At 47.9% G+C, this 71,738-nt stretch overlaps 1 protein-coding gene and 1 pseudogene across 2 annotated transcripts; one reads left to right on the forward strand and one right to left on the reverse strand.

Annotated features, from left to right (window-relative positions):
• The first annotated feature begins 12,257 nt into the window (after nt 1-12,257).
• LOC146177664 (uncharacterized) lies at nt 12,258-30,875 on the forward strand. 2 transcript variants are annotated; one of them, XR_014701059.1, is made up of 3 exons: nt 12,258-12,536; nt 14,358-14,649; nt 23,699-30,875. XR_014701059.1 is itself a non-coding variant. In XM_084580529.1 (3 exons), exons 1-3 carry the CDS (start codon nt 12,522-12,524, stop codon nt 23,783-23,785), a joined length of 402 nt encoding a protein of 133 aa, XP_084436655.1. In that variant the 5' UTR covers nt 12,258-12,521; the 3' UTR covers nt 23,786-30,875. The 2 variants fall into 2 exon arrangements, 1 of the variants encoding a protein (XP_084436655.1); XM_084580529.1 differs by having other exon boundaries at nt 14,350-14,649.
• Nucleotides 17,110-20,250, reverse strand: LOC146177665 (uncharacterized; annotated as a pseudogene).
• Nucleotides 30,876-71,738: the final 40,863 nt, after the last annotated feature.

A 71,738-nucleotide genomic window follows, 5' to 3' on the forward strand; every position in this document is an offset into this window, starting at 1 on the left:
CGAGAGTCATAATTCCCGCGTCTGGCGCCGAGATGCCTATTCTGTCTAACGGTCCGACCACCACCTCCCAAGGTCTCAGCCCCGAAATCCCGGTCAAATAACTTTTCCTCGCGTATTTCAAGTTCAACGGGCGCCCGGACGCGTACTCATAAAAAACCCCTCACAACAAAGTTAACAATCAGAAAGAAAAGACAAACAGAAGAAGTGAGCCGGCTGTTTTGGAGTGTTCCCCTCCTCCACAACAGCCCAGCAACTTAATACCTTCTAAACCACGTCACTGGAAGCTCTACCTAGCCGACTGGTCATTGTTCAAAGTAAAAGCTAATTTAGAAGACAATTTTTTCTGACAGCCTCAGTGTGGATGAATTAAATGAGCTTTTCACGACCCGTATTCTTACTGCTGCTCATATAGCTGTCCCCCAGTCCTCGGGCATAACACGACCAAATCATAAACTGTGGTACACACAGGAATGTAAGGAAGCAAAAAAACACCAAATAAAGCCTGGGGCGTCTTTAGCAGGTACCCAACGCCCGAGAACCTAATAAACTATAAGAAATCAAGAGCAAAAGCAAGATATATTCATCGCAGTGCAGGAAAAAACATCTTGGAAACACTACGTTTCATCTACAAACAGTTTCATCACATCCAAAAAGGTATGGGAACAAGTTCGCAAACTAGATGGTACCTACTCCCCCTACACAGTCTATCTCCTAACACCTCCAGGTGCGCAAACTAGCTTGGAGGAGCTGGCAGATATACTCGGTAAGCATTTCTGCAGAGTGTCTATAGCTCTAACCACTACACAGAATCATTCCTAAGATATAAAATCACAGCTGAAAAACAAACTCCAACTAGCGGTGGCAGCACTTAACTGATTAACAGTTTATTCACAATACAAGAAATTCATAGACTTTATCTACTGGCAAAAACACTTCCCCAGGCCCCGACGAGATACATTAGGAAATGCTGTCCCACCTCTCTGAGCCACCTGTAAAAGCGCTTCTAAAGTTTTTCAAAAGATATGGGTAATAGGACAGATATCGGAGGCGTGGAAAAAAGCTCTTGTACCATTCTTGAAGCCTGGCAAGCCGCCAACTTCGGCCAGCAGTTATAGGCCAATATCATTAACTAGCTGTCTGGCTAAATCATTTGAGAGTATTGTGAAAGAAGGCTAGGTTGAGACGGCAAGGTAGTGACGGCAAGGCCAGCGATTCCTTGTCTAGCGTTTTAATCCGATGACATAACCCAGGCGCGTGCCGGAGCCGGCGCCGCGGGACGATGATGATGGTATGTACAAATGAAAGAGGAAGATCATGGCATGTACAAATTAAAGAACATCCACGGAAGCCTCACGGTATTCTTAATATTAGAATAATATTTATCCTAGAATCCCAAGAGCTTCTTGACATTCCTCAGTGTGGTTTTAAGAAGGCATGTTGTACAATTGACCATCTTGTTCGTCTGTTAAATACCGTCAGAGAAGCATTCATACTCAGATAGCGCTATCTAGCGGTCTTCTTCGATCTCGAAAAGGAATGCGACACAACTTGGAGGTTCGGAATATTGCGTGACCTTGCAGACTTGGGAATCCGTGGGAGGATGCTAAACATCTTGAGTGACTTCCTCTCTAACCACTCATTTATAGTGTTTTCTTTCGGGTCTTATTAGATGGTTGTGCTTCATTTATGATAATATTTGGTTTGCACTCACGAACCCTTTGACGCGAATGGGGTGCTCCGTGCGAGTAGTGTCAGTCTGCCATAGCTAGGATCACTTTCGTACTGCACTTCCGACATATCTTCGTTAATAATAATAATAATAATAATAATAATAATAATAATAATAATAATAATAATAATAATAATAATCGCTTAACTTATTGGCCAATTTGCGAAAATCTGTAAAAGCGCCTCAGCAAGGCATGTTTTCCAACGCCGCCCGCACCCCTGAAAAAAAAAAAAGGCCTCGTTCCTAGATATTTTCTTGGTCAATTTAAAAATAAAAAGGCAGCTGTGGACATTTAGGGCACATTCACACATCAGCCTCGATCGCGGACGTCGCATCCGTTGATTTGGTTGTTTTCAGAGCACTCGCGAAGCAGGGAGAGAGCACAGAAAATCGGCAAAACTAGATACGCGGGGAGCGAAGAGCAGGATAATCTTACATCCTCTTCAATTTATGCTTGGTGTTAAACCACTGTACTTTTTTGATGGCTCTCCAAGCCGTCTTTGTCAACTGTCAACATTTCTGAGTTTACGAAGAAAGGGGAAATTGGCTCTTTTCGTTTCCACAAAGAACGCGAGATTTCTCAGAACGCTCTCATGCGGTTGGAAAACAGGTCTTGCGAACACGAATCTGCGAAGTTTCACACGTGAGCCTCGTCTTTTGGTGCTTCGCCTACTATTGTGGCTTCCCATGACACAATGCTACTTAATACATCCGTTTCGCACAAATAACCGCCAGGCGCAACGAAATCGCCGCGCGTGCACAGGAAGCTAGCGGAGCGTTTGCTCCGGCAAAACCCAATCGTTTCACATTTCGCCACCACGCCAGGAATGCGGCGCTGCCGTCGCGCGGCAAAACTTGAGCTTGGGTTCCCTCAGTAGTGACGGCGGTAGATAGTGTACTAATAGTGACGGCACGGTTTTCACACCCTCCATTCTAGCCACCCTAATAGGGCCCCGGGTGAATGAACCTGCGGTGGAAGCTAGCAAAACACGATTGGAAGATTGGTGGCTTAAAAGCAGAAAAGTGACGTAGTGTTAGTAATGCAGAAAGAAAAATTTAATAAATAGAATAATTGTATTATATTTAACCAATCTAAAATAATAATTAAGATATAGAGGGAAAAATTGGCAGTGGCTTAGCTTGGTTAAGCCTGGTAATTGCGAAAGCAATAGCTATGGCTACGCCTAAGGTTGAGCTGGTGGTGTAGCTGCTTGTGGTGCTTATGGTTATATGCTTATGGTTATGCAGTGATTCACTCTGGCCACGGCATATGGTTCAACTATTTTTATTGCGGGGTGCTGCCTGGTTATTTTATGTATAACTAGTAGCGAGGCAAGGAGTGCCGTGGCTGCAACGATATACTTGGTTGTTAAGGCAGAATGTACAACTGCCGCTCCGGTACCGGCTGCAATGCCATTATTTACGCCAGCAGAAATGAAAGCATCCCTGGAGACTGCGTTGGTTCCACCTGCCGTTAGGCCACCTCCTATAGTATCCAACGTTGCACCCTCGGCGGTAGCTGCGGTAGGAGCGGGAGTTAGGCCGCGGTTGGTAGCTACCACCTCGCAAGTTGACGGCGCGAGTTGGGGCCCCTGTTTTTGCGCAGTTGTGCTTGGCGGCGCGCCAAAGGTCACGCTAAAGGTCAATGGTAGCTACCGCCTCGCTACGCGAATGGCTGAAAAGTGAAAGTAGTATTGCTTTCGCAATAAAAATGAACATGATAGCAACTGCTACCATCCCGTTTCAAAGGGGACGCTCCTTTATTCCATCCATTTATCCGACGGTGGCGCCATAGAACGGGCGCCCGGAGGTACCGGAGGTAACCATGGCGCACAGCAAGATGCCAGTCGCATCGCGTCGGGGAGGAGGAGGAATCAACATTTATTAAGCCCGAAATAATTCGGTGGTGCATGCTTGCACCAGACGGGGTGGTTCCCTAGTTGCGGGACCCATATGTTTCCAGCAGCTCCTGGCCCCTGTCTGTCAGTGCGAGCTGGATCGAGAGGGCGGGGCTGGACAACAAGGTCTCCCATCGCTCAAGGGGTTGGGGATTGGGGGTGTTGGCGGGAAGGGGAGGAGGGGGGGTTTTGAGTTGCTTGCATTCTGCCAAAACGTGCGGCAGGGTGCCCTTTTCTTTTTTACAAAAAGGACAGAGCATGTCGTGTTCCGCAGGGTACATGCGGCTCATCAATACGGGATGCGCAAGCGATCCCGCCTGCGCTCGGCGCAGGATCGTCTGTTGTTGCCTGGTGAGCTTGGGGTGCGGTTCTGGCAGTCTGCACCTTTCCTCTCGGTACATACTTGTAATTTCCCGAAAGCTGGTAACCGGATGCGGTAGCTCTTCCGGCTCGTTCTCGCCCCGGATTGACATTTCTCGGGCATGGTAGTCTGCGATGATGTTGCCTGCTACCTGCGAGTGAGCCGGGACCCACACGAGCTCTATAGCTCTTCCCGGAGGCTTGTACTTGGATAGAATGGCTCGGGCCGCGGAGGATATTACCCCTCTGCGGAAGCTTCTGTAGGCTGTCTTTGAGTCAGTGACCACGGTGTCCACGCTCGGCTGTGCGAGTGCGAGGGCCATGGCCGCTTCTTCTGCAACTGCGGCGTCTGTTGTCTTTATGGACGCGCTGACGATCAGCCTGTCTTTTGACGTAACCACCACTGCTGCACGGTCACTGTGTTTTCGGAGCGAGGCGTCCGCTTAGAGGACCCTGGGGTTCTCTTCCAGCTTCCGGGCTATGGCTTTGGCCCGCGCGGTGCGCCTCTCGTCGTCCTTGCCCGGCGTCATGTTCCGGGGAAGGGGTTTGGTCTGAATGGCCGTCTTCCAGTCTTCCGGAAGGGCTTCCTTGAGGGGTACTGGCTCAATCTGCCATCCTATCTTGCGTAAGACGGCTCGTCCGTGTTTCGTATGACTGAGCCGGATTCTCTGATTAGAGAGGTGGGCTTCAATGAGCTCCTCCACCGTGTTGTGGGCGCCCATGTCCAGCAGTCTTTGTGTGGACGGGTATATGGGAATGCCCAGTGCTTGCTTCGTTGCCTTACGAAGCATCGTGTTTAGGGTGTCCCTATTCGCCTTCGTCAGCTGGAGATAGGGGGCGGAGTAGGTAACCCGTGACACGACGAATGCGCGTATCAGGCGCATGACATCGTCCTCTTTGAGGCCTCGGTTTCTATTAGATACCCTTCTGATCATACTGAGTATCTGTTCGGCTGTAGTTTTGATCTTTGTGACGGCGGCGTGTGCCTTCCCGTCGGCCTGTGCCTTCCCGTCGGCCTGAAGTAGTAGGCCGAGGATCCTAATCTGCTGTGTTGGCTTGATAGCCGTTCCGTCGATGGTGACGATCACGTTCGGCGGCAGCTCTTTCTTGGATTTTCCCGGTTGGATAATAAGCAACTCTGATTTCTGGGGAGCGCAGCTCAGTCCGCATGACTTTGCGTACTCATGCACGGTTGTTGCCGCCTTCTGCAAGGCTTCCTCCATCCAGGCATCAGAACCGGCTCGAGCTGTCCACACCGTAATATCGTCGGCGTAGAACGCATGGTCCACGCCTTCGATTTGCTTGAGTAGACCGGGCCGGGGCAGGAGGGCCAGATTGAAGAGCAGGGGCGACAAGACCGATCCCTGTGGAGTGCCCCTATCACCCAGCTCGACACGGTCTGACGTCTCCTCCCCTATTCTGATGGTCGCTGTTCGGTTTGACAGAAATTCTTTGATGTAGTCGAATGTCTTTCGGCCACACCTGGTCATATTCAGATTCCGCAACACGCTCGCGTGGGACACGTTATCAAACGCTCCCTTCAGGTCGAGGGCGAGTATCCCGCGCGGCGTGTGCCTCATTGCCGGCTTGACGGCCAGTTCGTGAAGTTGGATCATCACGTCTTGGGTGCTGAGATGTTGCCTGAAGCCGTACATCGTCTCCGGCATCTGATCTGTTTCTTCGAGGTGCTTCTGCAGCCGGCGAAGGACCATACGCTCCATCACCTTCCCCGCGCAGGACGTGAGGGAGATGGGCCGCATGTTGTCTATCGTGAGGGCCTTGCCGGGCTTTGGAATGAAGCAGACCTCGGCGTCCTTCCATTCCTTCGGCAACCGCGAGCTCTCCCAGGCTTCGTTGATGTGCCCTAGGAGGCCGCGGGCCGCTTTACTGCTCATGTTACTGAGTAGTTTGTATGTTATGGCATCCCTGCCGGGTGCACTTTTCTTGTTACTTTGATCTATCGCTGTCCACAATTCCGTCATGGAAAACGGCCGGTCCAGGTCTTCGTTGTCGGGTCCTTCGTACCTCTCTGGCTCCGGGTACTGTCCCTTCTCTGTCTTTAGGTACTTCGCCTTCAGGTCTTCCAGGAGCCTGCGGCCGTCTCCCTTGTACATGTTCAATACTTTGGTAAGGTTGCGATTGGTCGCAGTTTTGCTACTCAGCGGGTCGATCAGATGCCTCAAGAGGCACCACGTCTTCCACGTCGAGAGCTTGCCCTGCAGGCCGTCGCAGGTCTTCAGCCAATTCTCCCTGCATAGTTTGGCCGCGTGCTCGGCGATCTGCTTGTTCAAGGCTGCTATGCGCTTGGCCAGCTTTCTGTTGTGCCGCTGACGTTTCCATCGCCGCGTTAACGAGTGCCGGGCCGCCCACATGTGGGTCAGTCTGGCGTCCGCGTACGGTGTCTGCGAAGTCGTTGCGATTTCTTGGGTAAATTTTTGGAGGGTCTTCTTCTGGTCCCTCGACCATTCGGTGTAGGTCTGTTGTGTTTCAGCTCGTCCCGATTCTTCCTCAGACGCCTCTTCTTGTTCCTGGGTGAACTTTCTCATCTTGTCCCAATCCGTGATCCGCGCTGTCCCCAACACAGCCCGATATCGGGAACCTCGGATCGTGATGCCGATCACGCTGTGGTCAGAACCCAGGTCCACTTCTTCGCTTCTCCAGGAGACGTCTAGCGTTCCCGATAACCACGAAAGGTCTGGCGTAGTGTCCCTCGCGGCACTGTTGCCTCTTCTGGTAGTTACGTCAGGCTCGTTCAGGAGGGCAATCTCGTGATCCTCCATTGCTTTGGCCAATGCTTTTCCTCTTTTTGACTGGAACTTATAGCCCCATGTTGTGTGAGGGGCGTTAAAGTCGCCGAGGATCAGGAGCGGCCTGGTCCCCGCCAACCCTTTCGCCTGACTCACGATGCGGTCAAATTCGTACTGCCGTTGTGACGGCCGACAGTACGCGCTCATTACAAATAAATTGCCCGCGCTGCCAATTTCTCTTGCATGAATTACGACCAGCGTGTGCTCGCACCCGCCCTGCGCCGTAACATGTTGAGTTGCCGCCACGTTGCTGCGAACGAGCACCGCCGTTCCGTTCTCCGTGGGGTCCGTGTAAGTGACGTACCCCGGAAGTCTTGGTTTCCCGTTCGTCTCCTGTAGAGCAATTACATCAGGCTTGTTGTCTTGCCCGTCAATGTATAACATTAGTTCCGCTTCTTTGTTGCGAATCCCACGGCAGTTCCATTGGTAAATCACGGTGGTTTCCCCCCCGGTCTTCTTGTGCTTCTTACTTGGCTTCTGCATCATCCTTTCCGGCTGTCTCGAGTCGATTGCGCCTTTTCGCGATCGCGTTTTTTATTTTTTCGGCCCGCTCCTTTTTCAGGGACGCGAAGTGGTTCCTCACCGATGTTGAGGCTACTTTTAGCGCTTGACGTTTGTGCTTCGCCGATGGCGTCTGAGGCTGACTCTCGACAGCTTTAAGTCGGTCGTCTATTTTGCTGAGCCTTTCGTTAATTTGGGAAATTGCGGCCAAAATGGCCATAAGCTCTCCTTCTCGCGGGATCTGTGTCGTTACCGTGGTCGCGGTCTCTGCGTTCGCAGTTTCCTCTCCGCTCGCGGGGCTCTCTTCGGCGTCCATCGCCTCTAGGTTATTTGCTGCACGTTGCATGGCCTCAGCCTCTCCAGCTGTCCGCCCTTGGCGGGGCGAGGGGGGGGCCCTCCGCGGCACCTTGCGCAAGCCTGCGGCGTTGCTTGTCGCCGTGTTGTCTTGGGGTCCTGAATTTGCCAGGCTGCCGTTACTCGCTAGCGTTTCGATCTTATTCATAAGCGCCTGTATTTGGGCGTTCTGTTCCTGGATCTGAGCGTTTTGGCGCTCTATGATCCTCTTAAGCTCTATCACTTCGCTACTGTCCTTTTGCGGATTCGCTTGTGAGTTAAGGGGTTGGGAGGGGGTGAGGGGTGGGAATTCGGTGTCGCTGGTTAGAGCGACGGGAGACCTGTTGGTCCGGCCCACCTTTTTCTCGGCGATCCCTCGGTGTCCGGTTGACTCTGGCGACTGTTGTTGACAGCCACTGTTGTTGCTGTTGCGGCCCGGCGTGTGTGACCGGCCCCGTTGTTTGGAGGCGCTGCGGTGGGGTCCGCCTGCAGGACCTCTCTTGTCTTGGTTCCTTCTCCCGATGTCTTCTTCCTCTGCTCGGCGCCGTTCCCAGCGCCGCCGGCGGACGACGTAGGGTGTCTTGAAGCGGGCTTTGCAGGCCTTGTCCGCTGTCAGGTGTTTGCCTCCGCACAGGCCACAGTTCGGGACACATTCGTGATCTTCGGCGGGGTTGGAGATTCCGCACCCTCGGCAGATCGTGTTCGAAGGATCCGGGCACACGTCCATTCTGTGGCCCACTATTCCGCACGCATAGCATACGTCGATTTGTTTTCTATGTAACGTGCACTCCATGAGCAGGTTGCCGTATCTCACGTATTTGGGTACTTTATGCCCTTCGAAAGCAATGACGACTGATCGGGTCTTACCGATCCGGTTTGCCTGTAGCGCCGTTGGGTTATGCTTGTGCACAACATTGTCCTGAATATCCTGGGCCGTATCCTCGAGCGGGATGCCCCTTATGACGCCCTTCACCGTGCCGTGGGGGGCCGTTTCGTAGGTACTTACTTCGTGTGCCGTGCCGCGTATGTCGATCCTTCCGACTGCAGTGTATAGGTCGGCGTTCTCTCTCTTGGGGGTGCTCACCACAACGATATTCTGCTGGAGGTTGGGGCACACGACATCTTCACTTGCTTCATTGCCGGGGATCTGTGCCGCCGCCACAATTGCACGACTTAGTTCAACGCGGGTCACGTCGTTCACGTGGAGCCCGCCTCGTGGTTGTAATACGATCTTTATGTCGCCGCGCGGCAAGTCTGGCATGCGCGCGCCCTTCAACAATTTGCCCTTGTTTATACGTTTCGCCCTTGAGTGACGTGTATCGCTGCCAGTGGCAGCCATGGCCTTGGCGCCATCTTGGTTCGTTTGAAGTACGGCATTTAGGCCTAACTTGCCCATGCCTCTGTGCCTGACCCTCTCGCCGGCAGTTTTCCAGCCTTGCGATCTTGTGCACTGGTCCGGCGGAATTTCGACGCCGTCCACCTCTACTCGCATAGCTGTAGTTATCTTAGGTCAATGCTCACTTGCGTAATCACCGATGATTCGATGTTCCGCTGGCGGCCTCACCGAGGCTCGGGCTGGGCCTACCGCTCCTCCGGCCAAGGCCGGAGTCGAAGTTAGGCCCAGCTGCGGGCGCTCTCGGCACACAAAAGTCCTTTAAATTTGGCAAAAGCGGTCCCCTACCTCGGAATTCGAGTTCCCGGTGGTCCACACAACTTCATGCATGCCACTGCATGCCAACTTCATGCCACACGAGCGAGACAATGGTCCGGCTAATTCGATGACCCTTGTCCTGAGGCGTGACGGAGGGGTATTTTGTCAACGTCTGTAAACACACCTATTAAAGACCGCGTACGCAGTTCCCTCTAAACATAACTTTGTGGAGCCTCTATTAGGCGCTTCATGTAGCCCCTCAGTTGGTGCTTGACTAATCGTGAGTGTTGCTGCTTGGTTTGGCAAGGTCACACTCAGGGTCAAGCACAGCGTACATCCTGAAGGCCAGATTAGACCTTGTGAAAAGCGCATTCGCACCAACGTTCTTAGATATCTATTAGGTCTCTTAGGCAGTGTCGTTGCGGCCGTATTTAAAATGTGGTAATACTCTATATTTTTGAAGTAGATTATTGCTTGATCATGTCTGTGAAGCTATTTTTTTCGATTATGCACAAAACACCTGCGCAATCTCCGACTGAAAACGCGTGATTCAAATCTCCGCGCGACTGGTGCAGGGGGTGCCAGTGAAACTGCCAGGGTGCCAAAAACTCGCGGCGCAATAGGATGCTGCTGAGAACAGAAATGAAACACTCTACTCGAAGCATTTTCGTGACTGTGACTACGTGCACTTTGTTCCTAATGCGATTTCTATAGGGCTTTGTCACAAAGGCATGGCTGAACCATGACGCGGTTCCTTTCATCTTCTCGCACAATAGAGTCATGCCAGTCACCATTCCCTAGAACTGCGTTTACGGAAGGAATAAAAGAGATGTAAGACTCTTACTTCTGACTGTAGTTCCATTACTTTCTGAGTGTTTAGGTCTCATTTGTATGTGAACTGTCGCGTTTAGCGTTGACTGCGATCTGTCCACGGACCACGGAGTGCAATCTCGCAATTGGACGAGCGGACAGCATCGGCGCATGTTTGTATTTGTGCATTTCGTTTATTTATTTTTTTTGTTCAAACGTAAGCGCAACTGCTTCTTTGCTAAACATCAGGCAACTCATCAACCGCACGCGCTGTTTGCTAAACATCATGCAACTTAGCCGCACGCGCTGATGATCCTAACGAGCAGATGACGAAGAGCCCCCTGTCGTGTCGCAGCTATAGGTGGTCGCAGCTTTGCGAGTTCCTTTCCAGCCCAGCACGGGCCTGATATCTTCGTGGAACCCCCACGGGAGCGTTATTATATCCACTTCACTGAGTATGGGCGCATTCAGGTATGGAGCACACTGAGCGAGGTTTCCTTGGATGCGTCCAAGTATAGTCCGAGCAAGCAATCATCGACCTTGTTCATGCATATATGGCTTCGTGATTTTGCAACCATTGCTGCCTCGTCATTTTGCATAGTTCTGTATTTTTGGGGATGTAAATGAAATTAGAAATGAAACCGATGAGGCTCTTATAAAAAAAAAAAAAAAAAAAAAAAAAAACATTTCAGAGCATGTTTTCCTCATGAAGGTAGGGGTGCGGTATACATGGAGCTGCAGCTTGGCTTTAAACATACGTCAGGCGTCAATTCACTAAACTTATATTGTGAATGTACGCGTTAAAAGGACCAAGTTATATACTACTGCTACATGACGTCCAACGACTCAAGCAGCATTCTGCGCGTGTTTGGCTTGGCCTCCAGCTCAATATCTCCGTCAATGCCTCGCGTGTATCGCAGAGCTCGACAATAGCGCTTCGCTTACTGTTCATTTGTTTGGTGACAGCTATGTAGTGCTTCTCCCTTTCCATAAAATTCATTTCCCCAATATATGAAGCTTGGTACTCGAAGCAGGATTGGGTACACCACGCTTTGGGGCCTTTGTTTCCCAACAATGACTTTTCTGGCGGAGCGGGAGGCCTGAGACGGAGGTAGTCGGCTAGTGCATTGTTCACTGCCCTTCCTTCACAGGAATATGGGTGGCGGGTTTCGCTGGGGGTCATGTAGTTTATGTTTATAATGACAAACTAATTTTCAAAATTCCTCACTCTATACCAATACAAGACTTCACATGTAAATCCTAAGCTCCCCACAAAGCAAGTGCTTCATCGTTTGCAGGCGCATCTGGTACGGATACATGCATTGTAAAACCCGATGGTCATTCGAGTGGAAATGGCGTGCCATAATGACTGTCAAGGTGTGCAACTGACAAAATGTTCGATGTAGGTTAATTAGGTAATTAATTATAGGCAATTTTTATTCCTATTTTTCTATAATAATGCTATTTTGATTTTTTTATATTTCTGGTTATTTTGGTTTTTATTTTACTCGTTTATGTCGCTAATTATTATGGATTATTATTTTATCAGCATTTGCTATTAATAACCATCATCACTATATATCATTTTTGCATAGTGTGCTAATGCTTTCATAAGCAATTAGTTTACAAGAAAGGAAACGCGCGGTATCTGTCACACGTATCCTTAAGGCCCGGTCAGACCTCGTGAAATAGTGCATTCACGCTAAAACCGCGGATTGAAAAGGCAGTTAGGCTATCGCTGCAGAACTCGCAGCTTTCGCTCTATCATAGGTTCAAGCCGTTCTCAAACTCCACAATTTACTTATTCTAACAATTTCTGCCTTCCCCTTCGATTCATTGTAGGGCAGTTCCAACCGTGTTTTGTATGGCGCCACTTTGGTGCTGTACCGGCGCGGAAGCTCTGCGCTTCAGCAGAAGACACCATCAGATACCGAAACAAAAAGTCGTTTTAATAACAATCTTTAGAGACAATTTGTTTTAAAAGGAAATTAAAGTTTGTTTTTATTAGTTACTGAAAACAGCACTGCGTGTTTTTTTGCGTAGAGCGTGTTTGGATAAAATTAAACCTTTACGTTCATTTCTTTCCTGCCGAACAGGGCGCTACGGACGCTGCAAATAAAAAAAAAAAAAAAAAGGATATTTTCTTTTATTTTTACTTTGCCGAAACGCGGTTTGCGACCACGGTGAGCGTGGACCACGCTGTTATTTTAGTGCTGTGGCCCGTGTAAAAGCGCTTTGACACTTGGTCAGAGAGAGTTGAACATGCTTCAGCGACGGCAGCTGTGTGGACGATAGTAGGTCGTGGCTGTATGACGGTTCGCGGTGTCTTCACTCAGCGTGGCTTGTACGGCATGCTCTAGATCACTGTCGTCTACGCTGGAAGTGCTTCGAAAGTCACAAGAGCAAGACAAGAACATCTTTTCTTTCCCAACATGTTGGCTGCCAAGGTAAGGGGAGCGGAATAGTTGACACTGGTAGCTAGGGGACGCCGTGACAAAGCCGCGTTTGGAACGACCACTGCGTGTCTTACCGGGCACAGAAATTACCGGGCACAGAAAGTGGGGAACACCGGTTAGCATTGTGTTACGGCGGATTCAGTTGCGGGAGTTGGCTGCATGTTGTATATACCAAGGCAAGGGTACTTTGCCGCATGCTCTCGGCTCTCACGAACGTAGGTACGCCTGTTGCCGTCATGAAAAGGGGCAATTTAATTATAACTTGCTAAAAGTCGGACCTTCATATTGAGTCATATTGTGCCGACACTACGTGAGCAGTGTATGGTACAGTCGTCAGCACGGCTCTTTAGAGCGTTGGAGCGGTGTGTTGCAGAGCAAACAGTGAAATATGGGTTAGTCTGCTCTGTAAGTGGTACTGTGCAATTGTCAGTGCAAATAGTATGCCTACATGCTTCTTTCGTTCTAGCGCCATCATTGTCCCTAGAACCGGACCCCTGCTATAAAATTTTACATTGTGCGACAGGTCGACGTTCGAGTGCTCTGACAGACTTACTGACGACTGTACTGCATTAGACATACAGAAGCTGTGTTCTTCCTCCCGCCCTTAGTGTCCTTGCTTCTTTGTAAAACTATAAAAATACACATATTTAATTTCATAGCTGCAGCCGCCCGTCCTTCTGGGAGACAAACCTGTACATTTTTGCCATTGGAGGAACCTTATTCTTAATTTCGTGATAGTTGTTGAGCCTTGTGTCAGCGCCCAAAACATTCATGAGCAATATTGTTTAACTTATTGTTGGATGTTAAAGGCCGCCATTTGTATGAAGCTTGGCTCAGTCAGACTCATTGCAAGAGTTGCCAAGCTAGGCATCGTGTAAATCGGGTGCAGCCTCATGTGACAGTGGCATCTCACCAGTATTTTCTGGTGCCACTACTGACAGCGTAGTACATAAGTTTTCAGAGGGAGCTCCTTTGCATGTGCACGGTTCTGTCTCCAAGCCTGCTGAACGAGTTTACCTGCAAAGAAGTCACTATGTGTCTTGAGTGAACTGCATTCAGCAAAAGAGCACAGCAAAATTTAGCTTCTCTATGGGAACTTTATCGCTATGATTCGCCCTCGCCTGCCGAACAGGGAAATGTGGAACATTTTAAGCACAATAATATGAGAAGAATCATGTGGCAAAGGTAATGGTGCTTCTGTACGAGCCTGAAATGGCCTACGCCATTACAATTCTATGTGGCCCCAACCAGAATTGAAAACTTTACTTATTGGTCATATGTGCTAACAATATGTATTGTTGTAAGCACCAGGCGCACAGCATCACTGAAAATACTCCACCAATTTTCTGGCATAGTGCACATTTGTTGCCTCCCCTACCTCTGCTCATAAAAAGACAAATTAAGGCTGCTGTCCATTTCCATTGTAGAGCGTGTTGGCAAAATCACTGTTAGTGTGCTTTTCATATTGTGATGAAAGGCACATCTTTTCTCATGCATGATGCTATCTATGTATGCGAGTATGGTGTTTTCGAAGGTAGAAGCAGACTCCAGCCGTCTCAAACGAACACAACCAGTTTATTCAGGCACACTCGCATATATAACGAACATCAGAAATGCCCCCTGGGGAATAAAGAATTCAAACCGAAAACGAAACTGAATATAACATACTCCCCCCTTATTTTTAGTGATTAGTTGTTAGTAGGTATTAACAGGGAAACCCCAAGGCATGCACACTGTACTTATTTACACGTACTTACATATTTACACATATGTACATATCAGTCTCAACTAATCAGTCTGATAGTCTTGCAGCCAGGCTGGTGGCCAGCGCTCTCGCTTTGAACGCCACACTGTCGACGCCGGCGACAGGCTCGTAGGCTGCTGCTGCAGTACACCAAGAGACCGAGCCTGCAACCTGGGGGAAGGCGGCTGCAGCTCAGCAGGCTGCAGTATGCCAGGAGACCGGGATTGCGATGTGGCAGGACGAAGCACGCCAGGAGACCGGGGCTGCGGCGTGGCAGGAGGCAGCACAGCAGGAGAGGCAGGAGGCAGTACGCCAGGAGACCGGGGCTTTGGAACCCTAGAAAGCTTGAAGGCATTCCTTGTACGGACATCTCCAAGTCGGAAGAAAGCTGTTCCCCTCCTCTCGATCACTTTTGTTGGTGGAGAAAAAGCGCAGTCTACCTTAAACCGAACCGGTGGTTTCCTGACACGGACAAAATCGCCTACGGCTATCTTAGTCTTCTTGGCAGCTCTCCTTTTGTTTATGTAGCATTTGCTGCTCTGCTGTTGACGCCGGACTCTTTGACGGAGTCGCGCCATCTCCTTAGACGGTCTTATGGTGATTAATACGGCTTGAGAGGGCAATAAGCAGGTGATATGACTGATTCTCCTAAAGATGAATGATAAAACATATGAAAGAGGCACAATCGAGAAATTTTCCGTCGGGTTACTAGGCTAGGTAAATTGGCTCTAGATTTTAAAGCAGACACACTAGTGTAGTATGAATAATCAGAATAAATGAAACGGTTAGCACGATTTTGTATTTTTTCTAAGGTTAAAGAAAGGTTACAATGGTGAGGATCCCATATTGATGAAGCATATTCTAGTTTAGGGCGGACAGAAGTTATGTATGCTAATGATTTGATGGATGGCGTGGCAAAACATAGATTGCGCCGTATGAAATCAAGGGTATGATTAGCCTCGTTAGCAATGTTTATGACATGAGATAACCATGTTAGGCTTTGCGTTACAGTAATACCCAAGTACTTACAGGAAGAGACGGACGACACTTCAGAACCAAAAAGAGCGTATGTAAAAGGAGTATGCATCTGCCGACGATGGAACGAAATCAAACATGTTTTGGAAATATTAAGAGACATTAGCCAACATTTGCACCAAGCTTCAATTTGGTTAAGATCTTGTTGAAGAATGCCAACGTCAGTACTGTTAGTGATTGGGCGGTAAATTACACAATCGCCAGCAAATAAGCGGATAGTAGAGGAAATATTTGAAGGAAGATCGTTAATATATATCAGGAAAAGCAAGGGTCCCAGGACTGTACCTTGGGGAACACCTGAAATGACCGGGCTACGGGGGGAAGAACAATTGTTAGCATAGACAAATTGCTCTCTATTAGTCAAAAAGTTAGACAGTCATTCCAATACTAACGGGTTAAGATTTAGGAACGATAGCTTTAAAAGTCTTTTGTGTGGTACTTTATCGAAAGCTTTTTCGAAATCAAGGAGGAGAGTGTCAGTAGGAACATTTCGGTCCAGGCTTGAGCTTAGGTTAATAAAGAGAGCCAATTGGGAGTCACATGACTGTCCTTTCAGAAAGCCATGCTGGTTAGTATGAAAAATATTTACGGAGACAAGGAATTTGACTATGTGCGAATAAATAATATGTTCCATTAGTTTCGAACAAACGCTTGTGAGGGAAATGGGGCGGTAATTTTTACATGAAATAGGTGAGCCCTTTTTTGGGGACCGGAATGATCTTACCAACTTTCCAATCTTGTGGAAGGACACCTGTTGATATGGACTGCTGAAAGAGGTGGCACAATATAACACAATGTTTTTAGTATTTTTTAGAATTTTAGGATTTATGCCATCGACACCAGATGAAGATGTAAGTTTCAATGATTCAATGAGTTTCATGATGCCATTAGCATCAAATGTAATCTCTGGCATAACTGGGTGACCGAGAGCTGGGAATTCTGGTAAGTCACCGTCCGGTTCACTTGTAAAAACTGAAGAAAAAAAGTTAAGAGCATGGCTAGATTCATGTTCCAGGATAAGGTTGTTGAAGTCGTCATGTAATGTTAGAGGCTTAAAATGTGAGGGGTCGATAGTTTTCCAGAACTTGCGGGGGTTAGTGCTCAACATAGAAGGTAGAACAGACAAGAAAAATGTACGTTTAGTTTTGCCTGATAAGGATAAAAATGTTTTTTCTGCAGAATAATATTTTTTCCATGCGTGTGCGGTGTCAAAACGTTTTGCGGATCGTCCAAAAGTCTTTTCTTTTTGTTTCTGAGGCGTTTCAGCTCTTTATTGAACCATGGCGACGATGGGTTTTCAGTGGCGGTGATAGTAGGGACGTGTTTATCAATAAGTTGATGTAGCAGTACTGCTGGGGCGACCCCTATGGTAGCGTGCAGAGTACATCGATAAATGGCAAGGTACTCTGTGACTGCTTGCCAGAGTGATCTTCTTTCTAGGAGTGAGACTTGAACGAAGTTCTTCAATATGCGATTGAATCGCTCTATTTGCCCAATCATTTGGGGATAGTACACCGACGAATGCGAAAGACTGAGGTCCCTGCTTTTCAGGAAGGTGATGAATTCGTGCGATGTGAACTGAGGTCCATTATCACAGACTATCTCTTCTGGATAGCCTTCATGGGCAAAAACACTTACTAAAAAGTCTTTTACGGTGCTTGTAGATATTTCGCTGCAAAAGTGTACCTCTGGCCATTTAGAATGGTAGTCAACAAGCGTTGTGGCAAATCTGCTGTTGTACGCTGCATGCGCCAAAGGAGCAACAATGTCTAGACCTAGCTTCTGTCACGGTTGCTCAGGCCATTCAACAGATTGCAACGCTGCTGCTGACGTTTTGGCGGACTTATCTGCCTCCAGGCAGATGTGGCAGTCTTTTATTGCCATTTCCACTTGCTGATTCATTCGTGGCCACCAGAACCGCTCACGCAGTCGTGCCTTTGTGCGCGTGATACCCAGATGTGTCTCGTGCGCGATGCTGATCTGAGCCGGGAGGGAGGATGGAACGAGACGCTCTGTTCGCAGTAGCAAGTTGTCAACAATAGACAGTTCTTCCCGAATAGAGCGGAATGGCTTCGCCTCTTCTGGTATGGACTTCTTTGGCGGCCAGGAATTCAGCACCAATGACTTGACGGTTTCCAGGCAACCATCGGCGAGGGCAGCCTGCCTGAACTTCTCCTTTGTCACACAGGCTGGCTCAATGAACGAGACAATTTCTTCCTCCTTAGCAATCTCTGCCTCCGAGGTAGGTGCTGGCAGCCGAGAAAGTGCATCTGCTACAGTGTTTGTGGACCCCTTGCGGTATTCAACGGTGAAATTGTAGCAAAGCAGTCGTGTACTCCAGTGTGTGATTCGGAGTTAGCGTCTTCCATGTCCTTGGGATGACAGCAAGGACACAAGTGCCTGGTGGTCTGTTTGAATTGTAAAATTGCGACCCCAAAGGTATGTGTACCATCACTACATGCTAGTGCTTCCAGTTCACAGACTCAATATTTCCTCTTCGCAGGCGACAGTGTACGAGATGCGAAAGGGACTGTGCGGAGCTTGTGGCCACTTTTCCGCTGCAGGACTGCGCCCAGTCCACAGTCGGACGCATCGGTCGACACAATTACTGTAACGGATCGAAACTCGAGGAAAGCATTTCCTTAACCCTCCTGAAACTGCTGTCTGCTCAGCTGACCAGATGAACGGCTCATTTTTGTGAAGCAAGATTCTCATAGGCTCGACCACTTGTGCCAAGTGTGGAAAAAACTTGGAGTAATATTGTATGAGACCCAGGAACGAACGGAGGGTGACAACATCAGTTGGCACTGGCGTGTTAATTATGGAATCTACCTTCTCTGGGAGTGGCGAGATACCACGTGCAGTGGCCGTATGCCCTAGGAACTCAAGTTCCGGAACGTCAAAGAGGCATTTGTCTTTCAGTTTCATGCCTGCGTTCTTGATTTTTTGCAGCACGGTCTTCAAGTTTGAAAGGTGCTCTTCGGCGGTCTTGAAAAAAATGATTACATCATCGATGTAGAACAACACTCCAGGGCAACGATCGAGGATTGTCGCCATCATCTGAAATGCTGCTGGGGCAGAAGCCAACCCAAAGCAAACTCTTTTAAAGTGGAAAAGACCGTCATGAATAATGAAAGCTGTCAGATCCCTACTGTCAGGATGCAAAAGAACCTTGAAGCAGCTCTTCTGTATGGGGCAATGGGAAACTGTCTGGAACAATAGCTTTGGTTGGCTCTCGAAGGTCTACACATATCCTGATGCTACCATCTTTCTTGTAAACAACAATAGGGGACACCCATTCAGAAGCATCATGCGCTGAATGATGTTAAGGCTCAGTAACCTCTGAAGCTCCTTTGATACTGGCGACCGGAGAGAATATGGCAGATGGCGAAGCTTGGAAGCTACAGGCTGCACGCCTTGCCGCGTCTTGATGTGATGGATGAACCCCTTAGCAAGACCCAACTTGGGACTGAAAAGCGAACTGAACTCATCTGCCAAGGCTGGCGGCAGATCGTTGTGGGGCTGCTCGCTTGACGGTATGGAAATAGAACGGGATAGCGGGTCATTGACGGTCGGCAGCGGATCAACAGACGTGTGCAAGCATTTGAGAGCAGAACCCTCAATGCGAAGATCCAAGGCTTGAATGCCGTCAAGACCGATCAGACAAGTTCCTTGGTGAACAGCATAGAAACATAGTGAAGCTGTGCGGCCTTTAAACTGAACGTCTGCCAGGAAACAACCTAGCACAGCAATCGGCCGTTGAGAGTAGTCAAACAGAGTGACATGTGGAGCAGGCAAGAGTGGAATGCTCCGAAGATATTGACTGTATTCTTGCTCTGACAGACTTGAAACAGATGACCCTGAATTGACAAGAAATATCAAAGTGGCATTCGTGACTTGCACTTGAATATGAATTCCGCTACATGCACGACGTTGCAAAGTCAACACTTGCTTAGCACTGCTACATGACGAAACATCTTCATGTAACTCAACTTCACGGACTCGGCCTTGCATTTGAGTTCGTTTGCGGTTGCATACTTTTTGAAAGTGGCCTTTGAGACCGTAAAATGAGCAAGTCTTCCCATGCGCTGGGCACTGCGGCGCTGATGTGAAGTGGCCCTGCCAGCCACATCGGAAATAATGTGTTGAACCCGAGCAGCTACTTCGCTCTTGGTTCCGCTCAGGAGTGCGGTTCCGCTGCGGCGCACATGAGCCGCCCGTGCCCCTCGTAAACCTCTGCTGAAAGGAAGCTGCTGGCTGTGCATTTCTTTTTTTTTTTTTCGAAAAATTCGAGGATGGTTTACGACGCTGCCGCAATGAAATTGCCTCGACTGAAGCAGAAAGTTCCTTCAGTCTTTCCGCTGCTTGCTCAAACTGTAGTGCAGTTCGAACTGAATCCTCGAAAGACAGTGTGGAACCCTCGAGCAGTAACCGCTCCCGTACGCGGTTGGAAGCTACACCAGCAACGAATTGATCCCACAGAGCATCATCTTGCGAAGCAAACGAACAATGTGCGGCTAGCTCCCGTAGAGCGACAACAAAGTCATGAGCGGACTCCCCTGTGTTTTGGCTACGGCTTGAAAACGATGAAGCTCGATGATAATGTTGCACGACGTCGAAAACTGCTGTCGTAATGCGGCGAGTGCAGTCGTATTCGTCAGGAGTCGTATTAGCGAGGATTGCGGCGTTTGGCGCTGACAGTGCTGCTGCGGCGCTGGTCCCTGCATGTAACGTCTGATAAACACACTGGCCGTCCACCCTAAAACAATGCAAAAGAATAGCCTTACGTTGCTCTGGCTTGAATGCGGCAGCTCCGGATGCCACCAATTACACGCTGAACATCTGCTCCCACTGCTCCCGTGGCAATGACGGACGGCCGGGCGTCGGAAGGAAGAACGATGGCGGAGCAAGCCCAGTGAAGTTCATGTCGGGGTTGGGGGTAGGTTCACAGCATCCTCGTCGCCAATGTGGTGTTTTCAAATCTAGAAGCAGACTCCAGCCGTCCCGAACGAACACAACCCCTTTATTGAGGCACACTCACATATATAACGAACAACAGAAACGCCTCCTGGGGAATAAAGAATTCGAACCGAAAACGAAACTGAATATAACAGCAAGGCCTGTGCACAAACATTGTCTGCCAACCTGGGCCTGTTCGCTCCACATTGAAGCTGAAGGCTCAATATGCACCTCTGAATGAACGATCTTGGGTTCTTGCATGAGCATGGAGCAGCACGTCCACCAACATTGTTTATTTCCAATGCCTGTTACACTTAAACTGGAGCACGCCTGCCAAACTGTCACTTATTCTGCAAGGTCATGCTTCTGAAGGGCTGTGCTGTCAGCATTCAGAAGTAATTGAATACTAGTTGATTGCAGTGGAATGCATCCTGCCTGCAGTCCATGTGGCGACTGCCTTGTTGCACATCTGTGAGAGACTAAAAATGTCGCCATTGTCACAGTTTACTTGCTCATTTATTTCAGAACTCCAGCATCAGCTTCCTCATAGCATCTGTCTCATAGCGGTTTTGGCACCCAGTTGAATTGTCGCCGAAGAGTCGTGATTTAATAACCTTTGTAACACTTTGTTGGTTTATTTTTCAAATGTGAAACACGATGGAAGAAAGCTGCAGTTTTCACAGATTTGCCATGCCTTTAAAAATTATGTGATGCTTTGGTATAGTCAGTGGTCTTATCAAAGACGATGTTTCACTCATGTGACAGCATTTTTTTGGGCAGCTGTCTAGTTAGAGGAGTGGTGCGTCCTGAGGGCAGCTAGATTTCCCCCTGCATCTTTGAAGGAGATTTAATTTTCTTCTGCTGCTCTGTGGATAAAGGCCTTGTGAAGGGTAGCGGTCGGTTGGTTGTTGGTTGGCTCACTCACTAGAAGTTCACACAGGTGTTCCTGATGGTTATGCTTATGCCAGATGGCAGTGGTATTGCAAAGCTGTCCTGTAGAGATGTGTCGTGAAACATCAATGATCCTATCATCTGTGGTGCAACATGCTATGTGGTGAGTGAAAGCTTTCAGGGTTCTCCAATATTTTAGTGCCGCAGGGTTGGAGTTAAATGGTGTACATTTTCCTGTTCATCTGCTGCAGTTTTTGTGATGCCCTACGAGTGGAAATAGGGTTCCCTCTGCTACCTCGGCCTTCACTGTTGTCAGTGTACCCCCTCGTAAATACCTTGCACCTTTGTGCTTATTTCCAGGACTGGTAGAGTACTGTGACATTTTGTACTCCACTTTGTTGTTACCGTGGGTCTGCTGAGGAAGTAGCCTGACATATTGTTTTCATGAGAAATTACTCTGTACTTAGGCAGTGCTCTGACTACACTGGTGGGAGATTCTATTTGTGCTTTGTATTTGCATTCTCCTAGCCGATGTTAATGACAAAAGTCTCCAGCAAGTGGCATTGCCATTGTGCCTTGCCTCGGCAATCTTGAGTTAATGACAAAAGTCTCCAGCAAGTGGCATTGCCATTGTGCCTTGCCTCGGCAGTCCAGAGTGCTAGAACTGCAAAAATGTTATGCGAGACTGCATGCTCCTGAACCAAGGTTACTCACAAGGCTAATTACGATGGTTGAGAATATTTCTCATTTGATTGGGCGTTAGTTTCGGTTGGAAAGAGTGGTGCCTTGCCCAGTAGGTATCTCATAATAATGTACTTCTCATTCAGAAGAGACCCAGCATTTATTGGCCCCGCAATGTCAAGTACTCTTTCCATCAGAAATGGTTTATGCTGGCAACATATAAACAGGAGGGGACAAAATAATGGCAACATGGCTAAACTCGCCAGCAGAAGCTGAGCAGTCATTCCGGCAAATTTGAAGCCATCATGAGCAGGCTTCCGTTTGGGATGTAAGGGGCTGCCTTGGCTGTATCCAAGAGGTAGCTTTAGTTGAATTTATAGGATGGGAAAGTAGTGCCCTCTGGTTTCAATTTCCGAGACTTGCCTTTTTCATAGAAATTTGCCAAAACGTTCCATTAGTTGCATTCCAAAAGATCTTGTTGTCATATTCTTGAATCCCAGTGCCTTCGCCATGTTCATGTTAGCAGTTATGGATATCTGCTTGGAAGTCTTGAGTAGAGTAGGAAAGAGCTGTCGGCCAGTTTTCTGGTGAGAAAAGAGAACAAGGGCATGATAGATGCCTGCATATCTGGGGGGCCTTAGCACCAATGTTTCTTAGCAATGAAGTAAAGAAGTGGAAGACACGACATCAGTGAAACCATTGTTCTGGTGTTCCGCTACGATCTCGTAAATTCCCTACACTACTTGGTAATGTTTTAAACAAAATTAATTGATATATTTGTAAAGTGCTGCATTGCAGCATCACAGGTATGGTAGGGATCGATTATTATACGAAGAGGGAGCTTCAATGTCAGTGATGTACTTTTTCCTATTGAACAGTAATTTATAGCGCGCATTCTTTACAAGTCGGGGAAGCATTTGTCATGTCTCATTGTCTGCTCACTGCATTTAGCCTCGCAGGGGATGTCAATGTACTCAGTTGGCATTGTGTCCCACTCCGACATGAGTGTTCTTTTAACATTGCGAAGCATTTCATAGTTTTCCAGTAAAAAAGAAAAAATATGGGGACACAAGCGTTCTTGTTTGAAAAGTTGCCGATAGGATGGGTCTGTCTTTAGCGTAAAGTAAACCGGGTGGACCATTGTTTTCCAGAAACCTGAGCAAGTTCTGGCTGTGAACGTTGCCACATTTTCAGTTCTTCCTTTTTAGAGTAAAAAGAATTGCAGTCACTGACCAAGTCAACATGAAAAAAGACGTTTCAGAACCCGTACGGGTTTTTTGATCACAATGAGGTGGGCAAGGCGTGGAATGAGGAATGGAAATTTAAAGGAGAAGTTTGTGACGTAATGATTGCGAATAGATTAATGGCATGTGTCCTGTAGTGCGATTCATGACTTCCGTTGTTGCTTGAATGAAAGACGACTCAAGCAGCAGGCGCGTTGTCAGATTCTTGTCTTTGGCTAATATTGTAGCATCGTCCCAAGCAATTTGGTTCCCCGACATGTGCGCGTGCTCTGCCAGTGCACTTGCAGCAATCTTATTGTTTTGGAGCAATCTTATTGTTTCCTTTCTTGTAGCCATAAATCCGACATCTTAGTCTTGTTCTTGATGCCTGCGTCCCTGGGCATGTCCATAAAATGTGGCGAAGGTCCACCTCAGTGGCTGGCGTTACACCTGCGTTTTGGTGTATTAATTGCTACAGCTGTTGCTCGCAACCCTCTATCCTATTAGGTAGGTTGGCTATTGCCACTGGAAGCCAGTGTGCTTTCTCAGGTGGAGTGGAGCAGATGCAAGTCTTTGGAGTCATACAAACATGTTCTTTTTTTTTTTTTTTTTGTCCACAGGTTGTGCAGAAACCTCAGTATGTTGCAGAACGCAGTGGGAAATGCAGTCACTTTGCCGTAAAGGTGCCTACAGTCCTGCCACCTTGAGGTGCGTGTGAAAACTTGCACTTGCCATTGCTGTTGCTGTGAGGTGCCAAGGGAAGTCTCTCCAAAGTCCTTTCTGATCTTGAATATAAGGTAAGCTGGTTTATTGCAGAAGAGACACATGTGAAGCTTATGTGAGTATGCTGGAAAATATTTGCTCGTACAGCAAAGCAAGCATTGTAGTCCTCGACAGTAGGAGTGTTTGATTTCCGATTGGCAAGGGTGCCAGATGGGGAAACTGTCTTCTGTCATCCACTGCATGCTCACACGAAGTATTCAGAGGGTTGAGTTAGGAAGCGCACAGTGTAGTATATACAGTGCTGGTGCAGTGGTAAAGATGCCGAACTACTCCAACCACTGCTGGCTGTGTTTCGATGGAGGCGAAAAGAAGTGGCGTCCGTGTGCTATGCGATGTCAGTACAGGTTACAGAACTCCCGGGGGTCTAAATTTTCTTCGTTCAGCAGGCCTGGGTCTCACTTTCCTTTTGTTTCTCAGCAGTAGAAGTTCATAGCATGACACCACTTAAATTAACTCTCTTGTTGCCAATCTTCGGAGGGGCTGAAGCCTCTCCAAACGTGGTCATTCGGCAGTGAAGAAGCAGTAGATGATGATCAGATGATGGTCAAGAGGAGAATTATATTTACACAAGAGAAATAGTATACATTGGCAAACTGTAAATTACAGCAACAAGAGTCACAGAGACAATTGTAACTTAAAAGAAAATAGACTCTCACACAGAGAAATCACTCTACAAGCCCTTACTTTCCTACCGAGCATTTCTGTTAAAGGCCTAGGGCCTGTAGATACGTACTAAGCACGGAGCCTCAATCTTTACTGCCCAACATGGTCTGAGGACCACTTTTTGATGACAAACATCAACAAAGACCCGAGGGTGGTCACCTTAGGTGATCCGCTCCGAAAATAAAGCAGCCAATCAAATTATTGAAAAACATGCCACAACCCCAGCGGGTTAGGAATATTCTTGGGCCCAGGTCCTTAATTACGCCAAATAAAAATACAACATTCAAAGCACACCTTCTCCACTCGCCGATCCCCAAGCCCTCTCACAAGGCGTCCGTCTTTCCCTCCCCTCCCCAGCGTGTTTGCGACGCGACTTTGCAGCTGACGCCTTTGTGAAAGAAACGCCGCGAGGGAGCTGGAGACTGGGCCACCCAGCCCCTCTCATTCGAGGAAAGGGGGGGGGGGGGGCACTGTCCCAGAGCAGTGTACAGGCGCCGTTGCTCGCACCCGATGTCTGGCGACACAGCGGGAGGCCGCTGGGCTGATTCGCTACTTGGGAGGGCCAAGGGTCGCGCCTATTATCGCCTTCTGCAGGACATTTAGTGAGCGCTTGTGGCAGTGCAAAAAGCTTCATTAACGGCGTCTCCCTGCACCCATACTTGGTGCCACGGCGGGAGGTCGCTGGGCGAGCCGGCCGTAAAGTGGTTCGCAGACAGAAGCGTGCCGCTGTTGAGCCCGTCTGATAAGGGTGCGTCTGCCATTCGCTTCCTGGCGGCGCCTCGGGGCGAAGGGACGAAACAAACCAAGCCTCCCGATCGCCCCGCGGGGTGCAGTCAGCACCCAAGAAGAGGGGAGAAAAGGAGAAAAAACAACAGCGCTCGCTCCTTGGCCTCGGCGCGTGGGGGGTTCGACCGCCAGCTCGACTCCACACACGAGTCGCTTTTCACTGCGGCCTTACAACTTGTAAGGCTATGAAGACATGCTTTGATGTTATTTTTTAGCTTAATGATTAGACATTTGCATTTTTATTGCACATGTTTTCTATATCCTGCCAAATTTTACTTAAAAATAATTTCAAATGGCCATGCATTATGACATCACAAACAGCTTGCATTGTGAAAAATTGTGTGGGGATGGAGGCTAGAGACTACTAATCATATTCAAGCTTGCAATACTTGCAATGAAACAGTGTGACAAGCAACATATCACAGCTATGCAGTTGACTAAAAAAAAAAACAGGAACTTGAACACAATATTATAAAACTGCACTTCATGGTAGGAAAGGCAAAGAGGGAACAAGCTGTGCCCTCCAAGTTATCAAAAGAAACAAAGTGCAGATGACATTTTTTTCTTACCTGCACTGCAAAAAGTATACCTTAAAACAGCCTCATACTGGACATATTCTGCTATGAGTTCTATTATATTAACTTTCAAGCGAGAGACAATTCTTGGTGGCATCCTGTCAAGGCTCATGCCAGAAGAATGTGCGAAAGCCTCATTTTTTGTGGCATACTTGCTCAGCTGCGAAAGGAGCTGCTGCTCAAAGGCCGCTTTCATTTTTTGAGCGTTTTGGGGCTGATTCCCTGTCTCTCAGTGTGACTAGGACCAGCGGCCGCAGGCTCCAGGTCTTCTTCAGTATATGCAGTGGGCAATGGTGCTGTAGAATTCCATGACATTGTGTTAAAAATTTCTTCTGGCGTTTAGGCGCTGTCATCACCTCTGGCTGCTGAGCTCACGTTGCAGGCAGTTCTGAAAGAGTTAGTTCGACTCTGGATAATTGAGACTTGTCGTTTCAGCTTTTTTTGTATTACTGCCAAGAGAGTGCCAGGGAATTGTCGAAGGGAACAGCGTTACGCAGGGATCAAGATGAAAGTAAGACAAATACATGAGCTCTGACTTCAATTGATGTTTGAAAATCGGTTGAAATTTTACAAATGTCAACCCTGCGAGCTACGTCCTTGAGCGCACTTCTGTTGAGCCTGTAGCGCCCTTGCAAGATATCCAACAACTTGGCCATGAAACTTTCCAGTGTCTCATTTGAAACAACACATGTTGTTTAATTTGCCAGGATGGCTCTCTTCTTCCCAGGGCTGATTATAAAGAAGGAAATGACCTGGGGCCAGTGCATCAGCATGAGACGCTATTACCAGCTATACGAGCCCGAACTTCCGAGTTGCTTTTTGTCAAGGCTGTGAGACATGGCTTGAGAATGGTAGCACCATGCCCCTGCAAAGATCACGGCAAACGACAAAACATGGACTCCAGCAAAGATAATGAGCTATATGAGTTTGTGAAGAACCAATTTTGAAGTGGCTTTAGTGTACTGCCTTGGTGAGTAAAGGCTCTGATTGCTTGGTTATCAGTGGAGCATTCGCTACTCAGCTGAAGTGATTCCCACTTGGGGTAGCCCGCAAATTCGCGCCATGCGAGGGCATATTATGGCTTCAGGGCAGTGCACTGCAAGAGTAACTGCGAATGAGCATAAAGGTCGAAGCCTACAGCTCTGTTTCAATTACTGTAGACTAAACAGCTTAATGAAAAGAGATGTCTTCCCCCTCTCAAGGATCAGCAATATGCTCAACTGACTCTCCACACCCTGTACTTGTCGTTATTGGCCTTCAAGAGCTGGTACCAGCAGATTGGAGTTGACGAGAGAGACCAAGAGAAAACAGCCTTCATTACATTGAACAGATTTTTGAGGTGAAGTTCATGCCATTTGGGCTTTGCACTGCACCTCCGTTTCAGCGATTCATGAAAATCTTGCTAGCAGGCCTTTAGGGGCAAACCTGTCTCATTTACCCAGACAACACTGTAGTCTTCATGACAGCTTTGATGAACACATGAAAAAGTTGAAGGCAATTTGAATGCCGTTATGTTTTCTGGACTTGTACTAAGCCGGAAAAATGCCACTTCACTTGCCAGGAGCTGCTGTTCCTCGAGCAGGCCATCAATAAAAGCGGCATATGACCTGGCCCCAGAAGACAGCCGCTACCAATGCTGGCAACAAGAAAGCCATCAGCAGATTTCTTGGGGTGTGTCTTTTCTGCGCACTGCTAAACATTTTTCTGCAGCACTGATCCTTGATATAGCTAACAAAAACTGATTTTCATTTTAAGGGGGGAGTCTGGTCTTGAGTAAAAAATTTTTACTTTTAGAGCTACCAACCTGAAACTTTCCAGAATTATGTAGTTTTGCATGCTGATTTCAAATATGCAGTCAGATTTACTCTGTTGTGTATAGATCATATTTTATGCTAATTACTATGTCTGATTGTTATGAAAACAATAGAAAAAGAATTGCTTCATAGCAATAGCTAAAACTAATATGCGTGTCCCTGGAAGCCTAAGGTTTGCAATAAAACTTGTTTCATCATTTTGTGTTCAATCTGTACAATGTTATGGAAGTTCAAATTTTCAAGTCAATAACTGAAAGCTGCCTTTTTGCAATAGCTATAAAATTTTGAAATGTTCTAAGTCAAATATGCTTTTATTGCAAACCTCACACATAGAGGATTCAAATAAAACAAGAATGACTAAAATCTATTGAGCAGTTGTGAAGCCCCACCTCTCACAAAATTTGAGTGTACCAAAATTTTGTTCTTGAGAAAAACTAAAAAAAAACTAATTACGATGAGATGAGAGGATTTATTGAGGAGGAAAGCATTCGGTTATGTAATGTGAAGGCTTAGAAAGCCCCAGGGCAATAGTCTTCATCACGTTTTCCACGCTGCCTTTTCTTTACGGAAGTCTGGAAAGCTGCCAACGCAGCATGCTTTTTCTCGGACTTCACAGCACGAACCCTATCTTTCTCGGCAGCTCTAGAACTACTGTTGTCACTTGGTTCCAACTGCAGCTCCCTTAGTATGCTAGAGCTGGCGTACTGTGTGCCAAAGTTGAAACGCATGACAGCTTCTGCTACAGCGTTCTGCACTGCAAAAAGGGACACATTTTTGTCTTTAGGTGCAAGGTTCCAGATGAGAGAGTGAAGGGCCTCGTTATAGTTCTGCGTTTTGCCACGTTGGCATCGCTGTAAAAGGCTTTTGTCAGCAAGGCGCTCGTACACTGGAAGCAATGCCTGGCACACATTTTGAGGCAGACTGTACCTGTGTTTGAGTGGGAGCTCATTTCTGGCTATGGCTGCATTGTGCTTGCACCAAGATTCAGCACCACTTGGGCAGAGGGTGTGGTTATGCTTCTCATCATTTGATGTCACATGATGATACATTGCCATGACTGCCCTCTGCATCCTGTCAATATCTCCTACATTTGACTTCAGTGCCCATCCATAGTAGTCGGTCAGCTTTGAAATGAGGTCTCCAGTGAGCCGACCCTTGCCACCGATGCGCTCGGCGGACTTTTTTGAAACGAGGTTTCTAAGTGCTGTGCTCATTCGTTTTTGGACGTGATTTACACAGTCCTCTTTGTCAACTGAAATAAATGCATACACTTGGGCCTCTTGTACAGCGAGGTACGACCTGCTGTCACCATCGGACAGCATTTTGGTGTACCTCAGGCCGTGGCGAGAAAGTGACCTTTGAAACAGAATGAGGGCTGCCTCAGCCTCCATTTGGCCTGCCTTGCTGCTAGTGTTTTTCTGGCACTCATGTTTTTCCTTCCATTGAGGATACTCCTGGCTGTCAGTTCCTGGTGCACATGAACATCCCAGGCAGAAATTCGACAAAACAACATAATCCAGCACATATCCCGAAAAATGTTCGATGACTGCAGCAACTCCAATGTGGGATGAGTGCCCTCGTGTGTGCCAGGTTCCATCAAAGCTTACAGCAATGTTCCCTGGATTTCCAAAGTTCAGTTCTTTGTAGAGGTCCTTCACTCTTTTGGCACACTCATCCAGGCTCTTGCTGCACGCTAGTGTTGCTGCCGGGTTCAGTTTCTGTTTCAGGTAGTCCTGATAGGCCTTTTATGAAGGCCTCTATGCGACACTCCCAGATTTGCGAAAAGATCGTTCAGAGCTGCTTGTGCCAGTCCGGTGCACGCGCCGCGAGCAAATTTATTTCGAAAGGCCTGTAATTTGCCTCCGACTGCCCTGCGACCCGAGGCGAGCTCCATTCAGCACCAATTTCACCACAGTTGATGCATTTCATTCTTAGCTTTGCAGCTAGTCCATACTCCTTCGTGATTTTCACGGTCCCGCGACACGTAAGGCACCCAGTAGAACGCAGTAAACAGTTCACTGCATCGAGGTCAAGAATCGTGAACGCCGTCGACGGAACGCCTGGCACACTAGGCGCCGTTGCCAGAAGTTCCGTTTTTCGCTTCGTCGCCGAAACTGATGCCAACTCAGCCGCTCTCTCCGCCGCTCGCTGCGTCAGAACTTCGCACTCTTCGCTTGACAAGAAGTGCACGTTCACTCTTGTGCGTTCTGGTTGCAAGCTGAAGCTAGCCGAAACATCCATTTCGGGAACTACCGAGGTGGCCGCCGCACTCGCTGGACTGCGTTCGGGCGTTCGCGGCAGGTCCGAGGTCGCCATACTTGCAGAGCCGTGTTCCGCTGTTGCTGTGCACTCCGACGTTCGCGAAGGGTCCGCGGCGGTTGCCGCTGAAGACAGAGGCACTTTTCGACGCTTTTCGGCATGTTTCTTACGTTTTTTGCCAAATTTGTGCACGGTGTGAAACTTTCGAGGCATCGCGACTACCCAAGCCTTGACAAAATGGCGTCGTCCGTGTTCCGGCATGGAGCAGCCGGAAACAGCCGCCGACCAATGAGATGGGGCCGTTTGAATTCGCGCCATGCAGGGACCAATGGAGTAGCTCTATGCTGCTTTTCTTTTTTGCTTTGTATTTTGTTTGCTGGGTAGTCTGGGATGCCTTTGCTTGGCGGGAAAGCAAGCTGAAAGGATGCTCCTTCGAATGAGACCAAGATGGCCGCAATCCGCCGCGAGGTTTTGAAACTGCGGACGCTACAAAACGGGCGAATTTGGTGCATTGCATGCGCGCTATCCTCGTCATTGGAGCTTTATTATAGTCAATATTTCAGTTATAACACATCTTTGGGGGCTGAATTTTCGGTAATAGATGCAGGAAAGCATAAGGAATTCAAAATAATAAAATTGAAAAATCGTTTTTTTTCGCAATTTTTTTGTCAAGACCCGGCTCCCCTCTTTGGAGGCATAGCAAGCAGAAGCCATCAAAGAACTTCAGAATTGTTTACTGTCCTCACCAGTACTCGGCCACTTTTGACAACAATGCGACCTATTGCTGATTTTCAGAAATACAGTGTTCTTTTTTTCTTTCACGAGTACTGTTCATGTTCTATTATAGTTCGTGCTTTGCCCAGTCAGTGCACCCCTCAATAAAAACCACTTCTCCCCCTTTGTGGACCAGTGGAAGTGCTGGGGAGCCTCTTCAAACAAGAAGGGGGCAAGGGGGGGGGGATATTGTGAGGTTTGCTGCTGCAGTACAGAGAACACGTCGCAGAATTGAGGGTAAAAAATGCGCTCAATAAGCCAGGAGTGCAACACGGCTTGGAGAGGATGCGGGAAAGAGGCGACATGTTTGCATTGGTATGCATGTTGCTAGAAGGGATTAGACTTCTTCCAACTCCGCGCCACCCGCTTATCCCACAGCCAGAACTGCAGAGGTCGTGTCCGAGTTGCTTTGCATTGCAGCCCCATCCAGTAGTGCAGCCAGAGCTCGAGTTTCACCAACATTGCATTAACGCGGCGCTCCTCCCTCTGTTTCTGCATTCCTTATTTTTTCATTTTTATGAATGAAAGTCACTTTTGAATCTCCTGGATTTAAACCCTGCAAAACTGTGTATAGTCAGGTCAGAGCTATCGCGCTTCTTTTTTCTTTTATTTGCGGCTGTGGATTTTGCGCAAACTGAAAATCACTTCGCAGGCCCCTATTTGAGAAACACTGGCCTCTGATATGCTCATAGCATTCACCACTATGTTGCACGACTTTTTGAATTCCTTTTGGTGAAGCGGTGACCACTAGCCTCTAACAGTGTTTTCAATGTTGTAGCTGAGGCTGATTTTTTTGAGCGAGGTTGTGTATATATTTTTGTTTTGAATCATTGTGTATGTTTACAGTTCTAAGAATGCAAATATTTTTTAAAATATGTAATTTAAAATGGAATGTTTTGTAATGCCTTTTGCAGATAGTTTTGGACCTGTGTTTGCCAAACTGTAGCCTCAGCTACTTATGTGCCATAAAATGCAAGAACAGAAACAGATTGACAGCATGTGTGTTGCAAAATGTATTTGGGGTTTATTGGCAAATTGAACATGGTCTAGAAAGTTTTGGAGAAAATAAACTGGTGCTACCTGCAATGTGATATACAGTTGAACCCGGATATATAGAACTCGAAGGGGATCGCGAAATAGTTCGATATATCGATAATTCGATATACAAAAATCGGCTTGTGATGGCCCTTACGATGCGAAAAAACGATACCATATTTGTCGCGTAATCAACCCACTCTCATAATGAACCCACCCTCCACTTTTGCACCCGAGAATTTGAAAAAAAAAAAAAAGCGTTAAGGCCAGCTAGCTCACATGCAAGCGTTTGAGCGATCTCAGCGACGAGCGGCAGCGACAGAGCAAAAAATTTCAAACTTGTTGGAACTGCGTCCCTCTCGCTGCTCGCTGCTTGAGCCACCGCGGCAGCTCAAAACAAGGTTTCTGTGTCGCCGCGGAAGAAATCGCGAGCAATTTCGCTTGCATGTCGATTGCGCGCGTCACTCCGTTTCGTCGTCTCATCCACAGCTCATTGGCAGCGTGCCAAGATGCTGCGCAGCGATAACGTCGGGGCGCTTTTATCTTTTGATAGCTCCTGCGGTGGCGGGGAGCGAACTTGGCAGAGTGCCCGTGAAGGCTTGATTGCACAAGCCTGGTTCGATTCATCACTCCTCATGATCGCAGCAGCTGACGCGTGCTTTCGTTGATTCATACATGCAAGGATAAACGACTCCCGAAAAAACAAAAAAAAAAAACACCTGCCGCTTCTTAACGTCCGAACGGCACAACGATAAGAACGGATTACTCGAAAAAAAAAAAAAAAGAGAAAAATGAACAGAGAGAGAGCTGCCGCTTTTTAACGTCCGCAGGCGCCATAGCCACGTCAGCCGCGCGCGCAGAGGGTTCGCAACAAACACTGCAGAAAACATCCAACGCCTGTCTAAAAACGGGCTGAGCTGGCTTGGCACATGCGTAGCGCGTGCTGAAGGAGAGAGATAGCTCGGCAAAAGGATGGGCACACCCACGCACATGGCTTGCAAACGTCATGTGTTGGCGCGCGGGAAACGATAACTGCAGATGCGCGCGCCTTTGGGGATGGGCGCAGCACTGCCCAGATCAGCCGTCGCCGAACTGTCCCCTCTGATTCCTTCCGTGCGTGGCTTGAAAACGTCACGCGGCAAACGGCCAAGGGTGATGCGATCGTTTTGGGGAAGACACATTTTCCAGTGCTTGGTGCGGAGTTCGATATATCGAACGACCGGTGAAATTAAGTTCGATATATGACGCGGCTTTCCTATACTTTTACATGGGATTTTCAAGGGGATATTCCATGAGTTCGATATAACCAAAATTCGATATATCCGGGTTCTATATAACCAGGTTCGACTGTAGTACCAACATAAATAACTTTCATTCTTTCATCAGCGCAGTCAGTATCCTGTCAACTGATTGCCAAGATTTCACCAGCTGATCTTCACATGCCCAAGTTCAACTTGAAAGGGCAGAGTTTGTCACCATGTGCTGCATACAACATCAGCGTTGTATTCTTCTGCCTTCCTGCAATGAAAATATGTAATTTTTGCAGAAATTACTGTAAAAGTGAAGCTGTTGTGAGAAAGCTGGAGGTTTTTTAAAATCTCTCTACTTGGTATTGCAGTCAATAACTACGCACATAAATATTCATGGAACATCTGGGCATATGGCATACCTCTATATAGCCAGGGCTGGTCTTGCCTCATTTGGCGCCCTATGCAGACTTTGCTAAAATGTCAGCCTTCTCGTTAGGCGTAATGCCACAGTGCCCAGGGGCCCAGTGAAAGCGAATGTCTATGTGATGGAATAAAAAAAAAATGAAGGTAACGGCTGAGCGGAGTATCCCTCGAATTTTTTAGCACTGTCCAGACAGAAAGACTGTCTGGAAGTATAATAACCTTAGAGATATTGCACGAAAACCTTTTACACCCAACTCAGAGGCAAGAAACTTGGCAACAGAAATAGGGGTTAGTCACGCCCAAAATGAGTAACTGCAATCAGGAGTCCGGGACTATGTGCCAATACATGTGTTTTCATTTTGCAGGGAGGCATCTGTAAAAATGGCAATATAGTTAGGAAAATTGGTTAGATAATCCTCTGAGATGGCATTAATGCTCTGCTATTAATGTGCTAAAATATTGGATGCCCTTTCTCTTGACATTTCTTGGACTAGCACTCCTTCTATTTCTTCAGGTCCAGCTTCTATGATGGATGGCATATGCTTCCTGTTTGCATCAAAGTATGTGTCTTGTTCGCATGTCGTCAATGTGGAAAAGACATACGCGCTACTGTTAGCTTTGTTTATTAACCAGACAAGAGGGTGTGACCAGCGTCGGCGAAGGCGAAAGCCGAACTGACTGGCCAAAGAACAGAGGGAACGCACGTCCCCAAATGGGACTTGCTTCGCCGAACAACCAAATGGTGAGGGAGCCCGCTGTGGGGGGCGTCCTGCGGTGCACAGACAGGGGGCGAGTTCTCGCGGCGCGGAGAGGGGTTCCAGGGTCTGTACATTAAAGCGCCCTGCTCTAGTCAAAGAACGGACGAGAACAGCACTTCAAACACAACAGTATGCTAGGGTATGAGGTCTTGATAGTTCCTGTTTCACATCATGCAGGGCTTTCTGGTGCTCCTCAGTCTAACAGAACTCTGCATTGGCATGCGTAAGGCTTAGTGGTTCTATTTGTGCCAGGTGAGGGATGAAACGGCTGCAACCCGTTCCATGATGCCCTGGTCTGTCTCCACTGCATCTCACATCTGAAAAGTTGCTTGCGCCAGGTCTCTTCTCCAACCGCATTAATACTGGCACCCAAGTCCATGAAAAATTGTAACTGCATTCTACCTACATCCACTCTCACCATAGGCAATTCAATTCCTGGGCTTTGTACAAGGAATACTGTTGAGTGCTCAAAAAGCACTTACGGGTGTGTTTGGTTTCTCTGGGCAGCGCACAGTTTCTGTGGCTGTGTTCTTGCATAGCTTGGCGAAGTGATTCTTCTTTTGACACCTGTGGCAGGTGGCCTTGCTGTTTGGGCATTTCTTTTTGCCTTTCATGAGGCCATGTACCTTCACAGCAGGAACATCTTTGTATTTTCTTCTGCTTCCTTCTGTGGGCATACAGGGTGCACACAAGTCCTTGGAAACCCTTGAATTTGAAAATTTTGTTTTCAAGTCCCTTGAAAATCCTGGAATTTTTGCTGCTCCTTGACAATCCTTGAATTCCTAGCGTACTGCATGCAAATGGTTATTAATAAAAAAGAAATGCGGTTAAAATATTTGTATTTTCAATATTGTGTTTCAGTATCTGCGTCTCAGGCGTAAAAAATCAGTTTGTGCTAATATAGCCAACTTTGCGCAACGGTTAGCCACATTGAAGCCACTCTCTGAAGCCAAATTGAGCCGATGCAATCCAATCCGATTTTGGTGCTTTGTTATGGTGGTTGAATGGCATTGCTGTTTTACGTCGCTTCTGCACCCGACTTGTTGCGGCTGAAGCATCCGACTGCAAAGAAAATGCCTGGGAAATGCAAATTTCAAGGCGCGTGGCTTCACAACGATGCTTACAAAGACTGGATTACACCAGATACGACGAGTGAGCACTGCGCAAGATGCCTTTCAGCAAGACCTTCAATATCATCACCATGGACGAGTCTGCGTTAAAGAGCCATATGAATTGTGCCAAGCATGCTGGTGTCATGAAGATTGCAGCCAACAGCTCGGTGCGAAATTTAGTTCCAAGTACGAGCCAACAGTCAGCCGTTTCGCCTCCTTTGCAGTCGGGAATGCTAGACGATGCTTACAAAGCACATGAGCTGGTGACGAACACAGAGATTCTGTGGACTTTGAAGGTTGTCACAGCGCATTTTTCCTATCGGTCATCATCGGAAGCAGGCCAGCTATTCCAGGGTATGTTCCCGGAGAGTGACGTGGCCAAAGCGTTCTCTTGCGGTGAGAAAAAATGTGCCTACGTGACATACCATGGTCTAAGGCCCTTCTTTTTATCTGCTTTGCAGCGGGAGATAAAAGATTGTGATTACTATGTGGTACTCTTCGACGAGTCCACGAAGGACTATCTCCAGCGGAAACAAATGGATGTTCACATCCGGTTTTGGAATTCGTCTCGCATGGTGGCAACGAGGTACTATAGCTCGGTGTTTATGGGGCACTCGACATCCGAGGACATCCAAAGAAAGCTGCTGAGTGCGCTCGAGCCTTTCCCTCTTGAGAAAATTCTTCAGATTTCAATGGATGGTCCCAATGTTAACCTTAAGCTACTCAAGAATTTCCAGGAACACTTGCATCAAGCGTACCAAGTTCAGTGTCTGGACATTGGGACCTGTGGCCTTCATACCATGCACAATGCCTACAGGGTAGGTATTACAGCAAGTGGGGAGTTGACTGTCTGTTCTCCAGTCTGAGCGCGCTTTTCCATGGTTCTCCTGCAAGGAGGGAATTCTTCTCAGCACTTACCGGTCAGGAGATTTTTCCCTGAACTTTGTTGTACATCGGTGGTTGGAGAATGTCCCTGTGCTAGAGCCTTGCTATTGTGGTGTGATAAGTTTATTGCAGCTGCAAAGAAGTAAGTAAGCGCCCCAAAATGTGAATCATTTTACAACTTATGCGAGTTTGCCAGTGATGTATTGCTGCTAGCAAAGCTTCAATTTGCACTAGGTGTGGCCATGACCCTCAAGCCATTTCTCACTGAGTACCAAACACGCAGCCAAGAGCCGACCCATCATTAGCATGTATTCCCTTAAGGCTCCCAAATATAAAGTTTTTCACCACTACCACCAAACAGAAAAGCCCATAGTGTTCTTTCTTGCAAGGGACTTCGAAACAGTAGTCAGGAAGCTACTGACGGAAGTTTCTGAAATGCTCGGTCTTGTCTTCAGCAAAAGGTGTTACTGGTCTCCTGATGGTGGACATTGAAAACACCGAGAACCACACTTCGCTTGAAAAGGTGGATGTAGGCCATGCCACTGAATAGACTGTCAGGAAAACTAAAGCAAGCCAGAAGGATGTGTTCCAGTTCCGCGTGGAGTGCAAGCACTTCTTGATCAGTGTGACAAAGAAGGTGCTTGAGAGAAGCCCTCTGAGATTCTCAATCGTTGGGAGTTTGTCCTCTCTAGACCCACGACAAATGTGTACTAAACCAGATGAGTGCCTGGCCAGCTTCAGAAGAGTGCTGGATGCCCTCATTACAGCAGGCAGAATGTCTGAGCCCCAAAGAGACACTGTACTGGGGGAGTACACTGAGTTCCTGCAGGAAGAGATGCATAACCTGCGAATATTTGAGAAGAATGTAATCAGGTTGGACGAGTTCTTGTCTGTGCTGGTGAAGTTTATTTCATCATATGGGGAACTCTGGAAAGTTGTCAAGCTTTTGCTTGTGCTCAGCCAGGGTCAGGCCACTGGGGAGCGAGGGAGTGTGAACCGCCAGGTTCGCAACATATTGTATGCGACGCTGTGGAGAAGGCAGGGGGCGTTCGGATGCCCGTATTCACAAACGCGCCTCGACTCGACGCTCCACCTCCACTCGTTGGAGCGGAGAATACAGCCGCTACTCCACTCCAGGGCCGATTCGGATTCATGAACGCCCCTCGGCGTTTCCTCCGACAAGTTCTCCTCGAGAATGCCTCCTCCACTCGGAGCAGCGCAAGTGGCATATGGGGACGAGATTAAGATGAACGTTTGGCCCGAAAACTGCGTGCTGAACTATGTAACATGCTCAGTTTTTCATGTCAAATCTTTTAAACAACTTTCGCAACCGACCTCGACGTTAACAACATAGTGTAACTTGTTTTGTGGGCTGGATGAAAAGGGCGGCTGTGAAAACTGGCTGAAAATGTTTTCGCAGCTGGCAACAGTCGCTGCTGGTGACGTCACCTTCGAGAAATGGTGTGAATACTTCGGTTTATTTTTTGGTGTGAGATCTACGCTCGGCCTTTGCCGCTTTGCCTTTTTTTATTGGCAGGCTTTGACAGACATTTTTTATTTTTTTTTTATAGGCTTGACCGACTTTTTTTTTTTTTACCATGCTTTTTTTTATTGCCGGGCGTCAAAATACATTGCAGGAAAAAAAATACAAGCCGCGAACTCCTCCCTGGCCTGCTCGGAGGCGGGCTAAACATGCGTGCTGCTTCGCAGCCCATTGCAGCTCATGCACGCTGAATTCGACCCCCCAGAAGAAATGCCGCATGCGATTTCCAAACAAGTAGGGAGCCCTAATTGAAAACGTGCTTGAAAAGCCATGCTCTTCGTCGGACGCGAATATCCCTCCGTAGGAGGAGGACACCAACGCGCTCCCTCAAGAGCGTCGCGCCGGCCGCGCGTCCGCAGACGTACGTACCCTCGGGCGACGGGCAAGCCATTTATGTCCGTACAATCCCACTGCGCCTCCGGTGCTCACCAGCTGAATACAACACGCTGTTCCCCCACAAGTTCGGCGCTGTCTGCGGAAGCGCGCGGGGCGAGCCACGGAAAGTGCGCCGCCGCAGCTCGACTCCGGCCGCGGGCGAGCTCACCATTTGGCCAAATCGTGCCTCAACTCTGCACTTGGTGGGCTCCGAAAAGGTTATCCATTTATCCAGTGACGACTTATTGAAATGTGCCCGCGCCACACACGCGCAATGCGACAATGCGACGATCAAACAACACAGACGTCGGTGGCTGATCACGGTTATCCATGTTCGGCGTGAGCGGCAGGGACGGCCGTAGGCTAGCCATGACCACATTCGTAAAACGATAGCGTGCCAGAAGTCCCGGGTCACTGTCACTCTCAGCTGATGCTTTAGCGAAAGGTTCGGTGCATCCTTGTCGTATCTTCTTTCGTGAAACGTTTTGGTATACCGGTAGAACGAAGTCCACACAGCGAGCGAGCGATATGATGTCGGCCATGATTACAAGCGGAGTAGCGGTCGAGGAGTGGCCAAGGTAGCGTCGTCGCAGACTCGAGATTCTCGAGAAAACTCAAGTTTTCTCCGCCGCTGGAGGAGCGATTCGAGTGGAGATTGCTTTGTGAAACGAAAAACAGGCCTCGAGGGTCGCTTGGAGTAGAAGTTCGAGTGAAGGCGTGTTTGTGAATACGGCGGTTAATGTCCCTATTACGAAAGACCTAAGGACTGCTGTATCAGCTGCCCGGCAGCAGTATGCTGCACACCTGGAGGTAGTAAAAAAGCAGTGTGATGATGTCACAGAATCAGAGAGACGCTGCATAGACGAAGAGATCGACACAATCAAAAACAAAAAAAAAAAACTCGAGGCCACCATAGCTGACCTCCAAGGTTCAGCAGATACGTATGCTGAAAAGACAGAGGGAGCTAATGATCTGAAGTACATTGTCAGATCCAATAGTCTGAGGAAGGCTGCACGAAGCAAGACTGAGGAACTGTGTAGCCTCAACGAGAAGATTTAAGAAAAGCGGTAGGAGCTCCCCTGAAGTTGCCATTAGCAGTTTTGCAGAATGGATTGCTCTTCGACATTGGTGCAATGCATTGCAGGGTGTTTTTCAAGACGGAACATTTTTCAGTTATATTGGGTTATTGCAATACTGGCTTTATTATGTTGGCTTAGTGCAATACGAGCTGTTCCTCGAAAGGTACCTTTTTCGATTTTGTTCAGTAAAATTGGTACATGATATTTAAAATGGCTGCATGTAGCATTGTGTTGAGTCCTTGAAAATACTCCAGCTGGGTCTTGAAATTTATTGAATATCCTTGAATTTGCCTGTTTTTAATCTGTACGAACCCTGGCATGGGACGTCCCATGGTGGCTGCTTGGTGTTATGCGACTTCAAGGCTGTGGCTGATTGCCTTGCCAATAGTTTTTAGCGCGATGTCAGATTCGTGCAGTGCGCTTCATCACAGCTGGGAGGACGACATACCTTCTATTATCTGTGAGACAAGTTCTTTGTCGATGTCTGAGAACTCGCAAGTTGCTGCAAGTTTTCTCAGTAGTACTTGAAACTGGTTTAGTGGTTCTTCCGGAATCTGTCTTCTTTGCAGAAAAACGTGACGCTCGTACACAGTGTTCTTTTTGGGTGTGAAGGGGTCTTTCAAGCATGCCACTATAGTTTCATAATCCTCTCCCATACCTGTCAGTCAAGAATGTGCCATAAACAGCCTCTTCAGCATATCTAAGCAGCATGGTGCGCTTGCAAGCAGTGTCAGTGATGTTTGCAGCCAGCAGGAAGTCGTCGAAGTGGGTTTACCATTTTAGCAATCTCTGTTAGCAATATTGAATCCAAGTGTGGATCAAAAGGCAGAAAGGTGGGCAGGAGTGTCTTCTCCATGTGGTGTGGTGAGCTGATCTGTATTTTCTGTGCGTGACGTGGCGGCACATAGTTTGTGTCTCTCACGACGTGTAGTGCAGCAGCTTCTCATCCTTGCGCTTCACATCTTTCCGCTCGGCATTCAGCCCAGCGCCCAAAACATTCTCGTCTTCTGACATCTCGGCTACACACCGTAAACGTTCCCCCCCTTCCCCATGGGGCAAGCATGTCCCAGTGCAGGTAGAACATGACCGGAGCAAGTCAAGAACTTTAGAAATGAAGTAGGGACCTCGCTTTGTTAGCAATTGATGGGGAGCACCATGAGCAGGATGACATCGTGAAGAAGGAAATCAGCAACATCGGAGGCACAGCTGGTCGGGATAGTTTGTATGATAGCATACCATGTTGTGTTATCAGTGGTGACCGCAGTCCATCTGTTCCCGGAAGTCACATCTCGAAAGGGCCAAGGAGGGCAAGACCGACGCGGGAAAATGATTCAGGAGATACACAGTACGGCTAGCGGTGGACCATGCTAGCATGACTGGTGTTAATGTGATGGGTCACAACAAAAGTTTGGCCGAGAGGACAGTTGCCGAAATCGAAGATGTCCTTGTAGGAATCCAAGAATTGCAAGAAGGCACGGGCGTGGTCTGGTGGCAGATCCGTAGCAATTATTACAGAAGTAAGGTTGGAATGGGAAGTGGCCGAGAGTGGGAGTGCACAATGATCAGGTCGGAGCTCGGGTGTGACAGCAGAAAGTGTGTACTCGATAAGGGGAACAGATCTGCTAGTGCAATGCCTTGGGGCAGGACTTGGGCAGAGACGTTGAAGTTACGAAGCGGAAGGTAGGTGCTATTGGCGATGATGTGATGAAGAATGACACCGCTGAAGGACACAATCAATGATAGGGCAAGTAAAGCAGGCACCATCAGGGACAGAGGGTAGCGGAGGCATGGGAACGGGGATGGCAGCTTCGGGAGGCAGGCAAACATATTTCAGCAGCACAGAGACAAGGCTCCTGAGAGGCGCTGTCAGAGCAGAGCGGGAGGGTACAGTTGAAAAGGGCAGCATGGGCGGTCAAAATATCTATGCCGAGAATCGATCTATAATGGTGAACAGCACAGGAGTAGTGCTTTCAACAATGCTAACATGAGCAGTGTACACTCCAATGACAGCAGCTGCACTGCCATGGTGAGTGGCTAGACCTGTGCGGGTCTGGAGTGTTGAAGGCGATGGGAGGGTCATCACACGGCGATGACAGGCGGGGTCCGTAGTCGTCGCGTCGATCATAAGAAGAGCGAGGTTGAGGAGACTGAAACCAGCGGCTGCGGCAATGGCGAGAAATGTGGCCGACGTGCGAGCAGTGGAAGCATATGGGTCATCCGTCCGAGGTGCGCCATTCCGAAGGATATCTTAAGCGGTAGCCCACAGGGAAAGGCTAAGTTGGAGCAGCTGCAGCAACTGTTGGTGTGGCGTGTGGGGAACAAGGTTGTTCAGAGGGTCTGGCGGAGTTCAGGCCTGTGTTCGCCAACTCCTGGCAAATGATTGCTTTAATAAGGGCGATGGTGTCTTAGGTAGGCTCAGGAGAGAAGGCAACGAAGGTCAGAGCCTCTATTCCCTGCGCACTATCCAGGTTACATTTGCTGTGTGCAAAGGCTGGTGCAGTGCAGATACGTCTTCACACGAGGATGCAGCAACCGTGTTGGGAAGTCTGTCAAAGCGGGCTGTAATTCAGCGGTGTTTAGCTGGTTTCAAACTTCCGGCAAACATAGAGGACAAAGTCAGTGGTAGTACACTTTTTACAGAGTAGAAGATTAAATGCGCCTTTCAGGCTATGGCCCATCTTGTCGGTCTCTGTCATGGCGCTGTCCACTTTATGGCACAGCGCTAAGACATCCTGAACGTACGATATGTACGACTTAGTGATTCACTCAAGCGAGATCCTTCTTTGCACTCATCTTGAGTCCAATTGGCGTTCCAAATAAGTATTTCAACTTCTGCTTAAAAATATCCCAAGATGTTACATGTTCCTCATGTGTCTCGAACCAGACTCGCGCCGTTCCCGCCAGGTAGGAAATCGCATTAACGAGCTTAACAGTAGCATCCCAGGGGTTGTTCTTGCTTGCCTGCTCATACGGGGGGAGCCAGTCGTCGACATTAACCTCATCGGTACCACAAAATGTGCCTGATTCCTGAGGCTGTGCCATGACAATGGGGATGGCAGCTTCGGGAGGCAGGTGAACAGATTTCAGCAGCGCGGAGACAAGGCTTCTGAGAGGCGCTGTCGGAGCAGAGCGGGAGGGTACAGTTGATAAGGGCAGCATCGGCGGTCAAAAAATCTATGCTGAGAATCGGGACAGCGGTCTATAATGGTGAACAGCACAGGAGTAGTGCTGTCGACAATACTAGCATGAGCAGTGTTGTCGCTGTGTATAGGGATGTGTTGAGCGGCATAGTTAGACAATCAATCTGGTGGCCGCTTCGCAGCTCCAGGTTGTCCAGGGACAGTCGTACCCAGCACACTCGATCAAACTGTTACGGGGCGTTCTCGAGTGGTAAGGGTCTCATTTCAATGTAAGGAGCACCTCCGAAACACCACAGTACACCAACACAACAGCTTCAGACTCAGTGTCAGTATCCCCCCCACTCAAAGAGCTTCAGTGGAATAAAAAGTAGCAGATGCAAAGAAATGCATGTGAAACTATGAGCAGCAGTGACAGTATGTGCAAGCTATTACATATAGATGCAAGTCTATATGTAGTATGAAGTCCAATGGCTCACGGGGAGGGTAAATAAGGCATTCAGGAGGGTTTAATAAGTGTAATATAGTGGACGGCCACACTAACTGTGCATTTTGCCAGGTTCGACTAAGTAGGGACTCGGAAGAATTGACAACATTCATAACACCTCTTGGTAGATATTGTTTTACCAGGCTTCCATTTGGAATAACTTTCACTCCGGAATATTTCCAAAAAAGAATGTCAGAAATTCTTTGCGACTTTCCAGGTTCCGTCAACCTCATATTGGCTATCTTGGTTTCCGGCAACAGCAAAAAAGACCATGACAAGAAACTCAGCTGTAGTGAGATGTCTGCACAATGCAAATGTAACTTTGACTTTGAACAAACAAATGCACATTTGAAGTAAAAGAGGTGCAATTTCTAGGGCATGTTCACAGCAAAGAGGCATACAACCAGACTCAGAAAAGGTGGAAACAGTAAAATGTCTAAGGTCACCTAAGAATATGGCTAAGCCTGCTAGGCGTGGCCAATAACGGCCTCTTCTTGACTAATTTGGCTTAGACTACTGCAGCACTGCGCAATCTTTTATGTAAAGAAAATGAGTATGTTTGGGAGTGTAATCAAGCACGTGCCTTTGAAAGGTTAAAAAGGATCATTTGGTTTGTGCACTGCGTGGCAATGTACGATGCTGAAAAAAAAAAAAATGTCAGCCAATGTGTCCTCATATGGCTTGGGAGCAGTTATTTTCAAAATTCAGAAGGACGGCCAATGACGACCAGTTACCTACATGTCCTCTCACCAGTACCAAGTAGTGCTAACTCTTAGACTGAAAAGAAAGCATTAGCACTAACATGGGCTCCAAGAGATAAGTTGAGTATACAGTGCAGTCCACTTATAACGATTTTAGATATAACGCTATATCGCTCATAGTGATCAAATTCTTGTGATTTATCATTTTTCTACTGCGCCTATGTAAAAATAAACCAGACATAACGATCGATTATCGGCGGTACATCGGATACAATAAATTTATCGCCGCCCGGTAGGTGTTTACTATGAAAATTTGACTGAATATTCAATACAAGATAAAATATTTAGAAGGCAATGACGTGAAAACTCGACATATGCGGCAAGCGGTGATATGCGACGAAAACGGAATAAAGTGAGCACTATCATCATCACAATCTCAGCCGCGCAAAGGGTGCTGCTGCGGCCGTATTCTCATCGCCATCACCAATTCCGCATCCACATAGAGGGACGGTGCGATAGTTCAAGAGATGAAACGGCAGGTTCATCGGGATTTTTGGCAGGGTTTCAAGGTTTAAAGCCTTGTGAAAAAATATGGACATTCGCACTTTACGATTTTAAACATCGTCATGGCTGGGAATGTCCTTCAGTTCATCCAGCCGCTAATTGGTTTCGTGCACGCAAAAAGGACTGCCGCCAGCGTACACGCTGCTGGAAACGATGCTCACAGCGATTGTCAAGCTTCAGTTGCTGCTCAAGTGAGCGCGAATTTCTGACTTCTTTAAGTATGTTACTTTGGGGCTACTGATGTATACTATTGTCACGTAGTGGTGACGAGGTCGACGGCACAAATGAAGGGTCGATGATTGCACTAAAGAAACTCTTTATTTGGGCTGCCTTGCGCCCGCAAAAGAACTAAGCAACTCGGCAGCAGCGATAGAAACAAACGTCTCGTCGATCGTCGAACAAAGAATGCCCATCACACTCGTCAACGCTCAATTTAAAGGGTGCACAGAACAATCTAGATAACGTCGCAAACAGCTACCAGCACGGGCTGGAACATTGTGGAAAGACACCCGAGTGACCGGAACCTTCGAGACAGATCTCGGTGCATCTTGCGCTACAACGAAACTGATAAAGGTGTGACTCGCGACATCGAGCATTAACAAACAAAAATTATGGAACTGATACGCGGTCCAGAATCAGAGTGATAAGCCTATATGCCGGCGGCTATTAAAAAACAAATACAGTTTTGAAGGTTTCGCAGCATTACTCCCCCCTTAAAAAAAAAAAAAAACATCGCCTAGATGTTCCAAAACAAAGAAACTTAAACATAAACACTGCAAAGTTTAAACACTACAGATTCTTTAACGCGCGTAATATGGCTTCAGTCGTACAACATGTACAATTTCTGGGCGTTCGCGTCACCGTTGTGATGCTGACGTTCCGTTGGGAATGACTTCATAGTCCAGTGGTTCGACGCGGCGAATGATTTTGTACGGCCCAAAGTATCGACGCAACAACTATTCACTTAATCCGCGACGGCAAATTGGTGTCCAAACCCACACTTGGTCTCTTGGATTGTACTGTGCGTGGCGTCGTCGTAAATTGTATCATCGGCTGTCGGTGCGCTGCTGGTCTCTAATATGCAGCCGTGCGAGTCGTCGGGCTTCCTCTGCACGCTGCAGGTAGGCGGCGAAGTCAAGGTTGTCCTCGCTGGTTACATGCGGCAGCATTGCATCGAGCGTCGTCGTGGGCTCCCTGCCGTACATAAGCTTAAACAGGGTCGCTCTGGTCGTCTCCTGGACTGCCGTGTTATACGCGAAGATCACGTATGGCAAGATGGCGTCCCAGGTCTTGTGTTCAGCGTCGACGTACATAGCGATCATGTCCGCGATCGTTTTGTTCAGGCGCTCCGTAAGGCCATTGGTCTGGGGATGGTACGCAGTTGTTCGTCGATGGCTTGTGTGACTGTATTCCAGGATGGCTTGCGTCAACTCTGCCGTAAACGCCGTTCCCTTGTCCGTGATGAGCACTTCTGGGGCGCCATGTCGCAAGAGAATTTGTTCGACAAAAAATTTGGCGACTTCTGCCGCAGTACCATTTGGTAGTGCTCTTGCTTCGGCGTAACGGGTAAGGTAGTCAGTGGCCACGATGATCCACTTGTTACTCATAGACGAAGATGGAAAGGGGCCAAGGAGATCCATCCCAATTTGTTGAAAGGGCAGGATTGGGGGCGGAATCGGGTTTAGTAGTCCTGCTGGTCTGATCGGCGGTGTCTTGCGTCGTTGGTACTCACGACTCGTCTTCATGTATTGGGCAACTTCGGCAGGCAGTCGTGGCCAGTAATACTTCTCCTGGATTCGACGCAACATGCGCGCAAATTATCAACTTCAAGGTCACTTGTTCGCGTCCTCGCATTGCACGTGGGCCTTAGTGTCTGATCTCGGCTCCATCGTTTTTTCAGGTCATGGCCGGGGCTTACCGTTATTACTTCGCTGGGCGGCGGTGTCTGCTTGCACTCTGGTCGTGTTGTCGTCGATGACGTCGTGTGGAGCGGCTGTGAATTGGCTGCGTCGTCGTTAGCGGTCGTCTGCAGCAGAGGATATTCGTCTTTTCACCGTTGAGCAACCTCACCTCCAAAGGTTGCTCTGTTTAGTTTCCCCTACGCGGGCTTAGGGACCTTCCGCGCACACTATCATCATAATTACGTCCTGGCGACACAAAGCGGGCCCTGTACGGCGATGGAGACCTGAATCGACGACATGGTGGCGCAATCTCACCACTACGCCGATAGTTGTCGATTTCTTGCGGTCGTTCACCTGGGCGTGTTCGTCGAGCGTTGACTGCAAATCCGCGGAGACCAATTCGTCGGTACGGGCAGTGCCGCAGAATGTGGCCGGTCTCACCGCAGTGGAAGCATAATGGCCGGTTGTTCGCTGTCTTCCATGCGTCGCACTTACTGGGGCTTGTTGGTCGTTGCTAGGCTTGGTGGGCGGGGGCCAAGGGGCGGTTTTCAGGAACAGGACGGTAGCGGCGAGGGCTCGGAAAGTGATCACGTCGGGGCTGAGGGTGGCGTAATGCAGCAGCGTAGTTCATCGCTGTTGCCTCTTGTGCTGGAACAGTCGCAGCCGTCGCTTGAGGAACGCCCAGCGCCTGCTGGACTTCTTCACGGACGACGTCCGCAGGCGTCGCCACCTGCGGTTGTTGCAATGATGGCATCAGTCGGCGGAGCTCCTCTCGCACGACCTCCCGGATGAGGTCCCGAAGGTTCTCTCCGCTTGTAGATGCGCTGGGGTAGTGGCTTGAGTAGTCCGGTTGAAGTGGTCGTTCGTAATGGCGCATCCGGTTGTCCAACGTCTTCTCGATTGCAGACGCTTCTGTTTCAAATTCCGCCACAGTTCTTGGCGTATTTCGCACAAGACCCGCAAAGAGTGACTCTTTAACGCCTCGCAATAAAAGTTTGACTCGCTCACCTTCGGTCATATTAGGGTCGGCGCTTCATCTCCTCAACGTACGCCAGGACAGGCTCGTTAGGGAGTTGCAGTCTTGACTGGAGGAGGGCCTGGGCTCTTTCCTTTCGGACGACACTTGAAAAGGCAGTCAGAAACGCTTTCTTGAAAGTCTCCCAATCCTTCATAGTTGCCTCATGGTTTTTGAACCAAACTCGGGCATGCCCTTGAAGAACAAAGTAGACCTGCCTAAGTTTCGCAGCATCGTTCCAGCCGTTGAATTCTGCCACACAGTCGAAAAGGACCATCCAGTCTCCAGCATCTTCATCCGGTCGTCCATGGAAGCAGGGGGGCTCACGGGTTTGGACGAAAACAACCGGTGCTTTAGGCTGGGCCATTGTCAGCGTCAATGCCTTCCGAGATCGAATGGGGTCAGGCAGTAGACCGTGTTCGGGTTGTAGGTCTTGAAGTCGGCGGCTGGCTCGGTGACCTGTAGGCTGGTCTTCCAGGGCGACAGGAACACGGCTTGGGTTTTCGCTTGAAGGATCAAAGGCAGCACCTCCACCAGATGTCACATAGTGGTGACGAGGTCGACGACACGAATGAAGGGTCGATGATTGCACTAAAGAAACTGTTTATATGGGCTGACTTGCGCCCGCAAAAGAACTAAGCAACTCGGCGGCGGCAATAGAAACAAACGTCTCGTCGATCGTCGAACAAAGAATGCCCATCACACTCGTCAACGCTCAATTTAAAGGCTGCACAGAACAATCTAGATAACGTCGCAAACAGCTACCAGCACGGGCCGGAACATTGTGGAAAGACACTCGAGTGGCCGGAACCTTCGAGACAGATCTCTGTGCATCTTGCGCTACAACGAAACTGATAAAGGTGTGACTCGCGACATCAAGCATTAACAAACGAAAATTGCAGAACTGATACGCGGTCCAGAATCAGAGTGATAAGCCTGTATGCCGGCGGCTGTTAAAAAACAACAAATACAGTTGTTTCGCGGCACTATAATAAAGTGTTTAGTGCTTGTTTAACCCGATTTACTCATCGCTACTAAGTAGGCAAGCCTACAGCATGGGAAAATGTGTGGGAGGGCCTTTTTTTCTCATTTGTTTTTTTTTTTTTTTTCGTCGGTCCAGGTAAAACTATATTCTGTTATAATGATCGGACTTTCAGGTTTTCTCAATATTGTAACGTAACGTTACACAGAAGGTGCTCTGGCACTCTGACACCGAAGAACACCAACAGCCAGTCAGGGCAGCACGAAAGCGGAGCACCGTTTCGCTTCGTCGTCTTCACCGAATCGCCGGTTCAAATCTTCGTCTATGAATGGCATGTGTCATTGCCCCCCTTCTTGGCAGCATCGCCTCGATGCTGCAAATGCTACTTGATGCGATGAGCTGACAGATGTTATGCTAGGTTGGTGTGGGATACCACAACACAAAACGGGGCACCATCAGTCTCAAGAATAGTCAGCGGGGCGATCGTGGTAGGGTTTCATCCGGACGACGTGTTGTAGCGATCGCGGAGAATTGCGCATCCCTCCGAAGCACCGCGCGCCGCGGAGGATGAAGGGGACAAAAGTATTCCTTCTCTTCCGAAGTTGACTAACCCAAACGGGTTTCTCGATAGCACCGCGTTTCCCTCTTCCCTCGCCGGGCGCAGGAGCGCACCGCTAGGTGTCGCAGACGCGACGCTCATTGGCCGAAAAAGGACAAAGGGCAAGATGCGCCGAAATCGGCGGGAACCGGCTACCGCCGAGGAGAGACGACAGCGAGCCGCGGCAACGGAAGGACGCAAGGTAAATACCTCCCCGCTATACTTCTTTGTTGTCGCCATCTTGCCCTTCGAAGTGTCAGGCCCCATCCAAAAGGATAGGGTCTCCAGCAAGACCTTCACCAGCGTTCTTTTTGGGAAAACCCAATAAACATCTGGTTCCGGGCAAAGTCCTGTTCTGTGTTGTGTCGTACTTCGCATTACCACTTTGCGGCCGTGAGAACGGCTGCCCGTGGTGTGTGATTGCGGGAGCTCTGTGTTTGCGGCCTAGACCTCAGAAGAGGCTCGACGGCTTAATAAGAACCCCCACAGTGTACAACATCAGTGAACTTGCGTCGTCTGCGGCTTGAGGGATCTTGGGTCGCGGATTCAACTTCGTAAGTAACGTCGCTGAGGCGGCGGAGGACACGATATGGGCCGAAGTACCGGCGCAGCAATTTTTCAGACAGCCCACGATGACGAACGGGCGTCCAAATCCAGACATAGTCTCCAGGCTCGTAAACAGCGAAGCGCCGTCCCTTGTTGTAACGGTCAGCGTTTAGTTGCTGTTGTAGGTATATGCGCTGCCTTGCCAGCTGCCGTGCTTCTTCCGCACGCTGGGTAAAACTAGCGATGTCCAGGTCAAGCTCATCTTCGTCGTAGGTGTATACGGGCAGCATTGTATCCAGTGGAGTGGTCACTCGACGGCCGAAGACAAGCTCGAAGGGTGTGAGCCGCGTCGTCTCCTGAAGTGCCGTATTATATGCGAACATGGCATATGGGAGGATTTGATCCCAGGTCTTATGCTCTATATCCACGTACATAGACAGCATGTCGGCTAGAGTTCTGTTCAGCCGTTCCACCAAGCCATTAGTTTGCGGGTGGTATGCCGTGGCCCGCCTATGGCTAGTGTGTGTAAGGTTCAGTACAGCCTTAGTCAGGTGGGCCGTAAAAGCTGCCCCGCGATCGGTAATGATAACAGCCGGAGTGCCATGACGCAACACGATGTCGTGGACGAAAAACTCTGCGACTTCGGTGGCAGTTCCATTTGTGAGCGACGCGGTCTCAGCATATCGGGTCAAGTAGTCTGTCGCGACAACAATCCAACGCTTTCCATTACTTGACTTCGGGAAAGGACCAAGAAGATCCATCCCCACTTGTTGGAAAGGAGTTTTCGGTGGAGCGATCGGCTGAAGAAATCCAGCTGGTTTCACGGGTGGAGTCTTTCGGCGTTGACAGTCACGGCAGGTTTTTACGTAAGATCGCACTGAAGGTAATAATTTCGGCCAATAGTATTTCTCCCGAATTCTTGCAAGCGTACGACTAACTCCCAAGTGGCCGGAGGACGGTTCGTCGTGACAAGCGCTTAAGATGTCAGGCCGTAGGTGCGTAGGCACTGCGAGTAGAAATGTCTCTTTGGATCTTTCAAAATTGCGCTTGTAGAGAACTCCACTTCGTAAAGCATATGACTGCAAGCCACGACGAAAAACAAGCGGTACTCTACCACCGTGTCCGTCCAGATAATTGATGAGCGGCGCCAGCTCCGGGTCCTTGCGTTGAAGGTCAGCCATATGGGATTGGGTAATGGCCCCAATAAAGGAAAAATCGTCGTCGTTTTCCACTGCAGTGGAGTCCAATGGCGCGCGTGACAAGCAATCCGCATCTTGGTGTTTATGTCCCGACTTATACACAACAGTGACGTCATACTCTTGAAGACGGAGGCTCCAAAGAGCTAAGCGTCCAGACGGGTCTTTAAGGCTTGCCAGCCAGCACAAGGAATGATGGTCGCTGACAATACGGAAGGGTCGTCCATACAAATATGGTCGAAACTTGCTGATGGCCCAGATTACCGCAAGGCACTCCTTCTCCATTGTCGAATAGTTCGCCTCTGATCGTGAGAGTGTTCGGCTCGCGTAGGCGATAACCCGTTCTATTCCGCCTTGCCACTGAATGAGTATCGCGCCGAGGCCAACGTTGCTGGCATCAGTATGTACGTCGGTTGCGGCGTCTTCATCGAAATGGGCGAGTATTGAGGGTCTGTGTAGGCGGCTTCTAAGCTCCTGGAAGGCTTGTTCTTGATCGTCTCCCCACAGGAAGGGTATGCCTTCTCTGGTCAGTGCTGTCAGTGGTTCAGTTATCTTAGAAAAATCTTGGACGAAGCGTCGGTAGTATGAACAAAGACCTAGAAATCGTCGAAGTGCCTTTTTGTCGGTGGGGCGTGGAAAATTTGACACTGCGGTAGTCTTCTCGGGATCAGGGAGAACGCCCTGTGCACTGACAACATGGCCGAGAAAGCGTAGTTCCTTGAAAGCAAAGTGGCATTTCTCAGGCTTGATCGTTAGTTGCGCGCCTTTGAGTGCTTGAAGCACGATGCGCAACCGGTCCAAGTGTTGCTCGAAAGTAGGCGAGAAAATAATGACATCATCTAAGTACACCAAGCACGACTGCCACTTCAGACCTGATAAAACCGTGTCCATCATACGTTGGAACGTGGCCGGTGCAGAGCACAGACCAAACGGAAGCACCTTAAACTCGTATAGGCCGTCGGGCGTCACAAATGCAGTCTTCTCTCGGTCTCTCTGATCCACCTCGATTTGCCAGTATCCGCTTTTGAGGTCTAATGAGGAGAAGTACCTGGCGTCGCGTAGTCGGTCGAGGGCATCATCAATCCTGGGCAGCGGATAGACGTCCTTTTTAGTCACGTTATTTAACTTTCGGTAATCGACACAGAATCTCAAGGTGCCATCTTTCTTTTTGACAAGGACCACTGGCGATGCCCATGGGCTCGTCGAAGGCTGGATCACGTCGTCCGCAAGCATTTCATCCACTTGCATTTTAATGGCGTCACGTTCTTTAGGAGAAACCCAGTACGGGCGCTGGCATACCGGTAACGTGGTCTCATCGGTGATGATGCGGTGCTTGGCGACAGGAGTACGACCGACCTTAGAGCCTGTGGCAAAGCACTCTGCGAAATCGCTCAGAAGAGCCGAGAGAAGATTCCTCTGATCGGGCCTCAAGTCGGGGTTAATTTTAACGGTCTGCAGAGCATGACAAGGTGCGACCTCTTCTTTAGGGTTCGCTCCGGTGGTGCATAAATGAGGCAAGGCAGTAACATCGTGAAGGACGGCAACAGCCGTGTCCTTGGCGAGATGCCGCATCTCCTTAGCAAAATTTGTCAGGAGGACAGTAGCACAACTGTTCTGGAGTTGTACGAGTCCTCGAGCAACGGCTAATTCCTTCTCGAGTAGTAGCGGAAGGTGCCCATCCGCGATGCCCTCGTAATCATGGAATAAGTCATGCTTTACAAGAACCAACACACTAGAACGTGCCGGAACCCTCACGTCATCGTCGACTATACGCAAAACGTTCAGACCCGGATCTTCGTTTTCAATGCGCGCCACGGCTCGTTTCGTCGAAAAGGAAACACGCGCTTCTTTCAGGTCAATGACAGCGCCGTTGGTCTGCAGGAAGTCTAGACGAAGGATCAAGTCTTTCGAACACTCAGGAATCACGATAAATTCTCCGACATACACAAAACCACGGATGCCGACCCGCGCTGTGCACTTGCCTGCAGGTTCGATCAAGTGGCTTCCCGCCGTGCGAATTTTCGGGCCGGACCAATGTGTCAAAACTTTCTTCAATTCTCGGGCGAGACCACAGCTCATTACTGAATAATCGGCACCAGTGTCGAGTAACGCGTGACATCCACTCCATCAATCGTTACACATAAATCGGAGGTAGTATGCCGGATACTGTCGCTACCTGACACAAGCGAAATCTCATCGGGTCGGCCTGACGATAACGGAGGATCTTCACATTTCCCGACATCAGCGACCCTGCCTCCGAAGGCCGCTGGTATTAGTTTTCCCGGCTAGGGCTGGGAGAGGAGCGGCGTCGGGAAGAGTGGGGACTTGTCGAACGGTAGCTCGTCGGGGACATAGACCGACGCTCTTGGTAACCGGACGTGACTAGATACTGTCGCGCTGCAAGGTCGCTTGCAATCTCAGTAGGCCGTTCGTCATTCCGAGGGTGGAGTTCCTCCGAGGCGAAACCCCGCATGTTGACGTGGCGGTACGGGCACGCCCGGTAAAGGTGACTGGCTTCCCTGCAATGATAGCACAGGGGGCGACGGTCCCGGGGCCGCCATACTTGACGGGGTCGCTGGTAGATTGGCGGAGGGGAGTAGTGAGGCCCCATGCGGCTCCATGCGAGGCCCTCCATGCGAGGACCCTGCGGCTCCATTGCTGGAGCTGCGGCGTTGATACTATGGTCCGGCGGGGGGAGCCCTACGTAAGACGGACGCGTAGGTGGGCCTCGCGTCGATCGTCTGGTGGGGAACGCGCTGCTGGGGAACGTCAGCAACTTGCTGAGCTGCCATACGCACCTCGTCCCGGACGACTTCAGCCAGTGAAGGAAATGCTGTTGTGTTGCAAGGCATCCGGAGCGCTTGCAGTTCCTCCCGCACGACAGAACGGATGAGATTTCGTAGTGCGTCCATGTCGCTGCCGATATGCACAGGAGGTGCGTCGGACCCAATGATGTTCACGTCACGGTTGTACTGACGGGCTCGGTGTTGCAGCGTTGTCTCCATGGTCGCTGCCTCGCTGAGAAACTCCGCCACAGTGCGCGGTGGACTGCGCACCAGTCCCGCGAAAAGTTCTTGTTTAACGCCCCGCATCAGGTGACGCAGTTTCTTATCTTCAGGCATTTGTGGGTCTGCACGCTTAAAAAGGCGTGTCATGTCGTCAAAGAACATACGCACGCTCTCGTTCGGGCGCTGATTGCGCGAGTGTAGCGCAGCTTCTGCTCGCTCCCGGCGGTCGGCGCTAGGAAAGGTGGCTTTGAAATCACGACAGAAGGCTGCCCAGGATGGGAAGGCAGCCTCATGGTTTTCAAACCATGTCCGTGCAGACTCTTCAAGAGCGAAGTACACGTTGTGGAGCTTGCGCTCATCAGTCCACCCGTTGTAACGAGCAACTCGCTCCTAGTTCTCAAGCCAGTCCTCGGCGTCCTCGAACACGTCGCCATGAAAGGAGGGGGGTGTTCGCGGCTGATGACACAGGATGTGGGTGGGAAGCCTGCTCTCAGATGTCATTGCAGCAGGTTCTACGGCCGTCTGAGGATGCGTCGTCCTGGTAGCGGCTGGAAGGGGTCCGAATTCAGGGGGCTCTCCACGTAGGCGGCGGCCGAGGCGTTGATGTACGGGGGTAAGCTCTGTATTGGCAGGTTGATTATGCAAGACTGGATCGATACCTGGCAATTCCTCCACCAGATTTGTAACGTAACGTTACACAGAAGGCGCTCTGGCACTCTGACACCGAAGAACACCAACAGCCAGTCAGGGCAGCACGAAAGCGGAGCACCGTTTCGCTTCGTCGTCTTCACCGAATCGCCGGTTCAAATCTTCGTCTATGAATGGCATGTGTCAATATCGTTATGAGTGGACTGCAATGGATACTCGAAATTGTGACTTGTAAAACTGATCATAAGCTTTTGCGTTCATTGATGGATAAGGCAGGAATTGTCATCCTGCTGAAAGTGCGATATTTCCTACTGCATAGACATACCTTAAACAACGAGGGAAGTGACCGGGTAGTGTGCCAGGTAAGTTGGCAACAAAGGCAAAGAGCAAAGGCAGACATGATGGGAACGATTAGATGCAGGCAGGTGAACGCATGAGTCGTACCGTTTACTGGTGGGAAGGATATGGAGTTCTGGCCTCTGAGCACAGTGATAGCCACGCCTTGTGGTGGAGATTGAACATCGCAGCAAGGTTTGAAGGCTAGTGGCATGACTGCAGAAATCTGAAGACGTAGAACCATTGCACAAAACTGCAGCCGGTTAAACGCACGGCTGAGGAAAGAAGTCAAAAGGATTTGCTTGAACAAGGTGACGCCGATTCTCCAGGGGCAGCAGGTGACGCATCTGTGATGGTGGAGAGGAGGAAAGGCCTTACAGCACAACGCGAGTGAGCATCACTTGGAAGTGGCTTCGATTGCTACGAATGCATGGGCTTGAAACAGTGCTGTTTTTGCAGGTTAGAAATCATTGTGCTTGAGCACAGCCGCCCTGAGTTCATATTACAGATGGGCCTAAGTGATGGCAAAGTTGCTCAAACAGGCCATCGAGGTGCATTCCGATGAGCTAAGCAGAATGTTCATTTGGGCAAGTTGTGCTGATGAGCTAGAATCAGATGGCTTGGCAGGAGATTCCATTGATATAAAACTGGGACTTGAGTTGTGCAAACCATGGTGGGGTCACTGGCTCAGAACAGTACAAAGCGGTGCGGCTGAGGGAACTTGGTCTGGCAGCTAGGCATGAGGAAAGACGCCTTGGTGGGATGGGGCCCAGTATGATGTGGCCATGAAACTGCAGAGGACGATGGCTATGGAACTATGGAAGAGGAGGCGTCTGGGATGCAGCAAATGTCCGGAATGTCTGCGGTCAATAGATGTCCATATTTACTTAAATCACTTCAAGACCAGTGATGACAGGTGGCTGACTGGTGCGTTTGTAGTGAAGAGAAGCCATGTTGTTCCATGCTGAATACGTCTTCCTCGTCCACATGCTGTCATGTGTTGCAGGTCCACATTGCCTGCTGTCAGGGCAATTGACTGCTTGAACCCAAGGACCAGATCAAATTCCAGGTGTTGCATCTGCTTTTTGATAGAGACAAGTCACCTGTGTACTGCGCAGTGTCAGCGCACGTGAAAGAATCTAAGTGGTCATATATCTTGAGTCTTTCACAACGGTGCCTCTGATAGCCGAAGCTGCTTTGGGATGTTAAACTATATCAACCATAAATCATAAACTCTTCTTGCCCCGCCGGGGTGGTGCAGTAGTTAGGCTCTCGACTGCTGTGCCCAAAGATATGGGATCGAATATCGGTCTCAGCGGCCACTTTTCAGTGGAGGCAAAAAACAAGGCGTTCATGTGCTGTGCGATGTCAGTGCACAATAAAGAACCCCAGGTGGTCGAAATTTAGGAGTCCTCTACTACGGTGCCTCTCGTAGCCTGAGTCATTTTGGAATGGTAAACCCTGTAAACCCAACCAAACCATCTTCTTGCGAAATCTTACCTTCTCTTCTTTCATTTGAATTCGAACATACTTTGTGTCTTCCTTGTTCTCCATTTCTCTCCTTTCTTCAATGATTTTGTCTTGTGCACTTTCAGGTTTCAAACAGCCGGGTCTTTATTTTCCTTGTCTTCAATCCGCTCAAGAAGTTTCTCAATAAGGCGCCGCTGAGCTTCTTCATAGCAGAAGCGCTGCTTACGTTCTTCAGCCACTACTAGCCGTTCATCGTGAGCTTGGCGCCGCTCTGCGGCCATCGCCTCCCGCTCTTGGAGTCATTCCTCTGCCATCGCCTCCCTCTCTTGCCATCACTCTTCAGCGAGAGCTCTTCTCTCCTCCGCCCTTTCCTGGATTTCAAGCTTTTTGAGCTTTATTTTGTCTTCATGTCTGCGCTGTTCGAAAGCCAGCTTTCGTTCTTCAGGAGCCAGGCGCTAGGTTTCGATGTTCAGTTCCGTTTTGCTCGTTCGTCGAGGAACTCCAGAGTGGTGTCGTTTTGCCTTTGCAAACATGATGGGATGAATTCAAAATGAAAGCTGTACACTATAGCCCAAAGGCGATGTAAGCAATGGTGCATGTCTCCTCTAGCAATGTAACACAGAAATGTTCTTGGCTAGATATACATGTACAAAACACCCAAATGCTGATTGCGTGGCATTTCTAAGATGCAGTTATAAAACAATTTTTGTTCAGCTCAAACCATCATAGCCTGCATGCTACAGGATTTTAGGCACGAGTGTGCCGTTATGAAAACATTTTTCCAAAATGGATGTGATGCTCCTTTGTTTACCTCTTGCTGCTGTAGGCCGTGCATATGGGGTCTGGGCCAACTGCAGGCTTTTCTGTGCTGCTAGCCTAGTACCTGCTGGAGTTACTTGCAGTTTTCGAACCGCAAATGCAGAATGGCATCAGCGTATGCTTCATTTATTCCATGCCATGTTGAAGTGCTAATTTCTATCAATACTCTGCCATAATGTGCGAACATAATCTCCAAAAGTATGTTTTAAATACCTGTCTAGTACTTAGCATGCAGGTCAGTCTACAAACACAGTGATTTATCCAAACTACGCCACAAAAACACTTGAACTTTTACTTGTAAAAATTCTGTACTTAGCTATCTGGTGTTTTAGTACAAAAAGTACAAGTCTCATATTGTGCCCAAGGATGCGAGATCAAATCCCAGTCTCAGCGGCCACTTTTCGGTGGAGGCAAAAAACAAGGCGTCCATGTGCTCTGCGATGTCGGTGCACAATAAAGAACCCCAGGTGGTCGAAATTTACAAAGTCCTCCACTACGGTGCCTCTCGTAGCCTGAGTCGGGCTGGGATGTTAAACCCTGTAAACCAAACCAAACCATCTTTTTGCGAAATCTTACCTTCTCTTCCTTTATTTGAAATCAAACATACTTTGTGTCTTGTTCTCCATTTCTTTCCTTTCTTCAATGATTTTGTCTTGTGAACTTTCAGGTTTCAAACAGCCGGGTCTTTATTTTCTTTGTCTTCAATCCGCTCAAGAAATTTCTCAATGAGGCGCCGCTGAGCCTCTTCATAGCACAAGCGCTGCTTCTGTTCTTCAGCCACAACTAGCCGTTCATCGTGAACTTGGCGCCGCTCTGCGGCCATCGCCTCCCGCTCTTGGCGTCACTCCTCTGCCATCACCTCCCATTCTTGCCATCTCTCCTCAGCCATCACGTCCCTCTCTTGCCGTCACTCTTCTGCGAGAGCTCTTCTCTCCTCCGCCCTTTCCTGGATTTCAAGCTTTTTGAGCCTTTTTTTGCCTTCATGTGCTGTTCGAAAGCCAGCTTTCGTTCTTCAAGAGCCAGGTGCTGGGTTTCAATGTCCAGTTCCGTTTTGCTCGTTCGTCGAGGAACTCCAGAGTGGTGTCGTTTTGCCTTTGCAAACCTGATGGGATGAATTCAAAATGAAAGCTGTACACTATAGCCCAAAAGCGATGTAAGCAATGGTGCATGTCTCCTCTAGCAATATAACACATAAATGTTCTTGGCTAGATATACATGCACAAAACACCCAAATGCCGATTGCATGGCATTTCTAAGATGCAATTATAAAACAATTTTTGTTCAGCTCAAACCATCTTAGCCTGCATGCTATAGGATTTTAGGCACGAGTGCGCCTTTATGAAAACATTTTTCCAAAATGGATGTGATGCTCCTTTGTTTATCTCTTGCTGCTGTAGGCCGTGCATTGGGGGTCCGGGCCAACTGCAGGCTTTTCTGTGCTGCTAGCTTAGTACCCGCTGGATTTACTTGCAGTTCTTGAACCGCAAATGCAGAATAGCAGCAGCGTATGCTTCATTTATTCCATGCCATCTTGAAGTTCTAATTTCTATCAATACTCTGCCATAATGTGTGAACATAATCTCCAAAAAATACCTGTCTAGTACTTAGCATGCAGGTCAGTCTACAAACACAGTGATTTATCCAAACTACACCACAAAAACGCTTGAATTTTTACTTGTAAAAATTCTGTACTTAGCTATCCGGTCTTTTGGTACAAAAAGTACAAGTGGCATATTGCCACATATGAGCAGTTAGAACATTAAAAGCCCTTGGAAATGTGGCAGTTCCTGCTGCTACTTGTACCCAGAGAGATCAGTGATGTATGGAGGTGTCACTCACAATAAATATGCAATTCCTAACATAAATGCAGGGGCGCAACAACTGAAATAAGATTTGCAGCAATTGTTAGAGCAGCAAAGCCTTAGTTTAGGAGCAGTAAAATCCATGCTTGAAGCTGCTCAGAGATAAAAAAAATGCATTTTGCAGCACGAATTCAAATTTTGGAGGATTAAACATTGCAGAAACCTTACTTTCGGCACAAACAAATGATGATTTGAGTATCAGACTGTATGAAAGTGAGTGAAAGAAAATCTCATAAGGGCCACCTATCACTAGCACTGCGTGTACCTAGTTTTGAAAATAAGGCACACTATTACACTAAAACAATAAAAAAAAAATAAAGGAAATTGAGCCATAAAACTGAGAAGGTTAACTTTTCAAACTTCGGGGTCCGAGAAACAATAGAAAGCTATACTATATTCTTTTTTTTTTTCATGTATCCCGGTTTGACAGTCTTAATCACTGGACCTTAGATTGCTCGCGAGACTCATAAAACAGCGTTTTACTGTCTGCGAAATCCACAGCTTGTGCCATGTGAGGGTGGTTCCAGAAGAGCTCAATTCCCAGACTAATCCTGACTGGGATCAGTCTGGGCCCAATAGCGAGCCCAGTATAAAAACAAAACAAAACATAATGATTAATAAGCAGACACAGTAAAAAGAAAGAAAAGAAAACAGCACACAAATGTCGAAAGGGGCCAAAGCAGATAAGAAAGCAAGTTGTAAGCAAAGAAAACTGATCAGCGAGCGAGTCTTCAGCGTGTGATTTATGCTTTCTATGGCCTGGCTATGACTCTGTAGTTTTAGACACAATATTTTGATTAAGGGGAGGTAGGTGATGAATCGGGACATTTGGCTAGATATCTCGTGCTAAGAGCAGAATTTATAGTACTTTGACATTTCCAGCATTCATAAATGTTAATTTTGGCAGTCTTGGGCTCCACTCTGGCATTACGGAATTCAATGCTGTGGCATGTTTCCCGACGTGCTGGCACCCGAAATAAAATTCACATGTACCACCTCAACCTATATTAGCACTAACACAGAAGCCATAACTGACGCACCTCACTACACTATCTTACAACGGGAAAGCGGGTCTATCGACGAGACAGCATAAGAACAACCTTGCTGTACATGAATGGCCCAGCAAAATATCGAAAACTTGTAAGAGCCGCATGAAAAAACTAGAGCTGCACCCATTAAAAGCATGCAGCACGTAAAACACAGTGTTTAGGTATTGCTCCAAAATCACAAGTACCACAACTGCCCTTTTCGCAGTGCGATGCAGTAGCAGTGGTGCAGTTGGCAAAGCGGCACAAATGGTGCAGCTGTTGCACCCCTGAATATGGAGCTTATGGGGTACCTCTGGAAGTGATTAAATCCATCTTAAGAGAGTGAGTGGAAATAGCATGCTTGAGTAATCACCAGCTTAACAATCTGACAGTTCCTAACAGTGTTCCACAAGGAAGCCTGCTATGGCCACTGTTGTTCAAAGTGTTCATCAAAGACATCGCCCACATCGACATATCCATAAAATTTGCCGGACATATATAGGGCGGATCTGGGAGATAGATATGAATGTGTCCAGAAATGTAAAATATAAATCGAGAGACAAAAAATACTTTTAAGAGTCTACTGTTGAGTTAACACCCTGAAACTTTGCTAGGTCTAATCCGACTGTCCGAGCACGCCGCCCGGGTTCAAGGACTCCAGGCCGCCATCTATAGGGATAGTTGGACGCTTGTATCTGTTGGATATTAGAGTTATACCACCACTACATGCAGACAACTGTTCTATCATGCCTGGCACAGATGCAGACACATTGACAAAGCAATGCAAAGTCTTCCTGTTGACATTATTGTTGTGGTTGCAATCAAATGAACTTAATATAAATCCTTCGAAGACAATGCTAATTATTTTCCCCGAAAAAATATATATATTTTAATCATGCTGTCACCAATGAGGGCCAGAACATTACAGTTGTAGGCTCGTAGAAAATAATAAGTGTCACATTCGATAGCAATCTAATTTGGGACTTGCCTGTTGCTGACATATGCAAACGAATTTCCATGGTATTTGATCTTATTTATGTCGTTGAGGGCTCCTTCTGTTGCGCATTGAAAACAAGTCGAATTGAATCATTTGTTCACATCAACCATTAAGGCCACAGTGGAGGGTGGAGTAAACAATAAAATAATTTTGCCATGCCTTTCTTGGGGATAAATAACTTGCACCAAATGGGTAATCGCGGTGGAAATGTCTCCGTAAAATATTACTTCTGAGCCTTCGCGTCTATTATTCATATGCTGCAATGGCTTAGAACTGGAAATGCATCACATTTACAGCCAAACATCACACAAAAGCGTGGAGCCGCACGAAAAAAAAAAAAGCATGTGGGAACTTCTCACGCTTTGCCTGATGATGAATACATTCTGGAGAGGGGTGCCTGAGGACACCACCCAAGAGGAAACTGTGGCTGTTTGGGAGAAGGGAATTGGCGTAAAGCCATTACGCTGATCCATTATGAGCCGAGTTCTGCAGATGTTGTTCTGATCCACTGTGTGTGACATCAGACAGGCCCTGTGTGTTTTTGTGGCAGATAGACTCCTTGTACGACTACTGCTACAGTATTGAAGTGAAAAAGGGAGTTTGTATGCCTCCTCTGACTACAGGTCTGACTACAGGAACATTGCTTAACAATACTGTTTTATTGACTTGCTGATTGACCTGGAAAGATGTGCCATGTATTATTGGCCAAAGTTCTTAGAGAGGGCTGGACCGAGTGTTTAAAGGTTTGTTGTGGTGCAAAAAACAACGATGTTGACCCTGAGAAAGAGGCGTGTCAAGTCTATCATTGCTGTGAGCTCCTTGCTCTTGACTTTTTGCTGTTCAAACATTTAAAGTATCTACGTAAGTCTGTGGAAGTGCCATCAGATTTTATTGTTTTCGTTCTGTCGTCTTCAAAATATTGTTCTTCTCTCAAACCAAAAACTCAGTCACGCCACTAAGTGGAGTGCAGGTTCAAAACAACAATGCATACAAGCATACTAATGCATAAAGCATTACGATGGTTCATGAGTGTTTACCATGAACATGAAAATGTATGAATAATTTGTTTTCCCACTCATTTGTTTTCATTTATCGCTGCTTTCATAAACCATTACATTTTATAAAATGCACTGTACATGCATGCAAAAGCTAACAACCACGTTCTAGTGTAGTACTAAGCAGTCTTGAATTTTAAACTTTACTTCCTTGTTGATTTATTTGGAGGAATAAAACCATTTACAAATTGGTGCTGCTCAAAATAATGTAAATATGTCCTCACCCCTCAGTGGCACTGACTGCAGTCTTGGAGTCGACTGCAGCGGTTCCACATCGTGCAGACTTGTGGCTGTGCTATAGAAGCAAGCAGACAAATGGAACAAATAAATATTTCAGCAGCCATGAGATCTTGGGCTGTTTGCCGGCGCATACACAACAGCAATGTGTATAGTTGGTACATAACACTTTAATTATATAAGCATGAGCTTAAAGGGCCACTGCCTAGGCAAGGACCTTTTAGGCGAAGGAGCACAGTGTTTCGATCAGGTACCGGAGTTAGTCTGTGCAAAATGCTACAGTGACATTCACGCCGCAAAGCAACGAAAATACAAATCAAAGCTCTCTCTCGTGCTCTCCTTCGGGAAGCCAGCTTCCCGTGTTCCTGCGCTGGCCCGTCGAGCCACAGTAATGACGTACTTCCCGCGAACGACGTCCATTGGTCCGTCTCACTGTCTGAGGGTGAAGGATGGGTGTCTACTGTTCGCTGCGCGCTTTTCCCTCGCCACGGCCCGACTGATTCCAGCGGCACGCGCTCCCTCGCCCATTTTCTTTTTTTTTTTTTCGCGCAGGCGGAGTGCCATGCCCCACCTCTCGCCAAACGCGGAGGAGGAAGGGGAATTTGTCTAGCGGAGGCTAGACGGCCGAGTAGGAGAGTGAAAAGCTTTTGCGAGGGAACGGAAGGAGAGAAACATGACAGAATCTGGTGATTGGGGTGGCTGTAACTGCGTTATTAGCTACTTTTTTCAAAAACATATTGCGACCTTGCGTTCTGATCGGGGGCTCCACATCATGCAGACTTGTGGCTGTGCCATAGAAGCAAGCACAAATGGAAAAAATAAATATTTCTGCACTCATTAGATCTTGGGCTGTTTGCTGGCTCATACACAACAGCATTGTACATAGTTGGTGCATCACATTTTAATTATATATGCACGAGCTAGCTCCCGAGCTACACCTTGTACACTGCAGTAATATACTGAACATAACTGAACTGAACAAGACTGAACATAACAGCGTTTTGTAAATTGCTGCAACATGCTCAACAGGAACATTGAAGAAAGTAATATGTGAATAATGTTGTCGCTTACCATCCAGGGAGTTGTCATGATGGCTTTCGTCATCACATGTCTCTCCGGATACTATGTCGTTGAGGAGCTGCTGTGCAGAACTTGCAGGTTCCTTTTCATCTGAAAGGGAATAACCATATGACACAGTCAGTCAGTTCAGTCGTTCAGTCGTGTCCGACTCTTCGTGACCCTATGGACCATTTCACGCCACGCTTTCCGGTCTTTCACCATCTTCCTAACATCACATAACTTAATCTGCAGTGCCTCGAGGATGCTATCTAACCATCGCGTTCGCTGCCTACCCCTTCTCCGGCGACCGTCAACCTTTCCCAACATCAAATCTTTCTCCAGTGACTCCTCTCTTCTCATCAGATGACCAAAGTAGCTGAGTTTTAACTTTAGAATTTGACCCTCCAATGAGCAGTCAGAGTTTATGGTCGACAATATCGACTGATTTGATCTTCTGGCAGTCCAAGGAACTCTCAAGAGTCTTCGCCAGCACCACAATTCAAACGCGTCAATTCTTCGGCGGTCAGCCTTTTTCACAGTCCAACTCTCGCATCCATACATCACAACTGGAAAGACCATAGCACGAGTTATACGGATCTTGGTTGGCAGACTAATGTCTCTGCTCTTTACTAGGCGGTCAAGGCTAACCATTGCTCTCTTTCCCAGAAGCAGGCGTCTCCTAATTTCATGGCTGCAGTCTCCTTCTGAGGTAATCTTGGAGCCCAAGAAGAGAAAATCTGTCACAGCTTCCACTTCTTGTCCATTGATGCTCCAGGACTTGATAGGGCAAGACGCCATGATCTTTGTCTTTTTGATGTTCAGTTTAAGCCCAAACTTCTCACTCTCTTCTTGTACGCGCATCAAAAGTTTCTTGAGTTCCACTTCACTTTCTGCCATTAAAGTGGTATCATCCGCATATTTAAGGTTGTTGATACGTTTTCCAGCAATCTTCACTCCATATGAAGACTTGTCCAGACCGGCCTTCCTCATGATGCACTCTGCATATAGGTTAAATAGGCAGGGCGACAGTATGCAGCCTTGCCTCACTCCTTTCTCAATCGGAAACCAATCGGTAAGACCTTGGAGGATTTTCAACATCACCTTGCTAGCATGCGAAATAAGTGCGATCGTGCGGTAGTTGGAACAATCTTTGGCACTGCCTTTCTTTGGAATGGGGATGTAAGCTGACCTCCTCCAATCTTGTGGCCACTGCAGGGTTGTCCAAATCTTCTGACATAATGTATGCAGAAGGCTAACAGCGTCATGGGTGAGGGTTTGAAGCAACTCAGCTGGAATGCCATCACTTCTGCTGGCTTTCTTCTTGGCAAGACTGGCTAAGGCCCATTCAACTTCACTCTTCTGGATGCCCGGCTCGAGATCAGTAATCACAACCGTCTTATGTTGGGTTTGCACATTCGGGTCCTTCTTGTACAGTTCTTCTGTGTATTCCTGCCACCTCTTCTTTATCTCTGAGGCTTCAGTGAGGTCCTTGCCTCGTTTGTCCTTTATCACGCCCAGCTTAGCACAGAAGCTTCTTTTGATATCTTTGTCTTATACAGAGCTCTTGTGTTCCTTAATTGGCTGTTGTCCTCAACTGCTTGGCACTGTATGTTCAGGAAGGCATTCTTATCTCTCCTTGCTATTTTCTGAAAATCCGCATTGAGAACCTTGTATCTTTCTCTTTCCCCCATAACTTTTGCCATCCTCCTTTCCTCAGCTATTTGCAAAGCCTCTTCAGATAACCAGTTTGCTTTCTTGCATTTCTTTTCTTTGGAACTACCTTATTAGCAACTTCTTGTATTATATCACGAACATCAGTCCACATCTCTTCGGGATCTCTGTCTTCCAGATCTAATTCTTGAAATCGATTCCTCACTTCCACAGCATATTCTAATGGAATTTGATCCAGATCATACCTGAAAGGCCTTCTTGTTTTCTGAGTTTTCCTCAATCGAAGCTTAATTTTGGCAAGAAGAAGCTGATGATCGGTGCCACAATCGGCCCCAGGTCTTGTTTTTACTGCTTGTATAGCGCTTCTCCATCTCTGCCGGCAAAGAATATAATCGATCTGATTCCTGTACAGACCGTCCGGTGAAGTCCATGTGTACAGGCGCCTCTTGTGCTGTTGAAAATGAGTATTCGCTATGGTCAGGTTGGTTTCTTGACAAAACTCTACTAGCCTCTGTCCAGCTTCATTTGACTCGCCAAGACCGAACTTGCCTACAATTCCGGATATTTCTTCACTCCCGACCTTAGCATTCCAGTCTCCTATGAGAAAAACGACGTCTGATGATGGGGTACGGTCTAAAAGGCATTGTAGGTCCCCATAAAATCTCTCAACGTCAGCTTCTTCAGCAGTAGTGGTCGGTGCATAGACTTGGATAACTGTTATGTTGAGAGGGTGACCTTGGATCCGAAGTGAAATCATTCGGTCATTCATATGACACAGACCCTTGGTAATTAACTGGCCAACATGTAGGATCCAATAGAGTTGCTGAAAGTTGTGCCAGGACACTAGCAAAATACCACAATGCAGACTCTGTTGTCTTAACCCTTTGAGGCGCCAGCTTTAATTATGCATAGAAATTTTTTTTTTTTTTTTTCACATAATCTTTTTGAGACCTATAAAAGACAAAACCATTGAATTCTTGAAAGTTATTATGAAACTTTATTATTTGCAACATTGTACACAATTGTGTACACAGCGCCTCGGTGGTCACAAAATTCACTTGTGGAAGGCAAGGAAGCAATTTCGCTCTTTTGTCAGGCACAATGGCACGGCGCATTTCATGCAGAATATCCGGGACCTTCCTGTGCACTTCTCGAGCTTGCACCTCGATGGCTCCTTCTGGTCACGGGCTTCAGGCCAGTGGTCAAAGGAGTTGTAGCGGGCGTCTGCAAGGAAGCGATATTCTTCCTTTTTTTTTTTTGCCCTATCTTTGGTTGTGGTACTTGCATATCTGCAAGAGAAGGCCTTCCATGTTTTTTCTCAGGCGGCACCGACTTAATTAGTGCTTCGGCAACTTGTAAGCGAAAGTTCATCAAATCTAGGAGTTTAGCTCTAGGCAGCGTTTGATTGTCGCGGAGGTATTCCAGCCAAGAATTGCAGATAGCCACGTCCACAAAGTGAAAAAGCACCCTCAGGGTCCACTTTTTCGAACGAATTTTCATGCGGTACAAACTAAGCAAAAAATCTAGCTTGTCAACACCACCCATGGATTCATTGTATTTTCTTATGATTTCTGGCTGGTGTACAAAGACGTGCTCTTTCTTTTGTTTGTCCCATCGCTTCTCTTCAGATTGCTGTCCTACTCCGACAAAGTTGGATGCAAGTGTCACAGTATTATTATCATTCCAAATAACGCAACAATGTCATCATCTGTGACACACTCCTCTGAGTAGCCCCTTGGCTGATGGCAGTGGGCACTTCGACAGTCTGTTGGCCCGAACAGTTCCTGCTCCAAGTATGCCGTCAGTCCGGAGTTGACGCAGAAGAGGAATGGAGGTGAAGTAGTTGTCAAAGTACAATTGATGATTGTACCCCACCGGAATTCTTTTTGCGAGGTGCAGTACAACACCAGAGCAAAGTCCATATTCTTGCTTCAGTTCTTCTGGTATTGAGTTTTGGCCTTGGTACACCACGAAATCGTAAAGCAAGCCACTCCTTCCACACAGAGCGAATACCTTTACTCCCCAGGGTGACGGCTTCCCTCGCACATACTGTTTAATTGAGAGCTGTCCTTTAAAAGGTATCATTTGTTCATCAACTGTTGTTTGTTCTTCTACCTGCAGTTCTAGGCAACGTGCCCTGATACTCTCTAGAAACGGGCGGACCTTCCAGAGTCTGTCTTCGCAGCTTTCCTTTTCATCAACAGCCGCATGAAGGTTGTTGCGCAACTTGAAAAATCTCTTTGCAGTCATAGTCTCCGATATGAGAGCAACTTTCGCAGTGTTCTGCCAGTACATTCGTACCCTTGGAAGAGGGATTGCGCCCATTAGAACGTGCATACCGAAAAGCTTGCGCACCTCATCAGGATTTGTGCTCACTGAGATCTGGGACTGCTGTACGCTGTATAAGTTAGTAAACTCCGTTAAGGATTTATACACAGACTGCGGGACGTACCTCGAAAAATAGTTGAAAGGTGTCATAGTGCCAGCTTCATCTGGGGTGAATAAATCTCCTCCACCAAATGCGATGTTTATTGGCGGTGCAAACTTCTTTTTTTGCCAGCGCACAGTTTTTGAAATGATGCGATCATCAGTCACTTCTACAGCTTGCGTTTCACCTGCAGCAGGTTGGTGAACGCAGCTGCAACACAGGCGTCGGTCGCTTCACACGTGGCGTCTTCTTCTTCACTTTCCCCGACGTCGGAAATGTTTCCATTAGCTATGAGCTCCAAAAGCCTTTCAGCTGATTCTTGGGTTTTCTCATGCTTCTTCGCATTGTAAAAAGAACAAGGTATGGCCAAACAACATGGAAAGAAAATCAAAGCAACTCTCAGCGTTCATTTCTGCAGCGACCACGGCGCTTTGTACACAATCATGGGCGTGCCAGCGTTAGCCTTCGGCCATCTGCTCAAAACTAATGAAATTATTACTGTTCGGCACTTTATATAACGCACAAGTGCGTCTAATTTTTTTTCCCTTGCTACAACGTACAAAAGTGGCTCTAAAAAATAAACTTGACTCACCGCTCTTCGCTGCTCCGGCGTCCGCCATTTCTTGTTTTGATATGAACATCTTCACCAAAACGCGACAGATGGCGCCCGAAATGCACATGGTTGCCAGTTTAATATTTGTAAAATGCGCTAAAAACAACTTAATAGAGAATTGTGCGTCCTCAACGCAAAAAAAACACCAAAATAGATATGTACACAGTTGTGTACAAAGCGCCTGAAAGGGTTAATTCACTGCAATGGTCCTTATCAAGTGTTCTTACTTAATTTTCAGGTATTTTTATAACCCAGTGAGCAAACCAGCTCAGCCTCTGCCACTTGTAAATGCACGTAGAACTTCCAGTGCCAGAACGTTTTGTCCAACAGCATAAAATATCCAGTGCAATTCATTTCACAAGTCCATAAGCCTGGAGAAAGAAAAAAAAACGAAAATGTTTGAAAAGATGTCTTACAATATTTGGCTGTGGCGCTGCATTCAGCGTGCGCTGCTAATGGTGCCAGGCAATTGTCTGAGAAGAGAGGCAAATCATCTTTGAAACAATTTTCATTTATTGTGGCTGCTGGCAGCTGGTCACATTTGCATGGACATGTAAAAGCAGCTAGTATTATATTATGCAACTCGAGCAATGCTTAGTATGAGAAAATGCAGAAATATAATGTATCCAATTTGCACAGCGTTAGTCCTTTTTTTTTTTACTGTGGGAGAGCATCACCTACCACTCCTTTTCGGAGCGCACGCGATCGGCAAGCTCCGAGTCATTGCCGTTCTGAGCTGCTCAAAAGTGTCGTTTTCGTCACATATGGTAATTAATTGTACCGCTCGGACCATCTTCGGTCTGCTCGTCAGAACAGAGGACTTAGGGACTTAAGAGAATCGAGTGGTTTTTCTGACGCTGGAGGGTTCACAAAGGCCTTTGCGAACGCCTCCATTTCTGCTAGCGCAGTGGAGCGTTCGTTCACTTTTGGAGGCACTCTAATTGGCGTATCTTTAGAAGTTGAGACTTCTTTGGGCAACGTCTTCGCCCCGTGCTGCACAGCGCGCGGTGTGTGTGGTGTGTGTGTGTGTGTGTGTGTGTGTGTGTGTGTGTGTGTGTGTGTGTGTGTGTGTGTGTGTGTGTGTGTGTGTGTGTGTGTGTGTGTGTGTGTGTGTGTGTGTGTGTGTGTGTGTGTGTGTGTGTGTGTGTAAAAACTTTATTCGGAGGAAGCTTGAGGTAGCTGGAGCAACCTCACACAAACACTAGGTGGGCTTCTCATTACAGAAGCCCATTGGCGACTGCTGCGGCTCGGGCTCGGTGGACCAGGGCCTTCTGGCTTGCCAGATCGGAGCATCCGAGCAGGGCTGCCTCCCAGTCCTCCCGAGTGGGGTTGGGTTTGGGGGTGAGGTTCGGGGTTGACTGACAGGCCCACACCATGTGGAAGATGTCCGAAGACTTCGCACAGTGCGGGCACTTTCCTGTACATGATCAAAGTGTTTTAAAACTGCCGGGCACAGCAGCGTTTTGGTGTAAAAGCGGAGGAGTGTGCGTTCCTCCACCTTTGTGAAGCCCTTACAAGGCTTAGGATAAATTGCACGGCTGAATTGAAATGATTCAGTAATTTCTCAAAGTGAGAGCCGGATTGGGTTCGAGATCCGTATCATAAGGGTCTGAAGGCGTTGCCCGGAGAGTGAGCGCGCGGGCGGCGTCGTCGGCCGTTTTATTGCCTTCGAGGCCCATGTGAGCTGGAGCCCATACAATCGTTTGAGACGCGGGGGCCCCGAGGTAGTGTTTTGAAGGATGCGGTGCGCAAAGAGAGGAATGTACCCCTGTTTAATATTTCTGCAGGCCCCTCTCGAGTCGGTGATGATGACTCGTGAGTCCTTGTCTGCGGCGGCTAACGCGATGGCAACTTCTTCCGCATGTGTTATGTCTTGAGCGCGGAACGTTAGGCCATTCACCGTGATTTTTTGATGGACGACTGTGGCTGTGTACCACCCCCTATGGTGATGGCCGGAGGCGTCCACGTAGAAAATTGCCCCCGCTCCAGGTCTGCTGCCTCCTGGAGCAGGAGCTCACACGAGGTGTATTCCTCCTCTGTTCCGTATCTAATTTGGAACAAGTCGGTATATCAATACCTTTGCAGTGTACGCAAGCATTTCAGAAGGGAGGTCAAAAGTACTTACTTCCTCAGGTTCTTCATGTCATCTGCAACCAAGTGTAAGAGGATTAGGTCAAACCTTTCTGTTACACTTCGTGCAGTGAAGATTTTTCCTGTGGTAGCACACAGTATGGGGGGGGCGGAGATCTCCAGCCACTTTCTGGCGTCGTGCAGCGGGTCTAGCTCCAAAACACTTTTAAGTACCACGATGTCGTCTCCCACACTTAAACGATTACGCGTGATGTTTCTTGGCACGGGCAACGGTATCGCAGCACTCGATGACGCCTTTTCTTTTTTTTTTTTTCTCCGTTAGGATGGCCAACGTGCGGACAGTAGGATGTCATGGTCGCCAAAGTATTCGTTGGCTCTCTCTCTGCTGCAATCTCGTGAGATCTCTCGAGATTACGGCAAGCTGGAGGTCTGGCGACATACGTCTCCGGAGTACGTCTCTAGCGCCTGAATGTACCGACAGTTTGCACGCATGCACAGTAGACGTCCAATACGTCTACATCTGTACGTCTCCAGCAAACGCCATATATATCCGGCAAGCTAAATCTCTCTAATGCCAACTGAAATTCAAGATATTAAGGGGGGACATGGGTCTTAGAGCTATTTTTATTTTGTGATCAATTTTATTGAAACTTCACAGGCGTGTCCAATTTTTCTCGCTGATTTCAAATATGTAATTATTTTGCTTGTAGGCCAATCGATTTCCGAGATGTTAAGAAATTCCATGTCATTGTTCAAACAATGGAAAAATAATTACTCATCAGAAATCTATTTTTAATGTAAGAGTAGATACTGCAGTGTGTGATGAATGCAATGCTGGAAGCAGTTTTCAAATTATAGTTTTCAATAGTATAGATTTAACAACCCACAGAACTTAGTGCTCACAGTATGGCAGCTGGAGATGAAAAATTAGAGGAACAAAAAAAAAATTCAAGGTAAAATTAAAAAATCTATTCCCAGCGTTGCATGCCTCGTGCTTTCAGCTGCACATTGCAAAACAATTGTAGCTCTAGGTGCCCTAGGTGCCGAGATATGGCTTGAGCAAGCTTCCACCATCAACCCAAAACACTGTTTTGAGAAAATGACAAAAAACAAACAAAACAAAATTAAATGAGGGAATGTGAAAAATATATACACATTTCATTTCAAAATTACTAATAAGCTCCAGGCATATAATCTGACTGGGCTTTGTCATGAACATGGTGCTTTCCTAGGGCTTTTTGCACATTCTCAGACTTTGCATGCCTGCGTGCCAATTCTCTGCTTCTGCGCAAGTCCTTCTATAACATACGCTTTTTGCTTTGCATGCGGATTTAGACTCGGCTCACTGAGTATGGCTGTTGATGTTTTTGCACTACCTGCATTGAATTTTATTACGGCTTCGGCTACAACAGCTTCTACCATAAACAGCGAGGCATGGGATGCCTTAGGTGCCCATATCAATGAATGGAAGCTCTCATTGTTGTTCCGAGTTTTGCCGCGCAGGAATCTTTCAAGCAGCTTCTTGTCTGACAACCGCTGATAGATGGGAAGCAGAGCCTCGCAAACTTGAGGAGGCAGGTTTCTGGGATGCTGGGAGGCGAGCCTTTGCTGTGTTTTGCTTGCACCAGGAGCTAGGCCCTGGTGGGCAAAAAGTGGGGTTAGACTTTTCATCATTGGATGTGATATGATGGTATGTGGCCATCGCTGCCCTGTGCGTTGCATCAGTGTCTCCTTTGTGTGTCTTTAGGGCCCACCCATAATAGGAGCTCGGCCTACTGATGAGGTCTCCTGTCAGTTTGCCCCCTTCCACTGATGCTTTTAAAGCCAGAGTCTTTATGCTTGGCTACAGCATTGCGCAAAGCCGTACCCATGCATTTCTGCGCATGGTGGGTATATATTTGTACACCTTTTCTTCCTTCAAGGCGAGGCATGTCCTGCTGTTACCATCATACAGCACTGTAGTGTACAGTTGGTGGCGCTCGAGGGACTAGTATCAGGGCGGCCTCCACTTCCATTTCTCCTGCCTATTTCGTTGTTTTATTGCGAAAACAATACTGCTCGCAGTTTGAGCCATCAGCGTGGTCTGGCGGTGACCAC

The sequence above is a fragment of the Amblyomma maculatum genome, chromosome 10, assembly GCF_055883805.1.
Source record: "Amblyomma maculatum isolate TAMU_Amacu chromosome 10, ASM5588380v1, whole genome shotgun sequence".
In the NCBI taxonomy this organism is placed as follows: Eukaryota; Metazoa; Arthropoda; class Arachnida; order Ixodida; family Ixodidae; genus Amblyomma; species Amblyomma maculatum.

Bases quoted from the DNA above. Each gene is read 5' to 3' on its own strand.
- LOC146177664 (XM_084580529.1), top strand. The intron at 14,650-23,698 runs GTACGGACATCT...TTTTGTCCACAG, and splicing joins AAAGCTTGAAGGCATTCCTT to GTTGTGCAGAAACCTCAGTA.